This window comes from Rutidosis leptorrhynchoides, chromosome 7 (assembly GCF_046630445.1).
Source record: "Rutidosis leptorrhynchoides isolate AG116_Rl617_1_P2 chromosome 7, CSIRO_AGI_Rlap_v1, whole genome shotgun sequence".
Classification (NCBI taxonomy): Eukaryota; Viridiplantae; Streptophyta; class Magnoliopsida; order Asterales; family Asteraceae; genus Rutidosis; species Rutidosis leptorrhynchoides.
The window spans coordinates 320,613,161-320,685,249 of NC_092339.1; the positions used below are offsets into that span (position 1 = coordinate 320,613,161).

General features: G+C 35.4%; 1 protein-coding gene across 1 annotated transcript; it reads right to left on the reverse strand.

Moving 5' to 3' along the window:
- Window positions 1–21,739: 21,739 nt before the first annotated feature.
- Window positions 21,740–28,304, reverse strand: LOC139860226 (probable serine/threonine-protein phosphatase 2A regulatory subunit B'' subunit TON2). The gene is made up of 12 exons (XM_071848995.1): window positions 28,172–28,304; window positions 27,159–27,250; window positions 26,941–27,003; window positions 26,734–26,832; window positions 24,246–24,404; window positions 24,023–24,094; window positions 23,770–23,902; window positions 23,404–23,468; window positions 23,094–23,175; window positions 22,826–22,927; window positions 22,536–22,728; window positions 21,740–21,992 (listed from the first exon to the last, which is right to left on the reverse strand). The coding sequence occupies exons 1-12, from the start codon at window positions 28,302–28,304 to the stop codon at window positions 21,740–21,742; spliced, it is 1,446 nt and encodes a 481-aa protein (XP_071705096.1).
- Between the last annotated feature and the right edge of the window lie 43,785 nt (window positions 28,305–72,089).

A 72,089-nucleotide genomic window follows, 5' to 3' on the forward strand; every position in this document is an offset into this window, starting at 1 on the left:
TAACTGTGGGTAACATGTGGTTGGATCATCATCTCGATTGTTCCTTAGTTGAAGTGTCTTCAGGAATTTCGAAGGGTTTGAGCACATATTGTAATCGTTAATACATATGATGTTCTAACACAGTTTTGAAGTCAAAGTATAGCTTTGAAAGATATAGGAATCTAAGAGTGATGATACTGGTTATATTTCGAATTGAATTATGCGATTTCAAAATCAGAATATGTAATTGAATTTGAATGAGTATGATTGTTTTGATTTATATGAAAGAATGGATATTGTTGTGAAAGTAGGGAGTATAGTTGATGATTGCTGAATCAGTTTCGAAAAATGTAATATATTAATTGTGAATTTATATATCTCTCGGGTATTACCTACCCGTTAAAAAAAATTTCACAATTAATATATTGTACAACAGAATTTTATTACAGTCTTTATGAAAATATATATGTACATATTTTCTTCAGATGTAACATAGATTTAATGAGTTAATATTAAATTAAACTCACTTGATTTACGGTTGAAACTAGAACTGAATAATCCCTAAAGACTTTAGAAATTACATAACTTTTACGGAGTATTTATTCAATAAAATTGAAATTATGAATTACTACTTTGTTATTTGTTGGTGTTTGTAACCCTTGCACCATATTCTCTAAAGCCACTACTCGAGTGCGAAGCGCGTTGACTTCTTCTATTACACCGGGGTGATTGTCGGTTCGGACGAGCGGATAAATAAAATCTAGAATTTGATGTAGTATATAATCATGACGAGAAAATCTGGAAATGAGAGAGAAAATGGTGTTTCGGACCGGTTCGCCGGTAAGTGCTTCATGTTCATCGCCCAGAGGGCAATGTGGTGGATGGAAGGGATCACCTTCTTCTTGTCTCCAATTATTGAGGAGGCTACGAACCTATCCCCAATTCATCCAGAATAGATGATGGCTAATTATTTGATCCATTCCGGTCACACTGCTTTCGGAGCTTGAGTGGGATTCCATATCGGAATTCGAGGGACTTGAACTAATGACGAATTCCATTTCGTTCGATTGAATAAAGGATTTTTCGATATGAAATGATTTTTCAGCTATCGGGTGGTATTCTAATTACATAGAATATCTATATATATATAGCGCAAAAGATTTCGTAGATTACGGAGTAATTTACGGGATATGTCAGGCAAAGTTTACAGTAACAGATACGCTAAGATATAGATTAGCAGATACGCTAAGATATGAATTTTGTCTATACACTATTCATGCAGTCAATGCAGTAAGACGTGTCTAGACTAAGAATGATAAGCAGGCAATTTCCGACAAAAATGATGAGCAAAACTTTTGACATGCAGACACGGTCGAAGTCCAGACTCACTAATGCATCCTAACGACTATCAGTTAGACACACTAATGCAGACCTGGTTCGCTAAGACCACCGCTCTGATACCAACTGAAAGGACCCGTTCATATACATTATAAACGATTCACAATAGTTGATTACATCGCGAGGTATTTGACCTCTATATGATACATTTTACAAACATTGCATTCGTTTTTAAAAGATAAACTTTCTTTACAACGAAAGTTGACGGCATGCACACCATTTCATAATACATCCAACTATAATTGGCTTAATAATAATCTTGATGAACTCAATGACTCGAATGCAACGTCTTTCAAAATATGCCATGAATGACTCCAAGTAATATCCTTAAAATGAGCTAATGCACAGCGGAAGATTTCTTTAATACCTGAGAATAAACATGCTTTAAAGTGTCAACCAAAAAGGTTGGTGAGTTCATAGGTTTATCATAACAATCATTTCAATATATTAATAGACCACAAGATTTCCGTTTATAAATATATGTACACTCGCAAGTGTATAAAAGTATTCTATAAGTTGTAGGCACCCGGTAACAAGCCTTAACATTCATGTTTTACCCTCTTAAGTACACCAGATCAGGTGTGTTTAAAATAACCTCGAAGTACTAAAGCATCCCATAGTCAGGATGGGGTTTGTCAGGCCCAATAGATCTATCTTTAGGATTCGCGCCTACCGTACATAGACAAGTAGTTTAATGATACCAAGCTAAGGGTATATTTCTGGTTTAAACCCACATAGAATTAGTTTTAGTACTTGTGCCTACTTCGTAAAACATTTATAAAACAGCGCATGTATTCTCAGCCCAAAAATATATATTGCAAAAACAATTAAAAAGGGAGCAAATGAAACTCACAATACTGTATTTCGTAGTAAAAATACATATAACGTCATTTAACAAGTGCAAGGTTGGCCTCGGATTCACGAACGTATCAATATTTAGATTCAATATTGTAGGAAAGTACGTAGACGCAACAGAGATGATAAACACTAGATTGACCTCACGAGCATACCCATGAACCATACTCATCACCTCCATAGCTATAACCCATAATTTCCTTAGCTTCGACTCATTCAAAAAAACTATTTTGAAATCACTCGGACACCACTCCGTCGTAATATTTTATGTATACTAATAATATCTTGAAATAATACAGAGCAAATATATATATATATATATATATATATATATATATATATATATATAAATCGATTGAGAGAGTTTAGAGAAATATATTTTCAAGTTTCTCTGAAATAATGAAACCTATTGAATTCTATTTATAATAGATTTTTGAATTATTAAAGTGAATTATTAAAGTATGAATTATTAAAGTGAATTATTAAAGTATGAATTATTAAAGTGAATTATTAAAGTATGAATTATTAAAGTGAATTATTAAAGTATGAATTATTAAAGTGAATTATTAAAGTATGAATTATTAAAGTGAATTATTAAAGTATGAATTATTAAAGTGAATTATTAAAGTATGAATTATTAAAGTTAAAGTAAAGTAAAAGTAAAGTAAAGGTAAAGTTAAAGTATAGTAAAAGTATAAAAACTATATATGTATAATACGCGTATAAATATATATATAATATTAATTTAAATCGTTATATATATTTAATGAAATAAAATATAAATATCGTTATATTTATTATACTGGTTAAGTAATGAGTTGTCAAAAGTGATTCTAGATATTTATAAAAGTTATATACGTTTTAATAATAAAGTTCTTTTTAAACTGAAAACGTCTTTGTACGTTTGAAAATAGATTAATAGAATATTATGGAAACCAATTCTCCACTAACTTTTGTCTAACTTTCGTAAATGACACTTTTTGTTTTTATTTATAAATAGCTTTACAAATTATTCTGAATATCGTTAGGAGGAATAGATTTTCTCAAATCATAGTGGACCTCTCAACAGAGACTTGTAATCATAATTCAATGTTTCTGATAATTTAATCATTTAATATTTTTTTTTTTAATTTCGTTGAAAATCATATTGAAACAAATACGTTCGTGTAAAGTATTATACGTTTAATACTTTATTAATATTCTCAAGTTATAATATATATATACATATACATATCTATTTATATATAACGGTTCGTGAATTGTCGGAGTTTGGTCGAGGGTTTAATGAATGTATGAACATAGTTTAAAATTCTTGAGATTTAACTTAACAAACTTTGCTTATCGTGTTGGAATAATATAAAGATTAAAGTTTAAATTTGGTCAGAAATTTCCGGGTCGTCACAGAAGATTTCTTTAACACGTGAGAATAAACATGCTTTAAAGTGTCAACCAAAAGGTTGGTGAGTTCATTAGTTTATCATAATCATTTATTTCCATCATTTTAATAGACCACAAGAATTTCATTTCCAGTTCTCATAAATATACGTCCCATGCATAGAGACAAAAATAATCATTCATATGGTGAACACCTGGTAACCGACATTAACAATATGCATATAAGAATATCCCCTATCATTCCAGGATCCTCCTTCGGACATGATATAAATTTCGAAGTACTAAAGCATCCGGTACTTTGGATGGGGTTTGTTATGCCCAATAGATCTATCTTTAGGATTCGCGTCAATTAGGGTGTCTGTTCCCTAATTCTTAGATTACCAGACTTTGATAAAAGGGGCATATTCGATTTCGATAATTCAACCATAGAATGTAGTTTCAATTACTTGTGTCTATTTCGTCAAACATTTATAAAAGCGCATGTATTCTCAGTCCCAAAAATATAAAGGGTAAAAAGGCAAATGAAACTCATCATACTGTATTTCGTAGTAAAAATACATATAACGTCATTGAACAAGTGCAAGGTTGGCCTCGGATTCACGAACCTAAATTAATTATATATATTTATATGTTGATTAATATTTGTCTAACAAATTAAGTCAGGTCATAGTGTACCACAATCCTAATGCTCGAGACTAATATGCAAAAGTCAACAAAAATCAATTTGACTCAAAATGATCTCCATAATTATAATATATTTTAAATATCGTCATTTTATATTTTTAAATATTTTTAAAAGATTTAATAGAGTAAATAATACAATTCATTATTAATAAATAAAATTTCATATTAAAATTTATATACTAAAATATACTTCTATATATATTAAGTAATAAAATTTATAGAGTTCATTTAATATTATAAAGATAATATTTATTAAAGTAATTTATTACACGTAGTAAAATATGTTTGTATCACACATCTATTTGATAAAATAATATCTATAATAATAGTAAGTAAAAGTTGTATTATTTTGTAATAATAATTATTATTATAAAAATATCAATATTTATAATTTCTAAGATGACATTATGATAAAACGATAATTCTAATTATGATAACTTTAATATTTACGAAACTTTTTAATATTATCTTTAAAAATAATAATTCTTTTTAAAATGATAATAATAATGATATTTTATAGCAATAATGACATTTCTATTAAAATGATAATTTTCGTTAAAAAAAATGATAGTTTTAATACCAACGATACTTTTAATAATAATAATAATGATAAAAATGATAATTTTCTATGATAAATCCCTTATTGATAATAATAATAATAATAATAATAATAATAATAATAATAATAATAATAATAATAATAATAATAATAATAATAATAATAATAATAATAATAATAATAATAATAATATAAAACTAGAACGACGATAATAACGACGATAAAAATAATCATTTTTAATAATAATACAAAGATTCAATTGACAATAACTTCTAATCCGTTCATCGAATCCATTCGATATCTAAATGAAAAGTTTATAGTTTTTCGCTAGCTTTCCAAGGACATGCATATCTTATACCTTATCTCAACCGTAGGGGTAACTAATTCAAGATTCAACATAACCTATCTAAGGGCAATATCAAAAGTGCAAGCATGCATAATCCTATTTTCTCGAGCACTAGTCAGGAATACACTATTAGTATGTAAAAATTAAATTATGAGTACTCACGTATCAATATTGAGATTCAATATTGCAGGAAAGATACGTAGACGCAACGGAGATGATAAACACTAAATTGACCTCACGAGTATACCCATGAACATTACCCATCACCTCCATAGCTATAACCCATAATTTCCTTAGCCCTATCCTACTCATAAAACTCGTGTTGAACTAACTCGCTCATAACCCCGTCGTAATATTTTATGTATAATACTAATAATATTGTTTCCTAATAATACTAATAATAAGATTAATAATAATAATAATAGTAATTTTAATAATAATTATAATAAATAAATTACATAAGTATTACGGAGTATAGAGAGAAATATAGATTGAACCAGAAGACAGAAAACGCGTTTGATTTATAGGGAACTCAGCCACCAACTCTTACCATTCATTCAAGAGCTACCAACACCCTTTATGATATACATTACACATATGTAAATTATATATTATTTAATATATATTATATTTAATCTTTAGAATTAATTAAATATTATATTATATTTACGCTCATGGAAAAAATATAATTTTTACAAAAATGACACGGTCGTGGTCTCACGACTCATGTACTACTTTCGGTTTTTCGAGCGCACTTTCGTACGTTTAGAAAACTAGTCTTTTACATTACGCGACGTGTACCTTTAGTAATAGTTTGATTTATTCATCAATAAATTACTTTGTAAAAATGTATCTTATAAAATTTGAGCGTCGTGGTCATTTGCTTCTATAAATCAGTGACTCGTTGTTTATCAAAATATTTTATTTTAAATTAAGACGTTTTATGACGAGATTAATATATATAGATATATATATATATACATTTTAGAAATATAAATTTTGTATCCAAAATCTTTCATCTAACTATATAACATTTAGTTTTTCAAAACTATTTATTTTTCAAAGTTTATTTTCATTTCATTTAGTAAAATATTTTAGCGCGTAACGTTTTTCTTTTTAAGAATTTAAATGGATACAAGTACTAATCGTTTTTAAATATCAATTACGTCACTAGGCGGGTGTTACTACCGTATACTTAATTTGAAAACATATATATTTAATGAACACGTTTTAAATACACGTTACAACCAATATTTCAACTTACGTTTATTTATTTAAAGAGAGTTTAGATAGACAAGTCCTATTATATCAAAAAGAATTGCGTACGTCTGAAATCAATTCAATTGATTGCTATGTAATTTAGTCTTCCACTAGTTTTTGTCTAATTCTTGATATTTGACACATTGTTCTTATATACAAATCACTTTACCATTTTCCGAATATCGTTAAAAAGAAAATAGATTTCTTAAATCAAAGTGGACCTCTCAACAGAGACTAGTAAATCATAATTCAATGTATCTGATAATTTAATCATTAAATCTTATCTTTTAATTTCATCGATAAACATATTGAAACGGATACAATCATGTAAAGCATTAAATCTAATATTTTGTTTATGTTTCAAGTTATAATATATATACACATATACATATATAATCATATCCATTTAATGGTTCGTGAATCGTCGGAGTTTGGTCGAGGTTAAATGAATGTATGAACATAGTTTAAAATTTTTGAGATTCAACTTACAAACATTGCTTATCATGTCAGGAATATATAAAGATTAAAGTTTAAATTTGGTTGGAAATTTCGGGGTTGTCACAGCAGGTAGCCAGGACCCTTTAAATCGAAAGTCCATAACTCGCCACTAACAAATCCAACTATTACTACGAACCAGAAAATTGGCGTCTATTAATTTAATTGCTTACAAATTTTTTCGTCGAAAATTAACGATTTTAAAAATTCTATGTCCTAAAAACTAGCGCGTAGAAACGAAAAAGAAAAAGAGCGTCGAAAAACGTCGAAACTTAAAAGTCTAAAAACTAAATCTAAAAAGTTGCGCCTAAAAGTCTAAAGGTAAATGCAATTTTATTCGGAAAACGGCAATTACTTAAATTGCCACTAAAATCTATTAAATACTAAAGCGAAAAACGGCGTCGCAAAATTCTAAAGCACCTAAATTCTAAATTTAAAGAAAAAGCACTTAAGGGATTTTATGGCAAAACTTAAAAGTCTAGAAATATAAAATTAACTACGGCAAAAACTATAACTTAAAACTATATATTACGAACGACAAATATTACGAAATAAACGATAAAAATACAAATTATAACTAAAATGATAAAAATACAAATTTTATAAAAAATATTATTTTTATATTATTATTATATAAAAATATTAATCTATAAATTTAATAATAATATTAAAACTTAATATTACTAATTATATATTAAAACTAGAAAATTAAATAAACAAACTCTAATTAATAACAATAATTTAATTAAACCCTAAAAATTAAATAATAAATAAAAATTTAACCTGAATTCGTAATTAATGCAGCTAGGGTTGACCTGTCAGACGACTCCGCGAGTGCGGTCTGCTGGTGCCAGAAAAGCTCCGAGAGTGCGAAGTTAACTGTGCAGGCTCAAACTGGTTCGGCAGGTTCAGGTTTTTTTTTAAACTTTTATATTGTTTTTATAAAAATTATATATAAATATATTTATAAAAATATAAATTAAAAATATAGCGTTTCGCCGAGTCCCCGGCAGCCGCGCCAAAAACTTGATGATGCAGCAGAGGTGTACGAAAATACTATTATTTTTACTACGAAATACGATACAAATTACACAAGTTTTAATTATTTATTTACAAATGGGATATACCTAAACTCTGCTACAACACTATAGGCAGTGTACCTAATCGTAGAGTAGTATAGTTTTTAGTAAATCCGGTTCGTTCCACAGGGAGACGGCTTATTTTACACTATATTTTAAACAACTATATTTGTACAAAATATATATATATATTACAATTATTATTATTATTATAAAAAGGGAGTTTTACCGTTTAATGACTGGTTTGTCGATTTTAAAACTTAAGTCACAATTAAAACCTAATACAAAATATTAAATATAAATAGAACTTATTTTAAAGTGTAAAGTGAATGACGATAAATAAAAGTACAATAACTAAAAATACAAGTAAAGCGTAAAAATAAAAGTGCGATAATTTAAAGTACGATAAATAAAATGACGATAAATAAAAGTGCGACGAGATATAAAATAAAGGAATTATGCTTATTTAAACTTCCGTAATCATGATGTTTGACGTTTTGATTTTAATTTATTACCCTGGGTTAATTGTCCTTTGTCCTGGATTATTTGATATGTCCATCTGGTTTTGTCCATAATAGTCCATCGGTCATAATTATAAAGTGCGAGGGTCTTCGCCAAATTAACCTTATACCCGAAGTCAAATATTCCAACTAATTGGGGATTTAAACCGTAATAAAGTCTTAATACTTTGTTTAATGATTACACCAGGTTATCAACTGCGTGTAATCCAAGGTTTTAATACTTTATTAACAGTTACACCAATTACCCTTGTATGTAATCCACCCCTGTTTTAATGAGTCCATTGACTATTAATCCATCCCCCGTTTCCGGTCAAATGAACAATTATTAGTATTTATAAATATCCCGCCTACCGTACCCGATCAAGCGTATGTGGTTATATATAACTACGTCATACATTCATTTGAAACTGTGTTCATACATTCATTATAACCTCGACCAAATTCCGACGATTCACGAACTGTTATATATAAATAGATATGTATATGTATATATATATATATTATAACTTGAGAATATTAATAAAGTATTAAACGTATAATACTTTACACGAACATATTTGTTTAAATATGATTTTTGACGAAATAAAAAAAAATATTAAATGATTGAATTATCAGAAACATTGAATTATGATTACAAGTCTCTGTTGAGAGGTCCACTATGATTTGAGAAAATCTATTCCTCTTAACGATATTCAGAATAATTTGTAAAGCTATTTATAAATAAAAACAAAAAGTGTCATTTACGAAAGTTAGACAAAAGTTAGTGGAGAATTGGTTTCCATAATATTCTATTAATCTATTTTCAAACGTACAAAGACGTTTTCAGTTTAAAAAGAACTTTATTATTAAAACGTATATAACTTTTATAAATATCTAGAATCACTTTTGACAACTCATTACTTAACCAGTATAATAAATATAACGATATTTATATTATATTTCATTAAATATATATAACGATTTAAATTAATATTATATATATTTATACGTGTATTATACATATATAGTTTTTATACTTTTACTATACTTTAACTTTACCTTTACTTTACTTTTACTTTACTTTAACTTTAATAATTCACTTGAATAATTTATACTTTAATAATTCACTTTAATAATTCATACTTTAATAATTCACTTTAATAATTCATACTTTAATAATTCACTTTAATAATTCATACTTTAATAATTCACTTTAATAATTCATACTTTAATAATTAACTTTAATAATTCATACTTTAATAATTCACTTTAATAATTCATACTTTAATAATTCACTTTAATAATTCAAAAATCTATTATAAATAGAATTCAGTAGGTTTCATTATTTCATAGAAACTTGAAAATATATTTCTCTAAACTCTCTCAATCGATTTATATATATAAATATATATATTTGCTCTGTATTATTTCAAGATATTATTAGTATACATAAAATATTATGACGGAGTGTTGTCCAAGTGATTTCAAAATAGTTTTTTTTGAATGAGTCGAAGCTAAGGAAATTATGGGTTATAGCTATGGAGGTGATGGGTATGGTTCATGGGTATGCTCGTGAGGTCAATCTAGTGTTTATCATCTCCGTTGCGTCTACGTACTTTCCTGCAATATTGAATCTCAATATTGATACGTTCGTGAATCCGAGGCCAACCTTGCACTTGTTAAATGACGTTATATGTATTTTTACTACGAAATACAGTATTGTGAGTTTCATTTGCTCCCTTTTATATATATTTTTGAGACTGAGAATACATGCGCTATTTTTATAAATGTTTTACGAAATAGGCACAAGTACTAAAACTAATTCTACGTGGGTTAAACCAGAAATATACCCTTAGCTTGGTATCATTAAACTACTTGTCTATGTACGGTAGGCGCGAATCCTAAAGATAGATCTATTGGGCCTGACAAACCCCATCCTGATTATGGGATGCTTTAGTACTTCGAGGTTATTTTAAACACACCTGATCTGGTGTACTTCAGAGGGTAAAACATGAACGTTAAGGCTTGTTACCGGGTGCCTACAACTTATAGAATACTTTTATACACTTGCGAGTGTACATATATTTATAAACGGAAATCTTGTGGTCTATTAATATATTGAAATAATTGTTATGATAAACCTATGAACTCACCAACCTTTTGGTTGACACTTTAAAGCATGTTTATTCTCAGGTATTAAAGAAATCTTCCGCTGTGCATTAGCTCATTTTAAGGATATTACTTGGAGTTATTCATGGCATATTTTGAAAGACGTTGCATTCGAGTCATTGAGTTCATCAAGATTACTATTAAGCCAAATTATAGTTGGATGTATTATGAAATGGTGTGCATGTCGTCAACTTTCGTTGTAAAGAAAGTTTGTCTTTTAAAAACGAATGCAATGTTTGTAAAATGTATCATATAGAGGTCAAATACCTCGCGATGTAATCAACTATTGTGAATCGTTTATAATGTATATGAACGGGTCCTTTCAGTTGGTATCAGAGCGGTGGTCTTAGCGAACCAGGTCTGCATTAGTGTGTCTAACTGATAGTCGTTAGGATGCATTAGTGAGTCTGGACTTCGACCGTGTCTGCATGTCAAAAGTTTTGCTCATCATTTTTGTCAGAAATTACCTGCTTATCATTCTTAGTCTAGACACATCTTATTGCATTGATTGCATGAATAGTGTATAGACAAAATTCATATCTTAGCGTATCTGCTAATTCATATCTTAGCGTATCTGTTACTGTAAACTTTGCCTGACATATTCCGTAAATTCCTCCGTAATCTACGAAACCTTTTGCTCTATATAATTAGAATACCACCCGATAGCCGGAAAATCATTTCATATCGAAAAATTCTTTATTCTATCGTACGAAATGGAATTCGTCATTAGTTCAAGTCCCTCGGATTCCGAAATGGAATCCCACTCAAGTTCCGAAAGCAGTGTGACCAGAATGGATCAACCAATTATTCATCATCTATTCTGGATGAATTGGGAATGGGTTCGTAGCCTCCTTAATCATTGGAGACAAGAAGAAGGTGATCCTTCCATCCACCACATTGCCCTCTTGGCGAAGAACCTGAAGCACTTACCGGCGAACCTATCTGAAACACCATTTTCTCTCTTATTTCTAGAGTATCTCGTCACGATTACATACTACACCAAATTCTAGATTTTATTTATCCGCTCGTCCGAACCGACAATCACCCCGGTGTAATAGAAGAAGTCAACGAGCGTCGCGCTCGGGTAGTGGCTTTGGAGAATATGGTGCAAAGGTTACAAACACCAGCAGCAGCACCAGCAGCATAAACAGTACCACCATCAGCAACACCAACAGTACCATCACCACCACCAACAACAACATCTACATCCCACACCACAACATCACAATATGTATCTCAAACATCAACGTCATACGCCCTGTAAATATCCAGGAATATCAACAACAACAAACGATGAAGTATTAATTCATAAACTTCATTGAAGAGATATCTCTGCGGCAGTTATGTAATCTCCAAAATCTTAGAGATTATTTAATTCTGACCGTAAATCGGATGAGTGAACGGAGATGGTATAGTAGAAACTTTGATCGAAAATGTTGTACAATTTACAAGCTAGAATTGTTTTACCAACAACATCAACAGGACCGTAGCATCATCAACACAGTCAGTGCCGTCAGTATCGTCAGAATCAATAGCACCTGTAACATCACAAACTCTGTCAGTTCAAGAATCATTGTGGACATCATTACGAATCAACAACAAATATATTGTATCAACGAGTTATGAAGTATTAACTCATTTCCAATCGAAAGATTTATATGTATATTTTATATGTATAAATTTTTAAACCATAATAAATCTTCCCGTACTAAGCTATTATGTGTGAATCTTAACTACTCAGTTAATTCATATTACAAATATGCAATGATGTACGTCCTTCATCCGCAACTTAACCATCGTTAATTTCAATCTCTGTCTCAATTCAATAAAAATCCAATTCATAATAAATCAAGTGTATTATTCGAATATATGTTTGATTTTACACTTTCATCATCGATGTACTCGAAACTTTTCAAATAACATCATTCGTACCTTGCGAAGTTCACAAGAATTTCACGAAAACCAACAAATAACAAAGTAATGATTCATAATTTCAATATTATTGAAGAAATACTTATGCAATTTATAAAGTTTTAGGGATTACTCAATTCTAGTTCCAACCATAAAACAAATGAGTTTAATTTAATATTAACTCATTAAATCTATATTACATCTAAAGAAAATATACACATATATATTTTCATAAAGACTGTAATAAACTTCTTTTGTACAAAATATTAATTGTGAAATTTTTTTTAACGGGTAGGAAATACCCAAGAGATATATAAATTCACAATTAATAGATTACATTTTTCGAAAATGATTCAACAATCATCAACTATACTCCATACTTTCACAACAATATCCATTCTTTCATATAAATCAAAACAATCATACTCATTCAAATTCAATTTCATATTCTGATTTTGAAATCGCATAATTCAATTCGAAATATAACCAGTATCATCACTCTTAGATTCCTATATCTTTCAAAGCTATTTTTTGACTTCAAAACTGTGTTAGAACATCATATGTATTAACGATTACAATATGTGCTCAAACCCTTCGAAATTCCTGAAGACACTTCAACTAAGGAACAATCGAGATGATGATCCAACCACATGTTACCCACAGTTATACACCTGAAAAACTCTCAAAACCCAAGTCATAGTTTGACACGTATCCGTGTTAGACCCTTTGGCATTTACTAGCTAAAATAACTTTTCAATTCCGTTTCAAAATAGACAGTTTTGTCACAGCTCCAGCAAGTCAACTTCAACTTCTCAATCAAAACAGTCTTATTATAACCTCGATAGATACGTTGCCCTTTCGCCAACGTTACCGGGGAATCGTTTATATTCACCACATTAGCAATAAACTTACAAACAACTACACTAATCTTTGACTTTCCAAAAAAAAAAAAATCATTATAATTATCGAAACCCTATCATATACTCATTCGTACCTTATAACAAGAATTGCCATACCAATTATTGAGAATCAGCAATCAGTATTTTGAAACCTCACAGCATGTCTACATCAACAATTACATATACACACAACGTCTACCTCCAAGACTTACATTCTTTGAATGAGAAATTTCTGAAAAACACCCTAAACTGCGAACCAGTTCTCAAAATTTTGAAAAATGCTGATGAAGCAGCAAAAACTGTAAACGACCTTAACAGTAAAAAGTTGGATGATAAAGGATAGTATATTGGCAAAGCTCAGAAAAAGAGAAACTTTGGAATTGGAAAACGGATTGAGCAAAGTATGAAGGAGGCTGTGGGCAAATCACAAAGGCTGAACCTGCCTTCAAAGAATCCAAATGATTCAGTACTTGCTGAAGTCATTAACGAATACCTTGCTCCTGACTCTAAACCCCTACGGACAATATCCTTCATCATCCTCTGATATTAGACATTCTAAGATATCATCGTATCTTTCATTATAAATATCATCCATACTTCTGAAGATATTTTTATAATTATTCTTATCTGAAATCATTTACCTCTTCGCGCTATCTGTATTATATCATAAAAGAAACTATTTTAGTTTCTAAATTCTGAAACATTCGAGTTTAAAATAGGAATATTCTTGAAGAAGTGTTGGGAGCTGAAGCATGAGTTAGTATAATATAATGACACTTGATCAACGTGATTATATTACAGTAATTCATGCTGAGTTTCTAAATGGAACATGATGATTCACAGATCATAACGTCATCATGTGCTATGTTACACGACTCTTGTATTCTCTTTGATCTTTAAATATCAAGAAAATATTTCTTGATGATTCGGCCTTTTCTGAGGTATTCTGGTAATTTGACAAGTTAAGATCGTGCCATTACAATTTCCTTCCTAGAACATTAACAATGTTCATTCCGAAATTTATATCTGTGAATTCTGGACCATTACAATCGGTGCTTAATCGCAAGAAGAAGAAACGAAAGGACAAAGCTCCGAACTAGAAATGGGAGTATAAATCATAGCAAATAGAAGAGCGCATTAACTGTGGATGACAATGATTATAGAAGAAGCACGGACTTTAAAATATAAGGGAAGATATAAAACCCAACAACAACTCAGAAATCACAAACCGTATATATCAATGCATATAGCAATATAAAGACACGGGAGAACTAAAAACAATATAAAACCAAGAGTATAGTAGAAGTAAATAGATTCTTCCGGAGGCAGATGAAAAAGAAGAGCGACAGATATGAAAGTGAGGAGTATATCAAGAATCAGCACTGGATGAAGCATATTGACAAATACTTTAAAATATGAGTTGAGAAGGTGTGAGTTGTAAGAAAACAAATGAGGTGGATTTATAGTGAAATATCCGACAGAGAAATCAAAATGGATTATCACATTAATTCGAAGAGGATCATAATTTCCTTAATCGCCGAATAATCAAATCCAATATAGATTACAAAGATTTTCTTTTCGGAGATCAATCATGATGACGTCAAAAGATACGACGAATCACTATTTTCTTATTTCATTCATTTACGATAACTTCACTAACACGCTTCGAGTAATCGAATTATTTTATCCATTCTTCTTGAACTTGATAAAACTCTATAATCGTTATAATAACATTCTCATTGTTAGTCATGACGACCTCTATCAAATTTCGGGGACGAAATTTCTTTAACGGGTAGGTACTGTGACGACCCGGAAATTTTTGACCAAATTTAAACTTTAATCTTTATATTATTCCGACACGATAAGCAAAGTTTGTTAAGTTAAATCTCAAGAATTTTAAACTGTGTTCATACATTCATTATAACCTCGACCAAATTTTGACGATTCACGAACTGTTATATATAAATAGATATGTATATGTATATATATATATATATATATATATATATATATTATAACTTGAGAATATTAATAAAGTATTAAACGTATAATACTTTACACGAACGTATTTGTTTCAATATGATTTTCGACGAAATTAAAAAAAATATTAAATGATTGAATTATCAGAAACATTGAATTATGATTACAAGTCTCTGTTGAGAGGTCCACTATGATTTGAGAAAATCTATTCCTCTTAACGATATTCAGAATAATTTGTAAAGCTATTTATAAATAAAAACAAAAAGTGTCATTTACGAAAGTTAGACAAAAGTTAGTGGAGAATTGGTTTCCATAATATTCTATTAATCTATTTTCAAACGTACAAAGACGTTTTCAGTTTAAAAAGAACTTTATTATTAAAACGTATATAACTTTTATAAATATCTAGAATCACTTTTGACAACTCATTACTTAACCAGTATAATAAATATAACGATATTTATATTATATTTCATTAAATATATATAACGATTTAAATTAATATTATATATATTTATACGCGTATTATACATATATAGTTTTTATACTTTTACTATACTTTAACTTTACCTTTACTTTACTTTTACTTTACTTTAACTTTAATAATTCACTTTAATAATTTATACTTTAATAATTCACTTTAATAATTCATACTTTAATAATTCACTTTAATAATTCATACTTTAATAATTCACTTTAATAATTCATACTTTAATAATTCACTTTAATAATTCATACTTTAATAATTAACTTTAATAATTCATACTTTAATAATTCACTTTAATAATTCATACTTTAATAATTCAAAAATCTATTATAAATAGAATTCAGTAGGTTTCATTATTTCATAGAAACTTGAAAATATATTTCTCTAAACTCTCTCAATCGATTTATATATATAAATATATATATTTGCTCTGTATTATTTCAAGATATTATTAGTATACATAAAATATTATGACGGAGTGCTGTCCAAGTGATTTCAAAATAGTTTTTTTTTAATGAGTCGAAGCTAAGGAAATTATGGGTTATAGCTATGAAGGTGATGGGTATGGTTCATGGGTATGCTCGTGAGGTCAATCTAGTATTTATCATCTCCGTTGCGTCTACGTACTTATAGAATACTTTTATACACTTGCGAGTGTACATATATTTATAAACGGAAATCTTGTGGTCTATTAATATATTGAAATAATTGTTATGATAAACCTATGAACTCACCAACCTTTTGGTTGACACTTTAAAGCATGTTTATTCTCAGGTATTAAAGAAATCTTCCGCTGTGCATTAGCTCATTTTAAGGATATTACTTGGAGTTATTCATGGCATATTTTGAAAGACGTTGCATTCGAGTCAGTGAGTTCATCAAGATTACTATTAAGCCAAATTATAGTTGGATGTATTATGAAATGGTGTGCATGTCGTCAACTTTCGCTGTAAAGAAAGTTTGTCTTTTAAAAACGAATGCAATGTTTGTAAAATGTATCATATAGAGGTCAAATACCTCGCGATGTAATCAACTATTGTGAATCGTTTATAATGTATATGAACGGGTCCTTTCACATTTCCACAAGTGTCGTTCTTTTGTCCAAACCCCAATTATGGTCCAAAGCCCAATAACCCCGTCTTAATATTTAGCCCAACATCACGATCACTTCGGCTCAAATAAGCATAATAATAACTTAAATATGAGACATTAATTTAAAAAGGAGAATTTAGCTTACAGTGATTATTGATCGCGTAGTGTTACACGGACAAAACTCCGACTTTAAAACCCGTAATTAACCGTTACATTAACTAAACTAAACTAATATAAAACTAAACTATATTATATATATGTGTATATATATATATATATGTATATATATATATATGTATGTATATATATATATATATATATATATATATATATATATATATATATATATATATATATATATATATATATATATATTATATAACAGAGAGATTGATATTGAATTGGGATGGTGTATGGATTCAGCAGAAAGCTCGAGCTTTTATAGGCACATTTTTGATCCTGGCGGCTCCGCGAGTGCGGAGGTTTTGTGCCTCACAGCTCCGCGAGTACGGAGGTACTGAATCCAGCTCACACTTGTTTTGGAACTTAGCTTGTCGACGTTTTATTTAATTATAAATATAATATATAAATAATTTATATAATTATTTATATATTATATTATATTCTTGTGCATAGTTGACTTGTAATTTTAGGTCCGATGACTTGCGCGTTGATGCTCGGTTGATGTCCTGGTTCTGGATTTTCGAACGTCATTTCGTATGCTTAGATATCTTGTACTTTGCGTTCCGCGACTTGTACTCTTGTAATTTTTAGATGTTTCTCATCAATAAATTGAACCACTTGGATTGTATTTTGTACATTTGAGCTTTTTGGACGTTTGCGTCTTCAAATCTTCGTTTTCTTCTTTTTTCTTCGCACTTATTTATTTAAACGATTATTACATAAAAATAGAACAATAGTAACTAAAAGCTTTACAAATTGGAAGGATATTGCTACTAAATATATGTTCATTTGGAGCACTATCACACGTCGACACTTCACATCTCATGCTACACAAATAAATACATTATATACGTACACGCATAATTATTCCACTCACCTCGAACTCGACCAATACAAACCATGCTTGAAATCTCCACCAAACGCAACCGAGCAAGCTTTTACCTATAATACGCATATAGGTATACAAACAATCAACATACATTCTCTACGAGAGAATTCGGCTCCAACACCCTTAACCAAGGGTTTATACCTACCTCCACAAACCGCCATTTAGACACCTAAAGTGGACTTCACCAATTACCACTACGGGTGGTAATTCCGACCCATCAAACAAGTACAATTTAACCTAAATTATACTTGACGCCATTTAAACCAAAATCATTTTCCATGATTACTTTCATTCAAAAACACCACTTAATACCTAACAAAAGCGTTTAACATCCATTTGACCAACTAACTTGTTCTTTAAGAACATTTAAACATTAACACACTATAAGCTTAGTGAATTAACACCCAAACCATGACGAATACTTTCAAATTCGTCATCAAACCCTAAAACCACAATAATTAGGTTTACTTACACAAGCAATACAACAAAACCCCCAATTTCATGAGAAATGGGGTTTAGAACCCTAACAAGCTCAAACCCTAATCATGAACAAGAATCTTAACAATTTAAAACCGGAGTTAGAGCTTACCAACACTACCAAAACGTAGCCGTGAATGAGGTGAACAACCTTAACTCTTACACCTTAACCCGAATCGACCTCCTTCTTCTCCAAATGGAGCTTTCCCTCTCTAAAACTCTTCCTCTCTCTAGAGTTTGAAGAAGAGAGAGTTGTGGATGTGAAAATGATCCAAAAGTGAATCTAAAACTGATATTAAGGCCACACATCTGTCCTTAAGTGAAAAGACACAAATACCCCTTTTAATTTATTAAAATTCCAACAGATGGCCCGTCAGACCATTTGGACGGCGTCCAAAATGGTTGAACGGCGTCTACCCTTTCTTTATTGGACGACGTCCAAAAATCAGGACGGCGTCCTCTATAACTGAAACAGAACGGGGTCTTACAACATACCTTTTCATTAACTACCATGTGTGCTTCTGGTACATTTATATATGTATAATGTAAACCAGAACTAAGTCTTGGTAGTTTTTCAATCACATGATTCTTGTTAGTGATACTTAAATATTTATCATTTTCTGTAGTCACTGACTGATAATGATATCCATTTTGGTATATGTCAGAGAAGCTTAACAAATTTCTCTTTGACATGAGAGAAAATAAGGCATTATTTATCAGAAAATGTATACCATTTATTAACATGAATTTTGCCTTTTCCATTCTTTTTATTAAATCCGCAGGACCTGATATAGTATGTACAGTTCCTTCCGTTGCTTTAAAATCAGTGAAATATGTTTTAGATTTGAGTATAGTATGTGTGGTACCACTATCTGCAATACAAAGATCCCCACCATTTGACTGATTTTGCACTCTAATAGTATACATCACGAACTTCAAAAATATGAGAAACAAATAATGAGTACATAATTCATCAATATATTACATTCAAAATATGTTATAAACGAAAGTACATAATAAGCAAACATATAGTAAAGTAGATATGGTATAGATCGAAAAATCTACATCCATTTATTTGATAGGGACATATAATAAGAAATTTATTCATTAAAGTACTCACTTGTTAACTCAGTAATTTTTTGTATCAAGGTCATCCACAAGGTTTGCTTCTTTTCCTTTTCCCTTTAAGGATTCTTGATATTGATTAACAGAATATTGATTTGTTCGACAGTTTTTTGACCAGTGACCAAATTTACCACATCGATAACAAGAATCTTCAATATTCTTTGAAGAGTCTCCTTCAACATTGTGATTTGTGGTATTGTATGGTGGTTGGAATTTATAATTTTGTGGATTATTATTTCTTTGTCCACGACCACGACCACCATAACCATTACGACCATGACCATTACCATTACCATAAGGGTGATTTCGAACATAGTTATGAGTTTTATTTGTTATGGTAATTTCCATGATGATGGTTTTGGCCAATATGACCACGACCTCGTCCACGTCCTCGTCCATGTGCATTTCTTCTTTTATTATTATTATTATTATTGTTGTTGTTGTTGTTGTTGTTGTTGTTGTTGTTGTTGTTGTTGATGCTGCTGCTGTTGTTGTTGTTGTTGTTGTTGTTGTTAATAGCATTAGCTTCAGGGAGTGCTAGCGCACCCGTAGGACGAGATTCTTGATTTTTCATCAGTAATTCTTTATTCACTTCTGCAACTAATAGATAAGTTTGAAGTTTGGAAAAAGTTTTGTAATTCTGCAATCTTAAATTTTCTTGTACAGTTATGTTTGCAGAATGCATTGTGGAGAAAATTTTCTTCATCATATCAGCATCACTTATTTCTTGACTACAGAATTGAAGCTTTAAGCGGATCTTGAACATGGCCGAGCTGTATTCACTTACCCTTTTAAAGACTTGGAACCTTAGATTTCTCCATTCTTCCCTCGCAGCTGGGAGTAATATTTATTTTTGATTATCGAATCTACTCTTGATACTTTCCCATAAAACATGTGGATCTTTGATAGTGAGATACATATGTTTTAAGGTGATATCAATATGTTTGAGAATAAAAGCAATTGATTTTAATTTATCTTGATCAGAACAAATATTGTTTTCTTTTAAAGTTTCTAGAATACTCAATGATCCAAGATTTATTTCTACGTCCATGACCCATGATGTGTAGTTTGTTCCCGATACGTCTAGGGCATCAAACTCAAGCTTTGATAAGTTTGACATTTTCTATTTTTAGAAAGATGAACAACATAAATCATAATCATAATCAATTTCTATGCATAGACAAATAACAACATGAAATTAGAATCAGTTTAAATTCATAAGTAGCAAACAACAGAATAATAGCATGATTACAAATAATAAAAGCACAAGGGCAGGATAGAATATAGGTTCACCCGGTGGTATATTAGCAACAATGATGATACTTAGTATGACCAATACAATAGGAAAAATCATCCTCGGGTGAATCAGCTTTACAAAAACTTTTGAGAGTGGTAATCTGAGAAAATGAAGATTGATTTGTGAAATTGTGAAAATGTGAAAACGGAGATGTTTATTTTATATTTAAAAAAATATAGTCGTTGTAACGTCGTCAGTTGACGTTAGCAACCATTATGTATATATCACCGTTGTATTAAAATGATTTTAATAAAGGAATTTAATATAAATATGTGTACAATAAATGTATTTAGTATAAATACGGAGATTAAGGTAATGACTAATAGGTATAACACTTGGCTCGGAATCCGTTTGAATACACTTTCCTTACATAACGTATAGTGTATTTTCGGACAATTAGTAGCCAACTCTTACGGGCGTGTCCTCCACACTCTCCGAACCCATTGTTAAGTATTACTAGCTCACTCTTGCATTTAAGTAAATCACAGTTAGCTAAAATGAATATTGGATGACACTAAAATCACCAACACGATAAACACTCTTTTAAGTCCATAAATCTACCAACACTTTCTCAATTTAACCAAAATGAATTGGCTATAACATTATTATGAACAGTCTTAATTCATATTCATGGAAAAATGAGTTATGATTGGTTGAAACAACTTCGATTCAGAGCGATATTAGATACGGTCGGCATCAATATCTAACTGTTCTCCATCTTCTTGAAGAAGGTTTTCTCGATTGTCATGTGCCCAGAATCCACGAACATCTATAAGCATACTCGCAATCGTACCACCCTGTTTGCAGGACAACATATCAGAGAGTGTTATTTTTAGAGGATCAACTGGTCTTACCATATCCCATATTTCGTCTCGAACATCTTCTGTGCATAGTTCATAATTTCCTATTTGGACCCATTTTTCACGCACGTCCCTGATTCATCAAAAACACAACTATTTTACCAACAGATTATAATGTACATTGTTTTTCAGTTAAACAAGGTTGGACAGGGCCCGTTTCGCTGGGCCAAGCTCGCAACCAACCGGTACTCAAATTGCAACCAGGTTACCAGGAACTCAATTTTAGATTTTCGTGGATTATTTTTAAAAAAACATAAAATGACGAAAATGCCCCTTGAAATTTAAGAAAATTCATTCAATGCCATACCACTACAGTAAATTAAGGGCGTTTTTTTCGTTTTGGGTCTTTTACGATTCATATATAGAGTAATAATACTTGAATAAAAGATTATGGATCCTTGCTTAGTGACCATCTTAGAGGTGGCAAAATGGGTATAACCCAAGTGCAGATTACAGTGTTATCAAAATTTTTTACTTTGATCTGCTTGAAAAAATATATAACCGAAATGCACCAACTCTTAAATAAACATGTAAAATCCACCTCTAATGATCAATTAATCATATATGATATGATGCACACCGTCTTGAACCATTTTTCAGTTATACGAACGATTACCTAAATAGAATATGAATATCAGCTGCTGTGAGGTATCCTTTTCCGTGCAGATCTAGACACCGGAATAAATATGTTAAGCCCTCGGGAGAGTCTTTGTTCTCGAGGGCAAGAACGAAATCAAGAAAACTCTCGAAGTCCATCTCCCATGGAAGTCCGATAACAGTTTTGCCATGGCGAACATGCTCATCAAACGCTATAAAAACATAAATCCATGATGAATAAGACAACTAAACATAAATCGCTATCTTTTGGTTATGTATTATGTTGCATAAATAATATCACAACAATACCTCTCTCGATGAAAATATCTGTTAGTGTTGCATCAGCATATCCTTGAAGTTCCTCCTTGCTTAATGTGCCATTAGCATCTTTATCGAGGTCGAGAAAAATATCTGTCCATAAGTTAAAGTATAGCTTAAGCGAGAGAACACAACCGAATTTCTATATACTGTTCATTTAGTACAGGTTCTAATTAAGATATTATAGCCTACTAAAACGAGTACTAATGTGTAAAAGAATATCAACCATGTTTTGAAAGCAGATACAAGATGAGCTCACCGCATATACGTTGTGCAGATGCTAGCGAAAACCAGTTCTCAGTCTGCTCAGTCTCAGTACCAGTACCCTCTCCATCAAATTCCTATATATCAACAGCTGAATCAGCTAGCAAAATTTAATATCAAACACTAAAATTTCCCTTAAAATTGATACTATAGAAGCACATATATGAATTTAATGTAATCCAAACTATAAACAAATAAAATTTGGTTTATTCCTTCATCCTAAATTAAGTTCATGCCCTATTATAGTTAAAACTATTACTAGTACTTGAGTATTAGATCGAAAACAGAGGTACAAATGAAAATACCTGGTGCAGTTCCATTAGTTCTTGAAGACAGTTACTGAGCAAAATCTTCTTTATGCATGCTTTCCCTATAAATTAGAAAGAAAAAAAATTTGAGTGTAACCACCTATCATCTTTCGAAGAAAAATAAATAAACAAAATAAAGGAAAATAAAGTAGAACTCAACGACTATTAGAATATTACGATTGACCCTATCCTGATTGTATAGATGGGCTCGGTTAATCCTGATATTTCAATAACGACTAGGTAGCCTAATTCGTTTTTGTGCAATCATATATAAGATAAGATATCATACTAGCAGCTCTAAAAGTGAGAATGTAATAAAAAAAAATCAAATATCTAGTAAAAAAAAATAAAAGACCGACGAACCTTTCCTAGTGGGATCACAAAAAAAGAAGAATTTGTGGGCAGCTATGTGGCAATACATTTGAACAAACTCGGCAGGCATATCGCGAAGTTGAGCCAAATTAGGAATAAGACCTCTGATATAAGCCTCCATCTCCTATCAAGAATTTAAAAAAAAAAAAAAAAAAAGGTTTAAAAGTTAAAAATACGATCATTTTACTCAAATGTAATGTGTATAAAATCAATTTGAAGTAACAAAATGTGGCAGGGTACAGACATAAGGTTGAAGGTATCCATCAGAATCTTCATCAAGCTCACTCATATCGATTCTCGCTTGCGTAAGAGAAACCTGTATCATTTTACATTGTTTACCACAGTAGCATTTTGCAGAAGTTCACATTAATATAACTTCCCACTCAAATATAAAAATTGCTGACAAAAAAAAAAAAAAAAAAAAAAAAAAAAAAAAAAAAACATGCTGAAGAAGAAAAAAAACTCACCGTTCGCATTACATACAGATAAAAAGGCAGAATGGCGATTCTTCCGGATTCATCCTTTTCAAACTTCATAAAATTTGAAGGACTGAAGAAACGACGACACTTTGACCCAATCTGATCTGTGCATAAAGAGGCAATTTGGCAAAAGTCTTCATAATTCACCTATCAGTGAATAGACAAATAATTAATATGAACAAAGTGATATTTCATATGAACATGAACAGTTGAAAGACTATAAAATTAAAAACCATAAAATTAATGTTGGTGTTATGGAACAATCAATCACATAATTTTCTCTTAATCAAAGACAAATGCATAGCATCAATTTTTTTCATAGAAAACAAAAATGAGAAATGAAACGAACACATTTGAGATCTTAACAATTATGTTGGACGGTAGTCCAATTTGGATGACTAACATTTATTTGGAAATGTAATCGCATGAAATACATGTGAAAAATATGAAGTTGGAAAGGAATAGTTGTGATACATTTGTTGGTATTGTTTTCACATGTAGTATTTACACAAGGATGCTTCATTATAAATAGGTGTTTCATGTAGAAGGATCAAATCATCCAAGAGTAGGATCAAGTGATCCAAATGAGGATCAAGTATCACAAATGAGAGAAAACACAGTTGATCGATAATATCAACGGAGTGTGTTTATTTGTGAGGTCGAGAGTTTTATTCTTGTAAGGAGTGTAAAAGAGTGTATGGGAAACTTAGATTTTATCCTAAAATCTAAGGGGCTTGGGTTTGAGTTAACTCATAGTGTACTTTTTCTTTTACCGGGATCTTTTATATTATAAGAATAAAGGGAACTCTTAGGGTGGACGTAGGCAGGGTTTTGTCGAACCACGTTAAATCGTCGTGTTATCAGTTACTTTATTTGCTTTCTATTATTTCACGCAAGTTTGTCTCAAACAAATTATATCCTCGGTTCCGCTGGGGTGGGTGCGTAAGGCAAGTTGTCATAACAAGTGGTATCAGAGCATCCAGGTGTTTCGGATAGTTTTTTGTTTGGAGATGGCGAGAAACGGCGGTATGCAATTTAAGGTGGAGTCATTTGAGATGGCGGATGACGATTGGTATATTATTGAACACATGGATGTGTTTAATGGTCTGGTTAATCAACTTGAATAAGTTGAGGTTTATATGGAGGAAGAAGATAAGACCCTTATTCTTCTTGCCTCTCTTCCCAGTTCGCGGGATAAGAGACGAAGATCCGATGACCATTTTGAGCATGGGTTTGCTATGGTTGGTCATGGAAGGGGAAGGTTTGCCGAGAAGAGATCTAGTGATAACAGTAGGTCTAGATCAGGAGACGGCGTGAAGGTTATCCAGTGCTTCAAATGTCATGAGTGGGGTCACTACAGAAAGTATTGTCAACTCTGAAGGAATGGTGAAGGTAAATCTGGGGGTTCATCGGCTGCGGTAGCAGTTAATGTACAGGTGGGAGATGTTCTCACAGTCTCCAAAAGTTCTACTTCTGCTCAAGATGAGGTCCTGATGACGGGAGAGAAGTATGAGGGTTTATATCGTCTGGTGGCGAGTACAAGATGTACTCATATCTCGAAGGTTTTGAAAGCGTGCATGCGGGAAACAGGTCGGGAACATGTTGGGACATGTTTGACCGAGGTAGACGATAGTGAGAAGGAAAATCCTACTGTGATGGAAGAGGTGATTCGAGACTCCTCTCCGGTGTCAACTAGTAAGTTGACAGGGTTAGCTGCATATAATTATTGACCGTGTTATTTGAATCAGGGTTCAGGATCAAGGTGATTCAAGATGTGTGTAGCGGGGATAGGGAGGTCAATGGTGAAAATACTTGGTGTAAGTATTTTTCGGTGACGAAGAACATAAATGTTCGTCAAGGTGGAGATTGTTGGACGGTAGTCCAATTTGGATGACTAACATTTATTTGGAAATGTAATTGCATGAAATACATGTGAAAAATATGAAGTTGGAAAGGAATAGTTGTGCTACATTTGTTGGTATTGTTTTCACATGTAGTATTCACACAAGGATGCTTCATTATAAATAGGTGTTTCATGTAGAAGGATCAAATCATTCAAGAGTAGGATCAAGTGATCCAAGGGAGGATCAAGTATCACAAATGAGAGAAAACACAGTTGATCGATAATATCAAAGGAGTGTGTTTATTTGTGAGGTCGAGAGTTTTATTCTTGTAGGGAGTGTAAAAGAGTGTATGGAAAACTTAGATTTTATCCTAAAATCTAAGGGGCTTGGGTTTGGGTTAACTCATAGTGTACTTTTTCTTGTACCGGGATCTTTTATATTATAAGAATAAAGGAAACTCTTGGAGTGGACGTAGGCAGGGTTTTGCCGAACCACGTTAAATCGTCGTGTTATCAGTTACTTTATTTGCTTTCTATTATTTCACGCAAGTTTGTCTCAAACAAATTATATCCTCGCTTCCGCTGGGGTGGGTGCGTAAGGCAAGTTGTCATAACAAATTAAGTAATTAGTACCTTTTCAGAACCAGTTGATTCATCGATCACACAATTTTCTCTTAAACAAAGCCACATTGCATCAAGGTCATCAGAATTTAGCAAAATATCAGATTGTTTCTGCATTCATCAACATACAGAAAGTGTTTACATATCTTTAAACCTTAATATATGCATGAAGAAACAAGCAACAAAAACGTACGATAAGTATCAAAAGATATTGTGAACCTTTAGAAAGCGATATTTTGCCAATCTTTGAACCGTATGGCTGATGGAACCATCCTCAGGTTTCTGAACAAATAAGCGTCACAAAATTATCAAAAGATTAACACAAAGTTAATAGTTCCATTACCTTATTTTCACAATTTTTTATATTACAAGTTCATCATTATCATAAACATGACCACGTATTTAAGAAAAAATTCACACTATAACGATCAAAATACCTTTTTATAGAAACTTGGGATAATGCCAGCTTCAGCATTCTTACGATGCTTTTCTTTGTAAATATTGAGCAAAATTCTTCTTGTTTCATGTTCTGCAAACAAGTTGAATTGTAGCAATTAAGAAGAATTTAGTTGATAATGTTTGATAGGAAATAAAGCTAAAGCTATAATCTGTCCAAGTAACAGAGAGTATGTTAGTTTTGGTTTATATAAAGAGAAATAATTTATTGAATTTGTAGGAGATTCTTGTTAACATATTATTTGAAGTAGAGAACTGCAACTCAATGTAAAAAAAAATGAAGGATTAATAGGAAAATGCAATGTTATTAGATATAATTATTATTTTATTATTATTATATATAATATATAATATAAATATAAATATATATAATATATAATAGAGGCTTCAATTGATTAACATAAAGAAGTCCTTGTGGTATGGATGAAATTACCACACCCGTTCTTATCTATTGAAAGTCACAACGATAGTCCCTGTGGTTTTCATGAAATTACACCAATCGTCCTTATCTTCTAATAATTAAACGGATAGTCCCTGACTTACTTAAAATGCGCGATAAAATGAGGGATGATCAACACACGTTTTAAGTAAATTGAGGATCATGAACGTAAACTTTTATGTAAGTCAGGACTATCGGTGTAATTTTCAAATGATAAGGATGATTGATATAATTTCATTAAAATCACAAGACCATCGGTGTGATTTTTCAAAAGATAAAACAGTTGATATAATTTCACATATTTTGATTAAGTACATTGTTAAATAGACAATGTATGCAAAATGTAATCACATAACTACATAAGTAATGAGTAATTTTGTTAAGCTTTTGATGATTAATAGTAACAAACATATTCTCAAGAAAATAAGTGATGACTTGATCGACACCCTTTAAATTTGTAAACTTGCAAAATTGTTGAATTATATATTTATACAACAGTAACATCAATATATTGTAAGACAATGGAATTGAATATAATTAGTATAAACTACGTACCCAACATGGCTTCAGAGCCAAGGTTAGGATCTGATCTGATGTAGCGTCGAAGGTTACGAACCCATAACATGGAAGACACGACCGACGTTGATGATTCATCGTAGTTTTCTTCATCATCGACACTGCTAGACATTTTCAGATATAAATTACTGTACCTATATATAAATATTAATTATTGTTATTGTGAAGATCTGTATATTGAATTACACCTTAATGAAAAAAATACACCTTGATGAAAAGAGGGAAAAATAGAAATGGTAGCAAGTGAAGCGGTTGATCTTAATCTCCGAAATGAACGAAAATATACAATGTATTGATCATTTTGTAATAAAATTAGTTTTTTAATTTATTGGATTTTTTTATTCTTTTTTACTACTATACAATGTTTTTTTTAAGAAAAACAAGAATTTAATTTAAGTGATTCTAAATAGAGTTGCAATTCATACAGACTTCAAGTGTGCTTGAAACGTTGCACTAATCAAAACACAGAGACACTGATTGAAACGGGGGCGGTGGGGGAGGTGGGATTTTACCGTCCATGCTCTCAGATTGTGTAGCGACCCCGACAAATCGTCAAGTGACGACGTCGGCTACGTGGGTCCCATTACCTGATTATAAGTCTTTTAGATAACTTTTGACCAAAATATGTCGCCTTCATTTCAAAATAAAGATTGTTTCAAAGTTTACAAGAATTGTTCAACCAATAGTTAAGTTACAACGTTATAATACGAATGAAATCTAGGCGACACGGTTTAAAGTAAAGTCAAAAGACGCTCCATGAAATGCACGTATACTCGACATCCAATGCAAGTATCAAATAATGAGCGGAAGCATATATCACCTAAGTTCAAGGACCTGAGAAAAATATAGAGAATCTGTCAACGAAAACGTTGGTGAAATCATAGGTTTAAATAAGTAAATGAGTAAAAGCAAGCTGAACCACAAGAGTTGCAATATTGAAGAAGTCATAGTACATTCTAAAAGTTAATATTCACGAGCACCCAATTATCAAAGCTTAACATTCCGTCCGTTGAATACCCCATAAATTAGTGCTAGAACAACACTGTTTCCCGAAAATATATTTCATCCGTAGACGGTAGCGAACCGTCAAAGATGAGGGTTGTCAACCCATATGGCCATATAACATAAGTTCTCGCTTACACCATCTGATGTAACTAATGATAATCGGATTGAGGATTTTCGTTCTAAACTCGTATGTAGAATGTTTGTTTTCCCGTTCTTGTGTTCACTTAGTTCAAAAGAATCGTTTATGTTTTCTCATCCCAAAAGTAAGTTTAAAAGAGTAAAAGTGGGACTATGATCTCACCTTGTATGCACGAACCAAAAAGTACTTCGACAAGTAACGTGTGCAAAGAACAATGCTAGTCTTGACCTAAACAAATAGGTTGTATCAATAACGATAGTCACGAAGGGTAAAGATGTTCAATTAGTCCTATGGCTCGTTACGACTTGATTATATTAGCATGTGAATCAACTAGTCAAGTTTCATGCAAGATACAAGTAAATAATCATGTTAGAAAGGTTGTATAAGTATTTGGTTAAGTTTGATTAAAAGTCAACTTGGTCGGGTCAAAGTCAACGGAAAAGTCAACGGGGTCGGGTTGGGTATCCGACAATTTTTCTAAGTTATATAATCATATATGAGCATGTTGGCCAAGTTTCATGTTAATCGGAGGTCCGTAGCATAGCAAACATTTTTATGTCAAATGACCAAAGCAAACAGCCAGTTTTAGTACAATGGGACGGCGTCCCAAATGGCTAGACGGCGTCCCACAATGAAGGGTGGGACGGCGTCCTGATATCCTAGACGGCGTCTAGGTTCAAAAGGTGGGACGGCGTCCTGAGTTTCTGGACGGCGTCCTGGTTGGTTTCCAGGCCCTGTTTGCTGCAACTCTAAGTACACGAACCAACAATCAAACCAACCCAAATTACAAACCGCAAACAATTAGAACATGTACTTTATATCACCGGAAAGGTAATTTGACGAGGAAAACACCTAGACACATTTCATCAAGCAATTCAACACTTACACACCCCAAAACCGCATTTAAACGTCCATAATCAAAGTTCAAGTTCCAAATATGCATTTCATGATTCGGGCAACCGTTTTACATGTATGATATGCCGTTTCGAAGGTGATCAAACACACATTGCAACAAAACACTTAACAACAATATCTCATAGCATTTGACGCATCAAAAGTTCATGTAAAGCTTATCAAACCCTAATCCAAGTTCACAAAATCACTAATCATGTTCTTGGAGTTTCCTTAATCAACCTATACATCAAAACGAAGCTAATGATACTAGTAACACTTTTAAAACATGCACTTTAACAATCTAACAACATTTGATCATCCAAAATCAAGGATTTAGCAAGTAATTTTCATATTGAACTAGTTACACCAAAAACATCGAATCGAGCATACAAATTACATACACGACATCACAATGAGCCATAGACGCTAATTAACAACTTTATAAGTCAAGAACACAAATTTAAAGAAAACTAGTGTTTTAGAAATGTTACCCAAACAAGATGAAGTTGGTACCAAAATGAAGAGGATGAAGAGAGGATCACGAATATGTAATTTATTTTGTTGTAAGCCTCCTAGATCGAATTTAGATGATGATTGAATGAATTTGGAAATTGGGTGTGTTCTTGCTAGAGAGAAAGAGAGAGAGAGAGATGGTTGAATGGTGGTGATTGGGGTGGACTAGGTGACCTAGTCAACTAGTTTGCCCCGTGTCAATTTTAGTCCCTCGAGTTTGTAGTCGGGTGCGGAAAATACCTAAACGGAATATTTTAAAACGCGTATTAACGGGAGATGTTATAAACATATAACGGAGTTTAAATTAGTATAACGGAAAAGAAAACGGAAAAAGGCGGGATGTTACATTACCTACTCCTTAAAAGAAATTTCGTCCCGAAATTTAAGTAGGCGTAGTAGTCGTTGTTTCTTCCTCGAGATCTTGCGTTTCCGAATTCACGAATAGATGAGGATACTTCCTTTACATTTGATCTTGTCTTTCCCAAGTAAACTCGGGTCCCCTTTTGGCGTTCCAATGGACTTTAACAATCGGGATTCGGCTTTGTTTCAATGTCTTGACGGAGGTGTCCACAATTTCAACCGGTTCCTCCACGAAATGAAGTTTGTCATCAATGGTAAGCTCCTCGAGAGGAAGGACGATATCGGGTTCGGCAAGACACTTTTTCAAGTTGGATACATGGAAAGTAGGATGAACGGAGCTCAATTGAGGCGGAAGATCTAAACGATAAGCAACGGTTCCAATACGCTCCAAGATTTCGAAAGGACCAATATACCGCGGATTTAGCTTCTCGCGTTTCCCAAAACGGATTACACCCTTCCAAGGTGCGACTTTTAACATTACTCGGTCACCGACTTGAAATTCAAGATCGTTGCGTCGTTTGTCGGTATAGCTCTTTTGACGACTTCGGGCCGTCCTAAGCCTATCTCGGATTTGAATGATTTTCTCGGTGGTTTCGTGAATGAGTTCGGGTCCGGTGATTTGCACGTCGCCTACCTCGGCCCAACAAAGAGGTGAACGACATTTGCGGCCATATAGCGCTTCAAAAGGTGCGGCTTTAATACTCGCGTGATAACTATTGTTATAAGAGAACTCGGCGAGAGGTAAGTGCTTGTCCCAAGCTTTTCCGAAATCAACCACGCAAGCTCGTAACATGTCTTCTAAGGTTTGAATTGTACGTTCGCTTTGTCCATCGGTTTGAGGATGATATGCGGTGCTCATGTCTAAACGCGTTCCCAACGCTTCTTGCAATGTACGCCAAAATCTAGAAACGAAACGGCCATCTCGGTCGGAGATAATCGATAAAGGTACACCGTGTCGGGCTACGATCTCCTTAATGTAAAGTTGTGCAAGTTTCTCCATTTTGTCTGTTTCTTTCATGGCAAGGAAGTGTGCGGATTTGGTGAGACGGTCAACAATAACCCAAATGGTATCATAACCGCCCGTCGTTTTTGGTAGCTTGGTGATAAAATCCATCGTTATCCTTTCCCACTTCCATTGCGGGATCTCGGGTTGTTGAAGTAATCCGGACGGTCTTTGGTGTTCGGCTTTGACTTTGGAACATGTCAAACACTTGGAAACATAAGTAGCTACGTCCCTTTTGATGTTCGGCCACCAATATAGTTGTTTAAGGTCGTGGTACATCTTATTGGCACCGGGGTGAATCGAGTATCGTGACTTATGGGCTTCATCTAAAATAAGGCTTCGTAGGTCCCCATAACTAGGCACCCAAATCCTTCCGGCGTAATATCGGAGTCCGGTCTCCCTAATTTCGAATCGAGAGACGTGAATGTTTAAGAGCTCGTGTGAAAGGTTTTCATCCTTGAGAGCCTCATCTTGGGCTACCCGAATTTGGCTATTAAGGTTGGTGTGAATGGTGATGTTTAAAGCTCGGACACGAAGAGGCACCGCTCTTTCTTTTCGACTTAAGGCATCGGCTACTACGTTTGCCTTCCCGGGATGGTAACGAAGCTCGCAATTATAATCGTTCAAGGTCTCAATCCACCTTCGTTGTCTCATGTTTAGTTGCTTTTGATCGAAGATATGTTGGAGACTTTTGTGATCGGTAAAGATAGTACTCTTGGTACCAAGAAGATGATGTCTCCATAACTTAAGTACGAAGATGACGGCACCGAGTTCAAGATCATGTGTCGTGTAGTTTCGTTCGTGGACTTTGAGTTGTCGAGAGGCATAAGCAATGACTTTCTTTCGTTGCATTAATACGCATCCATAACCGTTTTTCGAGGCATCACAATATACAACAAAATCATCATTGCCTTCGGGAAGTGACAAGATAGGAGCGGTGGTTAGCTTAGTTTTCAAGATTTGAAAAGCGGTTTCTTGTTCGGATGTCCAAACGAATTTTCGTTCCTTGTGAGTTAACGCGGTTAAAGGACGAGCGATTAGGGAGAAATCCTTGATGAATTTACGATAGTATCCGGCGAGACCCAAGAATTGCCGAATTTGAGTAGGAGTAGTAGGAGTCTCCCATTTACTAATGGCTTCGATTTTTGCGGGATCGACTTTAATGCCTTGATCACTTACAACATGACCAAGAAATTGAACTTCCTTTAACCAAAATTCACACTTGGAGAACTTGGCATATAGTTGCTCTTTTCTCAAGAGCTCGAGCACGAGTCGGAGATGTTCTTTGTGTTCCTCTTCGTTTTTAGAATAGATCAAAATATCATCGATGAACACGATAACGAATTTGTCGAGGTAAGGTTTGCACACGCGGTTCATGAGATCCATGAACACCGCCGGTGCGTTAGTGAGGCCGAAAGGCATGACAAGGAATTCATAACTACCGTAACGAGTCCGGAAAGCGGTTTTGGAGACATCTTCCCCCTTAACCCTTAATTGATGATAACCCGAGCGGAGATCGATTTTTGAGTATACACGAGAACCTTGTAGTTGATCAAAAAGGTCATCAATGCGAGGAAGAGGATATCGGTTCTTAACCGTCAATTTGTTTAGTTCACGATAATCAATGCACATTCGTAGGGATCCGTCTTTCTTCTTGACGAACAAAATCGGAGCGCCCCATGGTGAATGGCTAGGTTGAATGAAACCACGGTCAAGTAACTCTTGGATTTGACTTTGTAATTCTTGTAATTCAGATGGAGCGAGTCTATACGGTGCACGCGCTACGGGTGCGGCTCCTGGAATAAGATCGATTTGAAATTCAACCGGTCGATGAGGTGGAAGACCCGGCAATTCATCGGGAAATACATCAGAATAGTCACTAACAATTGGCACATCATCGATATGCTTATCATCGGACTCGACTTTCTTAACGTGGGCAAGGATCGCAAAACAACCCTTACGGAGCAGTTTTCTAACTTTAAGGCACGAAACGAGGTTGAGTCTGGTGCAACTCTTATCGCCATAGACAATCAATGGTTCACCATTCTCGATAGGAATTCGGATTGCGTGAAGATCGCAAAGAATGTGAGATTTATTTTTGACCATCCAATTCATACCGATTATTACATCAAAACTCCCTAATTCCATGGGTATCAAGTCAATTTCAAATTCCTTACCCAAAATGTTCAAAGTACACCCCCGGTAATATGTGTCGGCACTTAAGAGTTTTCCGTCGGCCACTTCGATGGAATAAGTAGTATCTAAAGGGTGTGGTGGAGTGCAAAGGGTAGGAGCCAAAGTCTTAGACACAAAACATTTATCGGCACCCGAATCGAATAAGCAAGTAACATAAGAGTTGTTGAGAAGAAACGTACCCGTGACTAGTTCATTGTCATCTCGGGCTTCCTCGGTGTTGATGTTAAAGGCTCGGCCTCGGTTGTTGGGGTTGGCTTTCTTTTTCGGGCATTCGTTCTTATAATGGCCCGTTTGGCCACATTCGTAACAAGTGACCGTTTTTGGAGGATTGGGCCCCTTTCGAGCAACGGGGGCGGCACTTGTGCAATTGTTGGCCCTATGACCAACACCTTGGCAACGGTGACAAATTAGCTTGTTACATTCGCCGTAATGATGTTTGTGGCACTTGTTGCACAAAGGTAAGTTTCCGACATAACCCTTCTTGCCGTCGTTGTTGAAGGGCTTTTTGGTGAAGGTGTTGTTGTTGTAGTTAGTTGATGGAGTGGCTTCCCATTTCCTTTTGTTGCCACCCGACTTGTCCTCGGCCTTAGGAGCCGGTACTACGATTTCGTCAACCGTTTCAATTAATTGGCGAGCCATGTTCATAGTGGCTTGATGAGTAGTGGGTTTGGATGACATCACCCCTTGTTTGATGCTTTTTGGAAGACCGAGCATGTAGAGCTCAATCCTTTGAGATTCGGGGTTAACAAGATTAGGACACATCAAGGATAGTTCTGCGAAGCGTTGATTATAAGCTTTAAGATCGTTTCCGACCGCTTTCAAAGCTCTTAGTTCTTCCTCAAGCTTTCGGGTTTCTTCGCGCGGAAAATATTCAACAATCATCTTTTCCTTTAGATCGGCCCAAGAGAGGGCATGAGCTTCATCGGTACCCACCGATTGAACATAGGTGTTCCACCATGTTAGAGCAATTCCGGAGAAAGTATGGGTGGAGTATTTGACCTTGTCTTGATCCCGACAACCGCTTATGCTAAAGACGGCCTCGGTTTGTTCAAACCAACGAGTAAGCACAACCGGTCCCCCGGTTCCATCATAAGTGTGAGGTTTGCACCCCATGAAAGCTTTGTAGGAGAACCCTTCGCTAGAGTTACCGGCTCCTTGGTTATTGTTGTTGTGGTTGGTGTTATTGTGGTTGTTAGACGAGTGACCGGCCATGGCCGCATCTACGGCGGTAGCTATCATCCGTTCGAGAGCTTGTTCGGGAGTTTCATTGCGGCGTACACGACGAGGAGCCATTGTTTCATTACCCTGATTCTCATGTGCATTTAACATTACTTCATAAAGTCAAGGTGGCGCATCAACAAAATTTATCAACGTAAGATCAAGATCGAATACGAGTTAGATATGATAGAAGAGTTCGAGTATAATGCACAATTAGTCAAATAATTCCTACTTCAGTCTATATGCCGGTTGTAGTCTAGATTCACCTATGTACCCTATGACTCGGGATGGACACAAATGAACTCTAAATCCCTACAACCAAGGCTCTGATACCACTTGTAGCGACCCCGACAAATCGTCAAGTGACGGCGTCGGCTACGTGGGTCCCATTACCTGATTATAAGTCTTTTAGATAACTTTTGACCAAAATATGTCGCCTTCATTTCAAAATAAAGATTGTTTCAAAGTTTACAAGAATTGTTCAACCAATAGTTAAGTTACAACGTTATAATACGAATGAAATCTAGGCGACACGGTTTAAAGTAAAGTCAAAAGACGCTCCATGAAATGCACGTATACTCGACATCCAATGCAAGTATCAAATAATGAGCGGAAGCATATATCACCTAAGTTCAAGGACCTTAGAAAAACATAGAGAATCTGTCAACGAAAACGTTGGTGAAATCATAGGTTTAAATAAGTAAATGAGTAAAAGCAAGCTGAACCACAAGAGTTGCAATATTGAAGAAGTCATAGTACATTCTAAAAGTTAATATTCACGAGCACCCAATTATCAAAGCTTAACATTCCGTCCGTTGAATACCCCATAAATTAGTGCTAGAACAACACTGTTTCCCGAAAATATATTTCATCCGTAGACGGTAGCGAACCGTCAAAGATGAGGGTTGTCAACCCATATGGCCATATAACATAAGTTCTCGCTTACACCATCTGATGTAACTAATGATAATCGGATTGAGGATTTTCGTTCTAAACTCGTATGTAGAATGTTTGTTTTCCCGTTCTTGTGTTCACTTAGTTCAAAAGAATCGTTTATGTTTTCTCATCCCAAAAGTAAGTTTAAAAGAGTAAAAGTGGGACTATGATCTCACCTTGTATGCACGAACCAAAAAGTACTTCGACAAGTAACGTGTGCAAAGAACAATGCTAGTCTTGACCTAAACAAATAGGTTGTATCAATAACGATAGTCACGAAGGGTAAAGATGTTCAATTAGTCCTATGGCTCGTTACGACTTGATTATATTAGCATGTGAATCAACTAGTCAAGTTTCATGCAAGATACAAGTAAATAATCATGTTAGAAAGGTTGTATAAGTATTTGGTTAAGTTTGATTAAAAGTCAACTTGGTCGGGTCAAAGTCAACGGAAAAGTCAACGGGGTCGGGTTGGGTATCCGACAATTTTTCTAAGTTATATAATCATATATGAGCATGTTGGCCAAGTTTCATGTTAATCGGAGGTCCGTAGCATAGCAAACATTTTTATGTCAAATGACCAAAGCAAACAGCCAGTTTTAGTACAATGGGACGGCGTCCCAAATGGCTAGACGGCGTCCCACAATGAAGGGTGGGACGGCGTCCTGATATCCTAGACGACGTCTAGGTTCAAAAGGTGGGACGGCGTCCTGAGTTTCTGGACGGCGTCCTGGTTGGTTTCCAGGCCCTGTTTGCTGCAACTCTAAGTGCACGAACCAACAATCAAACCAACCCAAATTACAAACCGCAAACAATTAGAACATGTACTTTATATCACCGGAAAGGTAATTTGACGAGGAAAACACCTAGACACATTTCATCAAGCAATTCAACACTTACACACCCCAAAACCGCATTTAAACGTCCATAATCAAAGTTCAAGTTTCAAATATGCATTTCATGATTCGGGCAACCGTTTTACATGTATGATATGCCGTTTCGAAGGTGATCAAACACACATTGCAACAAAACACTTAACAACAATATCTCATAGCATTTGACGCATCAAAAGTTCATGTAAAGCTTATCAAACCCTAATCCAAGTTCACAAAATCACTAATCATGTTCTTGGAGTTTCCTTAATCAACCTATACATCAAAACGAAGCTAATGATACTAGTAACACTTTTAAAACATGCACTTTAACAATCTAACAACATTTGATCATCCAAAATCAAGGATTTAGCAAGTAATTTTCATATTGAACTAGTCACACCAAAAACATCGAATCGAGCATACAAATTACATACACGACATCACAATGAGCCATAGACGCTAATTAACAACTTTATACGTCAAGAACACAAATTTAAAGAAAACTAGTGTTTTAGAAATGTTACCCAAACAAGATGAAGTTGGTACCAAAATGAAGAGGATGAAGAGAGGATCACGAATATGTAATTTATTTTGTTGTAAGCCTCCAAGATCGAATTTAGATGATGATTGAATGAATTTGGAAATTGGGTGTGTTCTTGCTAGAGAGAAAGAGAGAGAGAGAGAGAGATGGTTGAATGGTGGTGATTGGGGTGGACTAGGTGACCTAGTCAACTAGTTTGCCCCGTGTCAATTTTAGTCCCTCGAGTTTGTAGTCGGGTGCGGAAAATACCTAAACGGAATATTTTAAAACGCGTATTAACGGGAGATGTTATAAACATATAACGGAGTTTAAATTAGTATAACGGAAAAGAAAACGGAAAAAGGCGGGATGTTACAGATTGGGCCGGGTTTCCTCCTGAGCAGTAGTTGGGAGCGGGTTATGCAACTGTGAGAGATGAACGCGTGGGTACCCACGGGAGTCGAACTCCTAGGCCACTCCCACATGAGTCACAGAATAAAAATAGGTTTAAATAGTTTTTTTTTTTTTTCGAACGGCGATATAATCAAATTATCTCGTGATCATTTCTTCATGGGATCTTGAACGCTCAAAACACAATTGAAGGCGAAATCATGTGAATTCACACATTTTTTTGACCGTCTACGCTTACGAACGTCGGTCGTCGGTACCCTCTTATGAGATCATGTCCTCTACTGAATCGAAAAGGTCCTCATGCTCCTCATATATGTTGGAGTATGATATAAATTCAAAGCGAGCGGAAGCATTTTTAAAACTTTACAAAATCATACTCTTCCACGGATCATTGTACAAAACTTTAGTAAACAAAACAAATTAACGAAACTGAACAAGAGAAGATTAGAATACAACCTTTGTAGCCCTTTTGAAGATCGAATTTGAAAACCCAAAGAAGAGTCCCTCTAAACGGTAGACACCCAAAGTTTCAACCTTGCTTCGATCTATACCTTCTACTTAACGGATCTTTTCTTTTCCTTATTTCCACCAAAACCCGAACCCAATTATAAAGTATTTTGGTTACTTGAAAATGAGAAAGAGAAATAGCATTTTGTATGTGTGTTTTTGTATCTCAAGTTTCTATATATATTTTCAATACCAAGACTTGGTATTATATAGAATAAAATTGATACATATAATACAAATATAAAGATTTGGAAAGATTTTAAAAGATTTGCAAAATCAAATCTTTATATAAAATAAGATTTACAAATCAAATCAAATCTTATTTATATCAAATCAAATCTTATATATTATATAAAATATGATTATAGTACAAATCTTTATATAAAATAAGATTTACAAATCAAATCAAATCTTATTTATATCAAATCAAATCTTATATATATTTAGATTTGTAAGTATATGTACACACATAAAAAAAACTTACTTAATTTATTAAACCATTAACTAATGATTAATAAATTAATTTCCGATTAGAAGGTATATCAAACAATTTACGATTGACCTTTGTGTGTGACCGAATAGGATAAATGGACTTTTATTATTTAATGTCATGGGCATATCTTCGGAATATATGTACCACGGTCAAACCACGATCGAACCGTAGCCAACCCGAGAACATATTTCTAACAGACTCCCACTTGCACTGACATTAATAATATTGGCCTGTCTTAAAAGACACACCGTGTGTTACAACTAGTCTGCTACGTTACACTCCTATATTTTGATTTATATCAGTCATCCTTTTGTTCAAGATATCTATATGAACGTGTGACATGGTTAAGTGTCAATCATCATCATTCAAGATTATGTTTCCCGATAGAGATTTGTGGTGATCAAATAGACTGCTATTGCATCAATTCAGTCGTAGCATGACCATGCATTTAATGCAGCACAAATCAACGAGGGGCCCATAGATATCGCTTCAACTTGCTATGAGAAGAAGGAACAAATTGCTTCAACTGTATAGACATCCACCACATCCCATATTGTGTAGCGACCCGACAAAATCGTCATTGACGGCGCCGTCTACTTAGGTCCCGTTACGTGGTCATAAGTCTTTAAAACAACGTTTGACCAAAAGATATGTCGCATTCATTTCAAATGTAAAGATTGTTCAAAGTTTACAAGAATAGTTCCACCACAATTACGTTACAAAGTTATAAGTACAAATGAAACTTATGTGACACAATTTAAAAGTAGCCAAAAGACGCTCCATGTATGCATATATACTCGACATCCAATGCAAGTATCAAAATAATGAGCGGAAGCATGTATCATGTATCGTTCAAGGACCTGAGAAAAACATAGAAATCTGTCAACGAAAACGTTGGTGAAATCATAGGTTTAAGTAAGTAAGTACAAATGAACCACAAGATTTATAACATTTCAATAATAGTTAACCATTCCAAAAATTTGTTATCACGAGCACCCAATTATCAATGCTTAACATTCCTTCCATAGAACCCCATCACCTTAGTGCTAGAACATACACTGTTTCTCGAAAATGTATTTCATTCGTAAACGGTAGCGAACCGTTTGAATGAGGGTTTGTCAAACCTATATGGCCATATAACATAAGTTCTCGCTTACACCCGGCAAGTGTAACTAATGATAATCGAATTGAGAATTTTTGTTCTAAACTCGTATGTAGAATGTTTGTTTTCCTGTACTTGTGTTCACTTAGTTAAAAAGGAACGTTTATGTTTTCTCATCCCAAATGTAAGTTTCAAAAGAGTAAAAGTGGGACTATGATCTCACCTTGAGTGCACGAGTAGTAAAGTACTTCAACAAGTAAACGTGTGCAAAGAACAATGCTAGTCTTGACCTAAACAATAGGTTGTATCAATAACGGTAAACACGATAGGTCAAAGATGTTCAATTAGTCATATGGCTCGTTACGACTCGAATACTACAACATGTGAGTCAAATTGTCATGTTTCATGCAAGATACGAGTATAAAAGCATATTAGAACGATTTGCACAAACATTTGGTTAAGTTTGATTAAAAGTCAACTTGGTCGGGTCAAAGTCAACGAAAAAGTCAACACGTTCGGGTAGGGTCCCGAACTATTTCTCTGAGGTTTTTAATCATATATGAGCACGTTAGAATAAGTTACATGTGAATCGGAGGTGCGTAGCATAGTAAACATTTTTCAAAAAATGGTAAAACGAAGCAGAAACTTCAAGTGTAACTGGACGGCGTCCAGATTTTCTGGACGGCGTCCAGTATTAAAGGACTGGACGGCGTCCCAATATCTGGACGGTGTCCAGTATCGAAGAACTGGACGGCGTCCTAATATCTGGACGGCGTCCAGATTAGTATTCAGGTTCTGTTTGCTGAAAGTCTCAAGTGCACGAACCAAAATCCAAACAAACACAATTTATGATCCGCAAACAATCAAGACAAGTATCTTATACCGTTGGGAAGTTAATTTGACGAGGAAAACAACTAAACACATTTCATCAATCAATCTACCTATTACAACAACCAAAACCGCATCTAATGCTTAACATTAACCGCATACAAGTTCATAAATGCAATTCAATGATTCGGGCAACCAATTTACATGAATGATATGCCATTTCGAAGGTAATCAAGCATACAATCCAACTAAACACTTACCAATAATAATCCATGGCATTCAATGCATCAAAAGTCCATTTCAAGTTCATCAAACCCTAACCTAAATTCACCAAAATCATAAATCAAGTTCATGAACTTTTCTAAAGCAACCTACACATCAAATTGAAGCTAGTGATACTAGGAACACAATTAGAACATGAACTTTTAACATCTAACAACATATGATCATCCAAAACTCAAGAACAACACACCAAAATTCAAGTTCATGCTAGTTACTTCAAAACAACAAGATCAAGCATACAATTCATATATTCATGTTAGACTTGAGCCATAGACACTAATTAACACTTTTATAAGTTAAAAACATCAAGAACACAAAATCTAGTGATTTTAGAAAGTTACCCAAATGTAATGAAATCGGTATGGAATCGAAGAGGAAGATGCAAGGATCACGAATTTGTAATTTGTTTTGTTGCTAACTTCCTAATCCGAATTTAGATGATGAATTCTTGTTGGTGTTTTTGAGAGAAAAAGAAGAAGAAGAAGAAAGATGGAGAAGATGAAATGAATGGATGAGAGGAGTTTGACTCCTTTGACCTAGTCACCATATTGGAATTTTGGCAAGTTTAGTCCCTCAAGTTTGAATCGGGTGCGTGAATTACCTAATCGAGATAATTTAAAACGCGTATTAACGAAAGATGTTATAAATATATAACGGACTTTAAAATAGTTAAACGGAAAGTAACCGGAAAAAGGCGGGATGTTACATTACCTACTCCTTAAAAGAAATTTCGTCCCGAAATTTAAGTAGGCGTAGTAGTCGTTGTTTCTTCCTCGAGATCTTGCGTTTCCGAATTCACGAATAGATGAGGATACTTCCTTTGCATTTGATCTTGTCTTTCCCAAGTAAACTCGGGTCCCCTTTTGGCATTCCAACGGACCTTGACAATTGGAATTCGGCTTTTTTTTAACGTTTTGACGGAGGTGTCCACAATTTCAACCGGTTCCTCCACAAAATGAAGTTTGTCATCAATAGTAAGCTCCTCGAGAGGGATGACGAGTTCGGGTTCGGCTAAACACTTTTTCAAGTTAGATACATGGAAAGTAGGATGAACGGAACTCAGTTGAGGCGGAAGATCTAAACAATAAGCAACGGTTCCAACACGCTCCAAGATTTCGAAAGGACCAATATACCGTGGATTTAGCTTCCCGCATTTCCCGAAACGAATTACACCTTTCCAAGGTGTGACTTTTAACATTATGCGATCACTGACTTGGAATTCGAGGTCGTTGCGTCTAGTGTCGGTATAGCTCTTTTGACGACTACGGGCCGTCCTAAGCCTATCTCGGATTTGAACGATCTTCTCGGTTGTTTCATGAATAAGTTCGGGACCGGTGATTTGTTTATCGCCTACTTCGGCCCAACAAAGAGGAGAACGACATTTTCGGCCATATAATGCTTCGAATGGTGCGGTGTTAATACTCGCGTGATAACTATTGTTGTAGGAGAATTCGGCGAGAGGCAAGTGCTTATCCCAAGCTTTTCCAAAGTCGACAACGCAAGCTCGTAGCATGTCTTCCAAGGTTTGAATTGTGCGTTCGCTTTGTCCGTCGGTTTGTGGATGATATGCGGTGCTCATGTCTAAACGCGTTCCCAATGCTTCATGCAAAGTACGCCAAAATCTAGAAACAAAACGGCCATCTCGGTCGGAGATAATCGATAAGGGTATACCGTGTCGGGCTACGATTTCTTTGATGTAGAGTTGTGCGAGTTTCTCCATGTTGTCGGTTTCCTTCATGGCTAGGAAGTGCGCGGATTTAGTGAGTCGGTCAACAATGACCCAAATAGTATCATAACCGCCAACCGTCTTTGGTAGTTTGGTGATAAAATCCATCGTTATCCTTTCCCATTTCCATTGCGGGATTTCGGGTTGTTGAAGTAGTCCGGACGGTCTTTGAAGTTCGGCTTTGACTTTGGAGCAAGTTAGGCACTTTCCAACATAAGTAGCGACGTCCCTTTTAATGTTCGGCCACCAATATTGTTCTTTGAGGTCGTGGTACATCTTATTGGCACCGGGGTGAATCGAATATCTTGACTTATGGGCTTCGTCCAAAATAAGGCTTCGCAAGTCCCCATAACTAGGTACCCAAATTCTTCCTGGGAAATATCGGAGTCCGGTTTCTTTAACTTCGAATCGAGAGGTGAGGACGTTCAAGTGTTCGAGAGAGATGTTTTCATCCTTGAGAGCTTCGTCTTGGGCTACACGAATTTGACTATTGAGGTTGGTGTGAATGGTGATGTTTAAAGCTCGGACACGAAGAGGCACCGCTCTTTCTTTTCGACTTAAGGCATCGGCTACTACATTTGCCTTCCCGGGATGGTAACGAAGCTCGCAATCGTAATCGTTCAAAGTTTCAATCCACCATCGTTGTCTCATGTTTAGTTGCTTTTGATCGAAGATGTGTTGAAGGCTTTTGTGATCGGTGAAGATAGTACTCTTGGTTCCATAAAGATAGTGTCTCCACATTTTAAGTGCAAAGACAACGGCTCCGAGTTCGAGATCATGAGTCGTGTAATTCCGTTCATGAATTTTTAGTTGTCGAGAGGCATAAGCAATGACTTTCTTCTGTTGCATCAATACACACCCAAAACCATGTTTCGAGGCATCGCAATATACAACAAAATCATCATTGCCTTCGGGAAGTGACAAGATAGGAGCGGTGGTTAGCTTTGTCTTCAAGATTTGAAACGCGGATTCTTGCTCGGTCGCCCAAATGAATTTCTTTCCCTTGTGAGTTAATGCGGTTAGAGGACGTGCAACCAAAGAGAAGTTTTCGATGAATCTTCGATAGTACCCGGCGAGACTCAAGAATTGACGAATGTGAGTAGGAGTAGTAGGAGTCTCCCATTTACTAATGGCTTCGATTTTTGTGGGATCGACTTTAATACCTTGATCACTTACAACATGACCAAGAAATTGAACTTCCTTCAACCAAAATTCACACTTGGAGAATTTGGCATAAAGTAGTTCTTGTCTCAAGAGTTCAAGCACAAGTCGGAGATGTTGTTCGTGCTCTTCTTCATTTTTATAATAGGTCAATATGTCATCGATGAACACAATAACAAATTTATCGAGATACGGTTTGCACACGCGGTTCATAAGATCCATGAACACCGCCGGTGCGTTAGTGAGACCAAATGGCATGACAAGGAATTCATAACTACCATAACGAGTCCGGAAAGCGGTTTTGGAGACATCTTCCCCCTTAACCCTTAATTGATGATAACCCGAGCGGAGATCGATTTTCGAATATACACAAGACCCTAGTAGCTGATCAAAGAGGTCATCGATGCGAGGAAGAGGATATCGGTTCTTAACCGTCAATTTATTTAGTTCACGATAATCAATTCACATTCGTAGGGATCCATCTTTCTTTTTAACAAACAAAATCGGAGCGCCCCATGGTGAATGGCTAGGTTGGATAAAACCACGGTCAAGTAGTTCTTGGATTTGACTTTGCAATTCTTGCATTTTGGATGGAGCAAGTCTATACGGTGCACGTGCTACGGGTGCGGCTCCCGGAATAAGATCGATTTGGAATTCTACCGGTCGATGAGGTGGAAGACCCGGCAATTCGTCGGGAAATACATCGGAAAAGTCACTAACAATTGGCACATCATCGATATGCTTCTCATCAGACTCAACTTTCTTAACGTGGGCAAGGATCGCAAAACAACCCTTACGGAGTAGTTTTCTAACTTTAAGGCACGAAACGAGGTTGATTCTGGTGCAACTCTTATCGCCATAAACAATCAAAGGTTCACCATTCTCGATAGGAATTCGGATTGCGTTAAGATCACAAAGGATGTTAGATTTCGTTTTGACTAACCAATTCATACCGATTATTACATCAAAGCTTCCTAGTTCCATGGGTATCAAGTCAATTTCAAATTCCTTACCCAAAATGTTTAACGTACACCCCCGGTAATATGTGTCGGCACTTAATAGTTTCCCGTTAGCCACTTCAATGGTATAAGTGGTATCTAATGGAAGAGGTGGAGTGCTAAAAGAATGAGTTAAAGTCTTGGATACAAAGCATTTATCGGCACCCGAATCGAATAAGCAAGAGACATAAGAATTGTTGAGAAGAAACGTACCCGTGACTAGTTCAGTGTCATCCCGGGCTTCCTCGGTGTTGATGTTGAAAGCTCGGCCGCGCGTGTTGGGGTTATCTTTCTTCTTTGGGCATGCATTTCTATAATGACCCGTTTGGCCACATTCGTAACAAGTGCCCATCTTTGGTGCATTGGGCCACTTTCGAGCGACGGGAGTGGCACTTTTACAATCGTTGGCCTTATGACCAATTCCTTGGCACCGATGGCAAATTAGCTTACTACATTCGCCAAAGTGATGTTTGTTGCATTTGTTGCAAAGAGGTAGATTTCCGGCATAACCCTTCTTGCCGTCGGAGGTGAAAGATTTCTTGGCAAAGTTGTTGTTGCTTGATTGGGGAGCTTCCCATTTTCTTTTGTTGTTACCCAACTTGTCCTCGGCTTTAGGTGCCGGTACTACGATTTCGTCCACCGTCTCTATCAATTTGCGGGCCATGTTCAAAGCTTCTTGATGATTAGGGGGTTTGGATGACATTACTCCGTGTTTGATGCTCTTTGGAAGACCATCCATGTAAAGTTCAACCCTTAAAGACTCGGGGTTCACAAGGTTTGGGCACATCAAGGCTAGTTCAGAAAATCGTTGATTATAGGCCTTGAGATCGTTTCCGACCGCTTTTAGAGTTCTTAGCTCTTGTTCGAGCTTTCGGGTTTCCTCGCGCGGAAAGTATTCGGTGATCATCTTTCCTTTCACAAAAGACCAAGAGAGAGCGTGGGCTTCATCGATACCCACCGATTGTACATAGGTGTTCCACCAAGTGAGAGTGACGCCGGAGAAAGTGTGAGTGGAGTACTTGACCTTGTCTTAGTCCCGACAACCGCTTATGCTAAAAACAGCTTCCGTTTGCTCAAACCATCGAGTGAGAGCAACCGGTCCTCCGGTTCCATCGAAAGTGTGAGGTTTGCACCCCATGAAAGCTTTATAGGAGCATCCCTCGTTTGAGTTACCGGCTCCATTGTTGTTGTTGTTGTTGTTGTTGTTGTTGTGGTTGTTATTATTATTGTTGTTGGATGAGTGACCGGCCATGGCTGCATCTACGGTGGTGGCTATCATGCGTTGTAGAGCTTGTTCGGGAGTTTCACGGCGTGGCGTACGGCGAGGAGGCATTGTTCCTTCAAAACAAAAGAATACCGTTGGTTAGTATTCTAAATAATACTAACCGTGATATGGAATAAAGATAGAGAGAAAATTTTCCTTGACTCACCTTAAATTCTTTATGCCACAATGTCGGAACGTTCATATGAGTCACCGTAATATAATCCCGAAAATTATATTACCCTGATTCATATGTGCATTCCACATCATTTCATATAGTCAAGGTGGCGTGTCAATTAAATTAAACAACGTGAGATTAAGATGAACTAAGAGTAGATATGAGTAGAAGCATTCGAGTATAAATGCACAAGTAGTCAAGTAATTCCTACTTCAAGTCTATATGCCGGTTGTAGTCTAGACTCACCAATGTACCCTATGACTCGAGGTTGACACCAATGAACTCTAAATCCCTACAACCAATGCTCTGATACCATCTGTAGCGACCCGACAAAATCGTCATTGACGGCGCCGTCTACTTAGGTCCCGTTACGTGGTCATAAGTCTTTAAAACAACGTTTGACCAAAAGATATGTCGTATTCATTTCAAATGTAAAGATTGTTCAAAGTTTACAAGAATAGTTCCACCACAAGTTACGTTACAAAGTTATAAGTACAAATGAAACTTATGCGACACAATTTAAAAGTAGCCAAAAGATGCTCCATGTATGCATATATACTCGACATCCAATGCAAGTATCAAAATAATGAGCGGAAGCATGTATCATGTATCGTTCAAGGACCTGAGAAAAACATAGAAATCTGTCAACGAAAACGTTGGTGAAATCATAGGTTTAAGTAAGTATGTACAAATGAACCACAAGATTTATAACATTTCAATAATAGTTAACCATTCCAAAATTTTGTTATCACGAGCACCCAATTATCAATGCTTAACATTCTTTCCATAGAACCCCATCACCTTAGTGCTAGAACATACACTGTTTTTTGAAAATATATTTCATTCGTAAACGGTAGCGAACCGTTTGAATGAGGGTTTGTCAAACCCATATGGCCATATAACATAAGTTCTCGCTTACACCCGGCAAGTGTAACTAATGATAATCGAATTGAGGATTTTTGTTCTAAACTCGTATGTAGAATGTTTGTTTTCCTGTACTTGTGTTCACTTAGTTAAAAAGGAACGTTTATGTTTTCTCATCCCAAATGTAAGTTTCAAAAGAGTAAAAGTGGGACTATGATCTCACCTTGAGTGTACGAGTAGTAAAGTACTTCAACAAGTAAACGTGTGCAAAGAACAATGCTAGTCTTGACCTAAACAATAGGTTGTATCAATAACGGTAAACACGATAGGTCAAAGATGTTCAATTAGTCCTATGGCTCGTTACGACTCGAATACTACAACATGTGAGTCAAATTGTCATGTTTCATGCAAGATACGAGTATAAAAGCATGTTAGAACGATTTGCACAAACATTTGGTTAAGTTTGATTAAAAGTCAACTTGGTCGGGCCAAAGTCAACGAAAAAGTCAACACGTTCGGGTCGGGTCCCGAACTATTTCTCTGAGGTTTTTAATCATATATGAGCACGTTAGAACAAGTTACATGTGAATCAGAGGTGCGTAGCATAGTAAACATTTTTCAAAAAATGGTAAAACGAAACAGAAACTTCAAGTGTAACTGGACGGCGTCCAGATTTTCTGGACGGCGTCCAGTATTAAAGGACTGGACGGTGTCCCAATATCTGGACGGCGTCCAGTATTGAAGAACTGGACGGCGTCCTAATATCTGGACGGCGTCCAGATTAGTATTCAGGTTCTGTTTGCTGAAAGTCTCAAGTGCACGAACCAAAATCCAAACAAACACAATTTATGATCCGCAAACAATCAAGACAAGTATCTTATACCGTTGGGAAGGTAATTTGACGAGGAAAACAACTAAACACATTTCATCAATCAATCTACCTATTACAATAACCAAAACCGCATCTAATACTTAACATTAACCGCATACAAGTTCATAAATGCAATTCAATGATTCGGGCAACCAATTTACATGAATGATATGCCGTTTCGAAGGTAATCAAGCATACAATCCAACTAAACACTTACCAATAATAATCCATGGCATTCAATGCATCAAAAGTCCATTTCAAGTTCATCAAACCCTAACCCAAATCCACCAAAATCATAAATCAAGTTCATGAACTTTTCTAAAGCAACCTACACATCAAATTGAAGCTAGTGATACTAGGAACACAATTAGAACATGAATTTTTAACATCTAACAACATATGATCATCCAAAACTCAAGAACAACACACCAAAATTCAAGTTCATGCTAGTTACTGTAACATCCCGCATTTTTCCGTTAAATTATTTTAACGCCCGTCTTTTTTTTCTTTTTAAATAATACCCTTCGTATCTAAATTCGTATCCTTTGTTATGTAACATTTTAAATATTTTCGTTATCGGATTTTAATATCTCCCGTACTCCCGTGTAACTTAAAATAATTCGTTCGGTTATTTTCCGCACCTGATTCAAAGTTGAGGGACCAAACTTGCCAAAGTATCAAACTTTTGACTAGGTCAAAGAGTCAACCTCCTTCATCCCTTTCATTCATCCTCCCTTTTCCATTTTTGATACTTTCAAACTCTCTCATTTCTCAAACATAAAATCATCATCCAAATCTCACCAAGGAAGTAAACATCAAAACAAACTACATATTCTTGATCCTCTCATCATCCTCTTCGATTTGATGCTAACTACTTCGATTTTGGGTAACATTTCTAAAACACTAGATTTCTTTAAATTCGTGTTCTTGACTTATAAAGTTGTTAATTAGTGTCTATGGCTCATTGTGATGTCGTGTATGTAATTTGTATGCCCGATTCGTTGTTTTTTTGGTGTAACTAGTTCAATATGAAAATTTCTTGCTAAATCCTTGATTTTGGATGATCAAATGTTGTTAGATTGTTAAAGTGCATGTTTTAAAAGTGTTACTAGTATCTTTAGCTTCGTTTTGATGTATAGGTTGATTAAGGAAACATCAAACTCATGACTATTGATTTTTGTGAATTTTCGTTAGAGTTTGATAGACTTTAAATGAACTTTTGATGATTTGAATGCCATGAAATGTTGTTAGTAAGTATTTAGTTGTATTACATGTTTCATTACCTTCAAAACGGCATATCATATGTATAAATTGGATTCCCGAAACTTAAATTGCAATTGATGAACTTGAAACCTTGATTTGGAACGTTTAACGAACTTTCGACGAGGTTTTTGTTGTCTTAAATGATGATTTTGATTTATGATATGTGGTTAGTTGTATTCCTTGTCGAAATAGCTTTCCGATGATATAAAATACCTGTTCTAATTGTTTGCGGATCATAAATTGTGATTGTTTGAAGTTTGGGTCGTGCACTTGAGAAATTCAGCAAACAGGGCCTGGAAGGCAATTGGGACGCCGTCCTGATATTTGGGACGCCGTCCCACTCTTCATATTGGGACGCCGTCTTGATATTTGGGACGCCGTCCCACTCTTCATATCAGGACACCGTCCTGATTTTTGGGACACCGTCCTGATACACTAAAATGGGCTGTTTGCTTTGATCTTTTGACGTAAAATATTTACCATGCTACGGACCTCCGATTAACATGAAACTTGGCTAACATGCTCATATATGATTATATAACTTAGAAAAATTGTCGGATACCCAACCCGACCCCGTTGACTTTTCCGTTGACTTTGACCCGACCAAGTTTGACTTTTTGTCAAACTTAACCAAATACTTATGCAACCTTTCTAACATGATTATTTACTTGTATCTTGCATGAAACTTGACTAGTTGATTCACATGTTAATATAATCTAGTCGTAACGAGCCATAGGACTAATTGAACATCTTTGACCGTTTGTGTTTACCGTTATTGATATAACCTATATGTTTAGGTCAAGACTAGCCTTGTCTTTGCACGCGTTTACTTGTTGAAGTACTTTTATAACTCTCGCACTCAAGGTGAGATCATAGTCCCACTTTTACTCTTTTTGAACTTATATTTGGGATGAGAAAACATAAACGATTCTTTTGAACTAAGTGAACACAAGAACGGGAAAACAAACATTCTACATACGAGTTTAGAACAAAAATCCTCAATTCGATTATCATTAGTTACACTTGACGGGTGTAAGCGAGAACTTATGTTATATGGCCATATGGGTTGACAACCCTCATCTCTGACGGTTCGCTACCGTCTACGGATGAAATATATTTTCGAGAATCAGTGTTTGTTCTAGCACTATGGATGGGGTATACAATGGATGGAATGTTAAGCTTTGATAATTGGGTGCTCGTGAATATTAACTTTTAGAATGTATTACTATTATTTCAACTTTGCAAACCTTGTGGTTCGACTTACTTACTTTTACTCACTTACTTACTTAAACCTATGATTTCACCAACGTTTTTGTTGACAGATTTCTATGTTTTCTCAGGTCTTACACGATATGTGAAACATGTTTCCGCTCATTATTTGATACTTGCATTGGATGTCGTGTATACGTGCATTTCATGGAGCGTCTTTTGACTTTACTTTAAACCGTGTCGCCTAGATTTCATTCGTATTATAACGTTGTAACTTAACTATTGGTTGAACAATTCTTGTAAACTTTGAAACAATCTTTATTTTGAAATGAAGGCGACATATTTTGGTCAAAAGTTATCTAAAAGACTTATAATCAGGTAATGGGACCCACGTAGCCGACGCCGTCACTTGACGATTTGTCGGGGTCGCTACAAGTGGTATCAGAGCCTTGGTTGTAGGGATTTAGAGTTCATTTGTGTCCACCCCGAGTCATAGGGTACATAGGTGAATCTAGACTACAACCGGCATATAGACTGAAGTAGGAATTACTTGACTATTTGTGCATTTATACTCGAACTCTTCTATCATATCTAACTCGTATTCGATCTTGATCTTACGTTGATAAATTTTGTTGACGCGCCACCTTGACTTTATAAAGTAATGTTAAATGCACATGTAAATCAGGGTAATATAATTTCCGGGATTATATTACGGTGATTCACATGGACGTTCCGACATTATGACGTAAAGAATTTAAGGCGAGTCAAGGAAAAATTTCCTCTCTATCCTTATTCCATACTCCGGTTAGTATTGTTGAAAATACTAACCAACGATATTCTTGTCTCATGAAGGAACAATGGCTCACCAAGGTCAACACAATACTCCTCTCGAAACTCCAGAACAAGCTCTTCAACGAATGATAACCACCGCCGTGGGTACGGCCGTGGCCGATCACTTTTCTAACAACAACAATCATGGAGCCGGTAATTCAATCGAAGGTTGCTCCTACAAGAACTTCATGAAGTACAATCCTCCCACTTTCGATGGAACCGGGGGACCGGTTACTCTCACCCGATGGTTTGAACAAATGGAGACCGTTTTTAACACAAGCGGTTGTCGAGACCAAGATAAGGTCAAGTTTTCCACCCTCACTTTCACCGGTATTGCTCTCTCATGGTGGAACACGTATGTACAATTAGTGGGAAGCGATGAAGCCCACACACTCTCTTGGACCGAATTAAGAGAAAGAATGATCATCGAATACTTCTCGCGCGACGAGACTCGAAGGCTCGAACAGGGTCTAAGGAATTTAAAAACGGTCGGAAATGACCTCGAAGCTTATAATCAACGGTTTACCGAACTAGTCTCGATGTGTCCAAATCTCATGACTCCCGAATCCCTAAGAGTCGAACTTTACATGGATGGCCTCCCTAAGAGCATTCAACACAAGGTAATGACATCTCAACCCACTAACCTACAAGAGGCTTTAACAATGGCCCGCCAAGCCTTAGAAACGGTGAATGAAATGGAAGCACCGGCACCAATGGTCGAGAACCACCCGAGTAACAACAAAAGAACATGGGAAGCCTCTCAATCAAGCAACCACAACAATAACAACAACCCCGCCAAGAAGCCTTTTACCTCCAACGACAAGAAAGGCTATGCCGGAAAACTACCTTTTTGTAACGAATGCCACAAGCATCACTTTTAAGGATGTGGCAGGTTTCGCCACCGGCGCCAAGGACCCGTCGCTCGAAAGATGCCCAACGCACACAGAACGGGTGCTTGCTTCGAATGTGGCCAACTGGGTCATTTTAGGAATGTGCGCCCAAATAAGAAAATCAACCCCAACGCACGCCGTTGAACCTTCAACATCAACACCTAGGATGCCCGGAACGACGATGGACTAGTAACGGGTACGTTTCTTCACAACAAACCGTATGTTTCATACTTATTCGATTCAATTACCGCTAGACGTTTTACAACCAAGACTTAGACTTGTACTCATTACATTCCACCTTTTTCCCTTAGATACTACTTAGGCAATTTAACGACCAACGGAAAGATATTGTGTGTCTATAAATTCTATCGGAGGATATACGTTAAGAATATTGACTTGACACCTATAGAACTAGGGAGCTCAGAACCTATTCGTTAAGGAGAAATTGTTTCCCTACAACTAGGTATAGATTATTGTGAACTAAATAATTTTCGGTTGAAAACCGATACCCTCTTCCTCGTATCCATGACCACCTGATTACTTGCATGAATCCCGTGTGCATTCCAAAACGACCTCCGTTCCGGTTATCATCAATTGGGGGTTAAGGGAGACGATGTCTCCTAAGCCATCTTCCGAACTCACAACATTAGTTGTAAATCTCTCTTGGTACCATTCGATTTATCCAAGGCACGCCCGTATCCACAAACCTCTCGAACCGCGTATGCAAATTCATATAGACTAATTCGTTATCGTATTTATAGATGATATCTTGACCTATCCAAGTAAAGAAGGAAAACGAACAACATCACCATCTCCCGCTCGAACTTTTGAGAAAAGAGCAACTCTATACCAAAGTCTCTGAGTGAGAATTTCTGTTGAACGAAGTCCAATTTTCTAGACCATGATGTTTATGGTCAGGTCGTTACAATCAATCTCGAAATCAAGCCACATGTAATCAGGAAACTCTCCCAACTCAGACTTGTATTCGTAAAAATCTTAGATCTCACCGGTTGTTACCGAAGATTCATTTCTGACTTTTCTCGTGTTACACAACTTTAAACCTCTTCATGTCTGAGCCTTGAACGTGATTTCTTCACACCAACCTTCCTAGCTAAATTCGTATAGCACTAGATGGAACTCAAACATGGAAATATTTCTACTTGAACGCCGAAAGGCATACTCTCTCGACTCAAAATCAACGTAACTAAAATTCGTTATTTTGCGCGAAGAATTCGAATACTAAATTGTGGATCCGATCAACTTTCTCGTCATCACGTACCACACTACATACCTATGTTATTTCACCGTTACCGTCTGATATTACTGAAATTTAAGATAACACACAATCCAACGATACTTCACTCTTCTTTGACTTAACGCCTTTGCGTCGCTGATAATCGTCAAACCATTATTCAACCCCGAACTATACAATTACGTGTACTATCTCGTTTCTCTTTCAGACTTCATTTTTTTTTTTTTTGACAACTAGAGGCACGTTATGGCAACCTCGAGATGTAAGCTCATCCTATTCTAAGTCCTCGTTTCACTCCTATCTTTATCGCTCGCACTTCCGTTTAAGGGAACTCCTTGTAACATTTCTCCATGGATAGAGAAATTCCTCATATTACCTTAGTATTCGCCACGAGGGTGAATAGTCCTAACGAACATTTTTTTTTTCTCGAACCCTAACTGACTTGTTCAAACATATCTTAAGAGATCCTATTCTAACACGGTGTACCATTGCCAATTACCTCGGATCAAAATACTCGTATCGCTTCTAGTTTTGCAAGAAACCTTGGAAACCCACTTGGACATACGTACCGCGTATCTCCCACAACCGACGAACCGAGCAAACGTACGATTCAATCTTGGAAAGACATGTTACAGACTGGTATTGTCACCTTTAGTAGTTCCTTTTACGACGACAGCTATCACTCGTATATTAACGCAGCACTTCCGAAACCCTATATGACCGCTAATGTCATACCCCTGTTCATTTAACCAAAGCATGCGGCAAGCAAATCGCCGAATCTGAACTCCATCAAGAAACAACAATTGAGATCGTTCAAGTCCGAGGAGGGCTAGAGACAACCCATGGTCGCCAGAAGAGTTATACCAAACTTAGATGAAAACCTCACAAATCCCAGTGTGTAATCGCGTAATATTGAGAAACCGCACCTTGGAAAGGTGAAATCCATTTTAGGAAATCGAGAAAGGCTATATCTGCAATATTGAACCTTTTGAAACCTTGGGGCGTATTGGAACCGCTTCCTACCGTTTAGAACTTCCGATGCAATTAAGTTTCCGTTTACCCTACTTTTCGTGTAACAAACTTAGAAACGTGTCCTGCGGAACAGGAACGTGCAATCCTGCTAGATACATCAACTATTGATGACAAACTTCTCTTCATAGGGGAAAACCAGTTGAAACTGGGGATCGTAAAACCAAACCTTAATACAACGTAAAACCCTGACTATCCAAATTCATGAGAACACTCAAGGACGTACTTTCACTTATTCATAGCATTGACAACGTAAAGTCTCGAGTAGGAGATATCGACTACTACTTTCAACTAAATTTCGGGACGAAATTTCTTTTGAGGTGTGGATAATGTAACATCCCGCATTTTTCCGTTAAATTATTTTAACGCCCGTCTTTTTTTTCTTTTTAAATAATACCCTTCGTATCTAAATTCGTATCCTTTGTTATGTAACATTTTAAATATTTTCGTTATCGGATTTTAATATCTCCCGTACTCCCGTGTAACTTAAAATAATTCGTTCGGTTATTTTCCGCACCCGATTCAAAGTTGAGGGACCAAACTTGCCAAAGTATCAAACTTTTGACTAGGTCAAAGAGTCAACCTCCTTCATCCCTTTCATTCATCCTCCCTTTTCCATTTTTGATACTTTCAAACTCTCTCATTTCTCAAACATAAAATCATCATCCAAATCTCACCAAGGAAGTAAACATCAAAACAAACTACATATTCTTGATCCTCTCATCATCCTCTTCGATTTGATGCTAACTACTTCGATTTTGGGTAACATTTCTAAAACACTAGATTTCTTTAAATTCGTGTTCTTGACTTATAAAGTTGTTAATTAGTGTCTATGGCTCATTGTGATGTCGTGTATGTAATTTGTATGCCCGATTCGTTGTTTTTTTGGTGTAACTAGTTCAATATGAAAATTTCTTGCTAAATCCTTGATTTTGGATGATCAAATGTTGTTAGATTGTTAAAGTGCATGTTTTAAAAGTGTTACTAGTATCTTTAGCTTCGTTTTGATGTATAGGTTGATTAAGGAAACATCAAACTCATGACTATTGATTTTTGTGAATTTTCGTTAGAGTTTGATAGACTTTAAATGAACTTTTGATGATTTGAATGCCATGAAATGTTGTTAGTAAGTATTTAGTTGTATTACATGTTTCATTACCTTCAAAACGGCATATCATATGTATAAATTGGATTCCCGAAACTTAAATTGCAATTGATGAACTTGAAACCTTGATTTGGAACGTTTAACGAACTTTCGACGAGGTTTTTGTTGTCTTAAATAATGATTTTGATTTATGATATGTGGTTAGTTGTATTCCTTGTCGAAATAGCTTTCCGATGATATAAAATACCTGTTCTAATTGTTTGCGGATCATAAATTGTGATTGTTTGAAGTTTGGGTCGTGCACTTGAGAAATTCAGCAAACAGGGCCTGGAAGGCAATTGGGACGCCGTCCTGATATTTGGGACGCCGTCCCACTCTTCATATTGGGACGCCATCTTGATATTTGGGACGCCATCCCACTCTTCATATCAGGACACCGTCCTGATTTTTGGGACACCGTCCTGATACACTAAAATGGGCTGTTTGCTTTGATCTTTTGACGTAAAATGTTTACTATGCTACGGACCTCCGATTAACATGAAACTTGGCTAACATGCTCATATATGATTATATAACTTAGAAAAATTGTCGGATACCCAACCCGACCCCGTTGACTTTTCCGTTGACTTTGACCCGACCAAGTTTGACTTTTTTTCAAACTTAACCAAATACTTATGCAACCTTTCTAACATGATTATTTACTTGTATCTTGCATGAAACTTGACTAGTTGATTCACATGTTAATATAATCGAGTCGTAACGAGCCATAGGACTAATTGAACATCTTTGACCGTTTGTGTTTACCGTTATTGATATAACCTATATGTTTAGGTCAAGACTAGCCTTGTCTTTGCACGCGTTTACTTGTTGAAGTACTTTTATAACTCTCGCACTCAAGGTGAGATCATAGTCCCACTTTTACTCCTTTTGAACTTATATTTGGGATGAGAAAACATAAACGATTCTTTTGAACTAAGTGAACACAAGCACGGGAAAACAAACATTCTACATACGAGTTTAGAACAAAAATCCTCAATTCGATTATCATTAGTTACACTTGACGGGTGTAAGCGAGAACTTATGTTATATGGTCATATGGGTTGACAACCCTCATCTCTGACGGTTCGCTACCGTCTACGGATGAAATATATTTTCGAGAATCAGTGTTTGTTCTAGCACTATGGATGGGGTATACAATGGATGGAATGTTAAGCTTTGATAATTGGGTGCTCGTGAATATTAACTTTTAGAATGTATTACTATTATTTCAACTTTGCAAACCTTGTGGTTCGACTTACTTACTTTTACTCACTTACTTAAACCTATGATTTCACCAACGTTTTTGTTGACAGATTTCTATGTTTTCTCAGGTCTTACACGATATGTGAAACATGCTTCCGCTCATTATTTGATACTTGCATTGGATGTCGTGTATACGTGCATTTCATGGAGCGTCTTTTGACTTTACTTTAAACCGTGTCGCCTAGATTTCATTCGTATTATAACGTTGTAACTTAACTATTGGTTGAATAATTCTTGTAAACTTTGAAACAATCTTTATTTTGAAATGAAGGCGACATATTTTGGTCAAAAGTTATCTAAAAGACTTATAATCAGGTAATGGGACCCACGTAGCCGACGCCGTCACTTGACGATTTGTCGGGGTCGCTACAGTTACTTCAAAACAACAAGATCGAGCATACAATTCATATATTCATGTTAGACTTGAGCCATAGACACTAATTAACACTTTTATAAGTTAAAAACATCAAGAACACAAAATCTAGTGATTTTAGAAAGTTACCCAAATGTAATGAAATCGGTATGGAATCGAAGAGGAAGATGCAAGGATCACGAATTTGTAATTTGTTTTGTTGCTAACTTCCTAATCCGAATTTAGATGATGAATTCTTGTTGGTGTTTTTGAGAGAAAAATAAGAAGAAGAAAGATGGAGAAGATGAAATGAATGGATGAGAGGAGTTTGACTCCTTTGACCTAGTCACCATTTTGGAATTTTGGCAAGTTTAGTCCCTCAAGTTTGAATCGGGTGCGTGAATTACCTAATCGAGATAATTTAAAATGCGTATTAACGAAAGATGTTATAAATATATAACGGACTTTAAAATAGTTAAACGGAAAGTAACCGGAAAAAGGCGGGATGTTACATATTGTACCTGATCTGCACCCTTATGACTGGCATTTACGCACAGCGTTAAATACAGGTCAAAGTAGAATATAGTTTTTGTCAGGATTCCTCATACATATCCACTCTAGGATAAATGATATTGCCATCTTAGAGCTTACTTGTGACTTAAAACCATGAAGTAGCATCTAAGTGTGGTCATTCCAGAACCTTGAATCAACTATCAAGTTCCTCATGAATGTAGTTTCATATAAGCCTATATTACTACACTTCATAGCAGCCTTAATTCAATTCTCTCTTCCTTAGAGAATGACCGACTGTGGAAGTTTATGAAATAGTATTCATTGGAAGTTAAAACATGCAAAATGAAACATGGCAATATACAATGAAATGATCGCATCGTGCGTATAATATAATCTCAATATATTAATCATCAGATCAATTGCAACATATATTATTGCCCAATGTTTAAAGTTTCAAACTTAACATAATAAATACAATCAAACTTTATCATCAATGACACGAATGCCAATAGACATGCTATGAGCATCATGCTTAGTCTGTGGCAAAGGCTTGGTGAAAGGATCAGCCAAGTTCTTAGTCGTGTCTACTCTACTTAATAATATGTCATTTTCTACTACAAGTTGACGGATGTAATGGTACTTTCTGAGTATATGCCGTGTGCGCTTTTGTAACCTCGGTTCTTGAGCCAAGACAACCGCACTCACATTGTCGCAGAAAATCTCAACAGGATCATGGATTGTAGGAACCACTCCTAGATCCCCGATGAATTTCTTTATCCACATGGCCTCTTTAGCAGCTTCATTTACCGCTATATACTCGGCTTCTGTCGTAGAATCAGCAATAGTACTTTGCTTGCCACTTCTCCATGTGACGGCTCCACCGTTCAACATAAATACAAATCCTGATTGTGAAGAGCAATCATCTCTATCTGATTGGAAACTAGCGTCTGAGTATCCTTTGACGCTCAGCTCGTCATTCCCACCATAGACCAAGAACATCTCTTTGGTCCTCCTAAGATACTTTAGAATGTTCTTGACTGCTATCCAATGAGCTTCACCAGGATTGGCCTGATAACGACTAGTCATGCTTAGTGCATACGACACGTCAGGCCTAGTGCATATCATCGCATACATGATTGATCCTATAGCTGAAGCATATGGAGTACGAATCATGGTAGCTGATTCCAAGTCAGAATTAGGACATTGAGACTTGCTCAATATCATTCCAGGGTTCATAGGAACGCACCCTTTCTTAGAGTTATGCATACCGAATTTCTTCAGTATCTTATCTATATATGCACTTTGGTTTAGCCCAATTAATCTCCTTGACCTATCTCGATAGATCTTTATTCCCAAAATATATGATGCATCTCCTATGTCTTTCATGGAGAAACATTTCCCTAGCCAAGCTTTGACATCTTTTAGTGTCGGGATATCGTTTCCCATGAGTAATATGTCATCGACATATAGTACAAGGAAGACTACAACACTCCCACTAGAAATAACATAGACACGTGGCTCATCTTCGCCTCTAATAAAACCAAATTCTTTGATCTTCTCATTAAAGCAAAGATTCCAGGTACGAGAAGCTTGTTTAAGTCCATAAATGGACCTTTGAAGCTTACACACACTATTAAGATACTTAGGATGTACATAACCCTCAGGTTGTGTCATAAACACATCCTCTGTTAGTTTACCATTAAGGAAAGCTGTTTTTACATCCATTTGCCATATCTCATAGTCATAAAATGCAGCTATGGCAAGAAGTATTCTAATGGATTTCAACATAGCTACTGGTGAAAAAGTTTCATCATAGTCTACACCATATTGTTGCGTGTAACCCTTAGCCACCAGTCTGGCTTTGAATGTGTGTACATTTCCATCCATATCGGTCTTCTTCTTGAAGACCCACTTACAACCAATAGTTTTAATACCTGGTATATGATCAATCAAGATCCAGACTTGATTATCATGCATGGATTGGATCTCGTTGTCCATAGCCTCCTTCCATTTGGCAGACTCGGGGCCTGTCATCGCTTCCTGATAGGTAATAGGTTCATCAGAATCTATATTTTCGTCATCACCCTCAAATATGTGTAAACTATATTTCTTTGGTGTTTGACGAACTCTATCAGATCTACGTATGGGTGGTGGCTGTAGGTCAGTTTCTCTCTCAACAGTAGGTTCGTCGACCTCTTGAGGAGAATCGGCTCCAATATCGGTTTCCATGTCGGTTAATTCTTGAATTTCTTCAAGGTCTATTTTGCTCCCACTGGTTTCTTTTGATATGAAATCCTTTTCAAGGAAGACTCCCTTTCGAGACACAAAGACTTTGTTCTCAGTAGGGTTGTAAAATAAATATCCAAAAGAATCAGTCGGGTAACCAACAAATAAACACTTTTCAGATCTGGGTTCAAGTTTATCTTGAGCTTTACGACGAATGTAAGCCTCACAACCCCAGATTCTTAGATATGAGAGAGACACAGTTTTACCATGCCATATCTCATAAGGTGTTTTGGAAACTTTCTTGGTTGGGATGAGGTTAAGGATCCTTGCGGCAGTTTGTAGGGCGTAACCCCAAAAACTGATTGGAAGTATTGTGCGGCTCATCATGGATCGAACCATATCAAGTAATGTTCGATTCCTCCTTTCAGCCACACCATTATGTTGTGGTGTTCTAGGAGGAGCTAATTGTGAGATTATCCCACAACTCCGTAGATGATCACGAAATTCATCATTAAGATATTCACCACCTCTATCAGATCGGAGAATCTTAATTCTTTTGTTCAGTTGATTTTCTACTTCGTTTTGGTATGCCTTGAACACTCCAAAAGTTTCAGACTTTTGTTTAATTAAATAAACATAGCCATATCTACTGAAGTCATCAGTAAATGTAACGAAGTATCATTCCTTGTGTCTAGTAGGTGATCTGAACGGACCGCACACATCAGTGTGTACCAACCCCAACAGATCCTTTGCCCGTTCACAGTTTCCTGTGAAAGGTGCCTTTGTCATTTTTCCTGATAAGCAAGATTCGCATTCGTCATACGATATTATATCAAATGATTCTAGAATTCCATCTGACTGGAGTTTGGCTATGCGTTTCTTGTTTATGTGGCCTAAACGACAATGCCATAGATACGTTTTATCCAAAACATCTTTGGATGAATCAACATTGTAGATTGAACTATCATTTAGCTTTGTTGTAGTTTCTAAGATGCCTTTACAAGGACTAGCCTTGAAATAAAACATCCCATTTTTGTGAACAAGTATTGATCCATTATCAAAACTAAAATTAAATCCATCATTAAATAAAGCATCAAAAGATATAATGTTTCTTGCCATTTTGGCACTGTAGCAAACATTAGATAAAATAATACATAAACCAGATTCAAAAGAAAGCTTGTATTCTCCAATCATGTCAACATAGGCAACATTCTTATTCCCCATGATTAGATTAAGCTCCCCGGTCTTCAGCTTCCTACTTCTTGTGAGTCCCTGCACATTTGTACAAATGTGAGTACCACATCCCGTGTCCAATACCCAGGTATTAGAAATAGTAGTATTTTTTAGTTCAATCATGAACAAACCTGAAGGTACGGTGACTCCCTTAGCCCGTAGTTCATTAAGTTCCTTCAAGTACTTAGTACAATTGCGCCTCCAATGTCCTTTATCCCCACAATGAAAGCATATTGCTTCTTCAGGAGACTTGGTTTGCGGGATCTTTGAAGTAGAAGAGTTAGCAATGCCCTTAGGTTTAGGTTTGAAGCTGAACGTGCCAACCTTACCCTTGCCCTTGTTCTTGCCCTTTGCTTTATTTTTCTTCTTCTTAATCCCACCTTCACGAATGGCTAGAACGGTAGTTGCGGGTTTAGCTTTGGCCATGTTAGCCTCAGCGGTTTTCAACATGCCATGGAGCTCCATGATTGTTTTCTCCATATTGTTCATATTATAGTTCACAATGAATCCTTCATATGCACTAGTCAGCGAGTTCAGGATAAAATCCGTTGCAAGCTCCTGACTTATGGAAAAACCAAGGCGCTCCAACCGGTCTATGTACCCTTTCATTTGTAGTACATGGACACTAACGCTACTTCCCATTGCCATTTTGCAAGATACGAGAGCTTTCACGGTGTCAAACCTTTCTTGCTTTGCTTGTTGTTGGAACATGTCCTTGAGTTGGTTAAGCATGTCATACGACCCTAAGCTCTCCATGCCCTTTTGGAGCTCTGGAGACATGGTTGCCAACATCAAGCATGCTACCTCATTAGACTCGAAACGCCGTTTTTCAAACTCGTCCCTAGCCGCTTGAGTAGCTCTCGATCCGGGTTCTGCCGGTAAGGGTTCCTCAATTGCCCTGATCTTTCCTTCCATCCTAAGAGCAATTCTTAGGTTGCGAAGACAGTCCATGTAGTTCAAGCCCATAAGCTTGTCCTTTTCGAGGAGCCCTTTAAGGCAGAAATTAGTGATTGATGACGGAGTAGGATTTGTGTTTGTTGCAGACATCTGTCATATTTTATTTTTAAAGTAAGTTGTATTAGTTAGTTTGATATGTTTAAACCTTGTTAAGATAATTACCCAAGTGTGTTTAATATTCAAACAATTATAATTAACAAGGCTAAGATCCATATTTCACTTATGTTAACGACGGGTTCGCCGCGGATCGCCAACCATAAGCTATTTAGGTAGGTAACTATATTACCAATTTCATCCATTATGAAATTCTTAGGTTCTGCGGGATTTAGTGATAATCAATTATTTCACTTGGCATGTTTAATCCCTTCTACGCTAATCCTTCCTCGTGGCGGGTTTGCCGCAAACCACGATTTCAGATTGTAAACCGTCCGTGATAGATACACGTGAAATCCGGCCCAAGACTCTCGGGTATCGCGAAATTCACCTCACCCTTCCCAACACCCAATTAAAGTCCGGCCCAAGACTCTCGGGTATCGCAAACTCTAACAGGTAGAAGGTTCAGATGTTTGTACTACTCATGGGTAGCGTAAAGTTTACATTTAAAACGGGGTTTTGTTTTCTTTTAGCAAAAGTAGTTTATTCCATTTTAAAACATTTGCTAATTATGTATTGCGTGTTGCGTTTGTTAAACTAATTTTAACCAAACCATTTTAAGTGATTATTGTCTTTTGTTTCTATACTGATTTTCTAGCTAGCATGGCATAGACAAATAAGAACACAATAATAATCATGACACGCAATTATCGGTAGTATGCCTCGAGTCCTATGCGTTTTTCAGGTGAGCCAACACACGGAAAAACATGGTCAACTAGGGACATAACCTTGTGTGAGAATTGGCTCCCACTAAAACCGCCATCTCCATTATATGCTCGGATGGGCTGCCTTGTGAACATCGTCTTCTTGATTTCAATCTTGGTTGCATTATCTTACAAAATAACTATTCTATTTTCTATACTATTACAAATACAATATAAATAGAAAGACGACATGCAAGTCGTTTAATAAATTATTACATTCATCCCGAATAAATAATAAATTAAATCATACAACCAAACATCCACACAAGGGTCTTATTGAGGCAAATACTACCGATTTCATACAACAATCGCATACATAACAAATGGAGTGCCAACCGTCCATTTTCATATAACATGTTTCTATAAGGATTGATTTAAACAACACTTAATGGCACTTATAATATTCAATCCTTGTTTACATAACATATGTATGTAAACCCACTTCATATTTTGTAAGTATGGTTTTCATGCCAAAACCATCCAAATAAACATATTAAGTGAATCAAAACATGTTGGAGATTTATTCACTTTACCAAAGCATAAAGTATAAAATTAATAATTTTAATTTTCTCATTTCATGTAAAACATGAAAAGAATTCATGTACTTTATTTTCCTAAACATTGAATCTTTAATAGTCAACATGCAAGTTACCATTAAAATTTTCGGATTTTGGCAGATTCATATAACTTTAAATGGTCATATCTTACTCATTTCTAATCCGTTTTCGATGAATTTTTTTTTCAAATTTAAGTTCTTTCAGTTAGCTTTCAAATGCAATTGGTCTCATACAATAATATTGAGTTTAAAGCCCCGAAACAGTCCATCAAATACGGACTGTCCAGGCTGAAAAAAATTTCTTAAATGAAAAAAATGAATTTAACCCATTTTACATTTTGCCAAAATCCAAGATTCAAATTAGTATTTAGGAAACATAAAACATAAATTATGATACTTGTTTTGCATGTTTGTTATGCATGATCATCTCCAAGAATCATGCACAACGCATCCATCAAAACTAAATATCATAAGAAAAGTTTGTTAAAACTTGTACAAGATGGCTCGGATACCACTGTTGGAGTATGATACAAATTCAAAGCGAGCGGAAGCATTTTTAAAACTTTACAAAATCATACTCTTTCACGGATCATTGTACAAAACTTTAGTAAACAAAACAAATTAACAAAACTGAACAAGAGAAGATTAGAATACAACCTTTGTAGCCCTTTTGAAGATCGAATTTGAAAACCCAAAGAAGAGTCCCTCTAAACGGTAGACACCCAAAGTTCCAACCTTGCTTCGATCTATACCTTCTACTTAACGGATCTTTTCTTTTCCTTATTTCCACCAAAACCCGAACCCAATTATAAAGTATTTTGGTTACTTGAAAATGAGAAAGAGAAATAGCATTTTGTATGTGTGTTTTTGTATCTCAAGTTTCTATATATATTTTCAATACCAAGACTTGGTATTATATAGAATAAAATTGATACATATAATACAAATATAAAGATTTGGAAAGATTTTAAAAGATTTGCAAAATCAAATCTTTATATAAAATAAGATTTACAAATCAAATCAAATCTTATTTATATCAAATCAAATCTTATATATTATATAAAATATGATTATAGTACAAATCTTTATATAAAATAAGATTTACAAATCAAATCAAATCTTATTTATATCAAATCAAATCGTATATATATTTAGATTTGTAAGTATATGTACACACATAAAAAAAACTTACTTAATTTATTAAACCATTAACTAATGATTAATAAATTAATTTCCGATTAGAAGGTATATCAAACAATTTACGATTGACCTTTGTGTGTGAACGAATAGGATAAATGGACTTTTATTATTTAATGTCATGGGCATATCTTCGGAATATATGTACCACGGTCAAACCACGATCGAACCGTAGCCAACCCGAGAACATATTTCTAACAATATATACCGAGAAACTGTTGCAGAGGGAGAGTTGTTACTTACTACAAATCCTTGCTCTCTTATCCTGCGAACCTGGCTTTATAGATGGGCAAAAAAACCGGATCCAGATCCGATCCGGTGACCCGATCCGGAACCGGACAGCAGCAAAACCGGACACAGCAAAAACCGGATCCGGATCCGAGATCCGATCCGGTACGACCCGGATCCAGATTTTCAAAAAAATCGGATTTTTTCCGGATATAAATCGGATTTTATCCTATCCGGTTTGGATCCGGATCCGGATCCGATCCGGTTTTTCAAAAAATAGCCTTTTTTTTTTTTTTTTTTTTGCTGTTTCAGCCTTTTTTTGAGTTTTTTTTTTACCATTTTAACCCCACAAAGTCCATTATAAATACATGGTAATTCTTTGGTTGAAAATGCACCAACAAACATTCTCATATTTATTTCTAAATCACTAAATATTCTCTAATCTCTAGTCTACTTATCCCATAATGGATAATTCACAAGCTTCCGTTTCCGGTTCCGCTTCCGTTGGAACATCTTCACAAGGCTACACTACGGCCGATATTGATTACAAAAAAGAAACAAAGCGAAAAGGGGACGTTTGGTCCAAATTCGAGTTGTGTGTAATGAAGGATGGTGCGGAAAAAGCTCGTTGTACACAATGTATGAAGTTCATGGGTGTTTCGGGTAATACAACGTTAAGAAAACATCTTGACAAAAGTTGTAGTGCAAGGCAAGACCCGAGACAACAAACAATGCGGGCCGATGGTTCGATTTTTAAATACGATGCCGAAGCTCTTCGGCAAGATTTGTCAAGGTTTGTTATTCAACAAGCGCTTCCTTTCAACCACTTCGACAATCCAGGGCTTATAGAGCTAATTCGGAATCGACTACAACCGCGATACAGCAATGTAAGTCGTTCTACCTTAAGACGTGACGCCTTTAAATTATGGAAAAAAGCTAAAACTGAAATAATTGAAGGTTTTCGAACATATAAACATAGGGTTTCTATAACTTGTGATGTTTGGAGCGCACCACATGGAACGGCAAATTCTTATTTAGCCGTTACCGCTCATTGGTTTAATCCCGATTCGTGGCTTTTAATGAAACGTGTTATCGATTTTAAAATATTTGGTTATCCACATAACGGTAATAATATAAAAAAAGCGTTACAAGACACTTTAGAAGAATATAATTTAATCGATAAAGTTTTTACAATTTCGCTAGATAATGCATCTAATAATGATGCGGCCATGAGTGTCATAACCCGTCCTTAACCATAAGAACGAGTTAGATAACGTATGATTTCATTGCGAGGTATTGACCTCTATATGCGACATTTTTAAAAGAACAACTGCATTTATTTTACATTACAAACCATAACTCTTATGTTAATACAGGCTTTAGACAATATAAAGATGATTATCGTTTAGCGATAATCTTAGACTTACAAACTTTACATGTGATGATAACAATACGATTTCTAGCATATTTTACATTACAAATCCTCCGATATTCAGTTTTATTTTTGACACAAATATGCATACTCAAGATCTTGTTTAAATTCAACATGTTGCAGCGGAAGCTTTTAGTTATCACCTGAGAATAGACATGTTTAAAACGTCAACATAAAGTTGGTGAGATATAGGTTTAATGCCGGCAGCGATATAAATATATAGACCACAAGATTTCATATATAAACATTTTAATAAAAATATTCTAAGTGGTTGAGCACTTGATAACCATACTTAACATTTAATCACGTCGCATATTCCCTTTATTATGAAATCTTACTACACCGTACCAAGTGTAGTCACGAAACGAAGTACTGTGCAACCGTTGAATACTGGTCGTCCAGTCCGGTTGGGGTTGTCAGGCCCGATAGATCTATCAACAGGATTCGCGTTTACAATACCGCTGTAAATAATAGTTACCAAGCTACAGAGAAGTATGCCAGTGGTACAACTCAACGTAGAATATATTTTTCAGTTACTTGTGTCCATAACGTAAAACATAAAATACATATATTCTCATCCCGAAATACTTAGAGTTTAAAAGTGGGACTATATACTCACTTTTGCCTTGAAGATATATATATTTTGACTTGGTCTCCGGTTGATATCACGAACCTATCCATATATAGTTTATCAATATATTTCCATTTTAAACAATCGTCACATATATATATACTTATTATACTTTTAATAGTTTTAATAATTTCTTAGTCCGTAGTTAGCAGTCCGATGTTAGTAATTCAATTTTAATGGTTCATATTTAGGTGTTTAATAAATAAAACCCCCATCGAAATAAATAAAACCCCATCGTATTTGTATTGGTCGGGATTAATCTTGACCCACAGTACCGGTGTTGTCAAATGACGTGTTGCGTACATAAAGTACCGGTGTTGTCAAATGACGTGTTGCGTACAATCATGGGATCTTATGATTAATCTTCTCGTATTGTTTACGGGTGATCCTGAAATATATAAAATTAAATTATGAGTACATATATATAAAATATCATGTTATTTTAAAAAGATGTGATTTATTTAATTTTTCTCCAATTATTTTCGTGGCTAAATTAGTCTTGGATATCCGATTTTGTTTTGGTCATAGTTTCTTCGTTACAACTCCGTTTTCGTTGGTTCAACTTGCCACTTCCTTGGATCGAGTCCTTCTTTAAGAATATGAACTGTAAATACCTTAGTTTGTATTCGAAATCACAGGTCATAGGTCAAACTTTGGTGAAACTTATGAAGTTAATCATTTTCCCTTATGTAAACAACATTAAATGATTATTTTTCTAAAAATACTTATACTTTGAGTTAAATCATGAAATTTTTATGTGTTATCATATTCATAGTAAATATCATTTTTCCAGAAAATAAACCTCCAATTCAAGGTTCAAAATAGTTTTTAATTATCCAACCCAAAACCGCCCCCGGTTGCACTCCGACGTCGTAAAAACAGTTTTTAAGGTGTTCTTTGAAAAAACAAGTTATACCTTGTTAAATTAGCATATATTTATGATATATTACATGTCTTGAAGTATTTTAAAAGTTAAGTTAGAAGGATCTATTTAGTTTGCAAACAAGTTTGAAAACATTCAAACTATGTTCTTGTTGTTAAAATTTTATACCATAAAATAAGATAGCTATATATATATGAATCGAATAAGGTTATGAACAAAGTTACTACCTCAAGTTACTTGGACAAGATTGCTGTAAAAGAGGAGTAAAAACCTAGAACCAAAAGAGTAATGGAGTTGGATCAAAAGGTTGGAAATAAACTTGTATTCTTGAAAGGATTATTGAAGTGTTCTTGGAAGGTTTTTCTTATGATGATTAAGGGTTGTTTTTGAGCTAGATCTTCATGGTAACTTGCTGAATTGTTGAAGGTGTTTAAGGGTTATGGAAGAGTGTGTGTTTAACTAAGAATTGATGTAGAAATTTGAATCAAAATGAAGTGCCCATGAAGCTTATAAAAAACGTGGAACTAAGGTGTTCATGACAAGATTTTAGCTTGTTATCTTATGTAATTAGTCAATAAGCTTCCAAATTCCAATTACCTTATACCTAGGGCATGAACAAGGGCTGGTTGGTGGTGATTTGATGTGTATATACCAATAGTAAATACGTATAGAAGCTAGGTATGATACGGGTACATATACTCCAGATATACGTATAGAAATCTTGTGAAAACGGAATGAGGATTCAAATATAGCTATCTTTTGTGAATATACTTATATGGTTTTATGTATTTAAGTCCTTAAAAAGTGATTAAATACATTATATATACGATATATGTATAAACATTATAGGTCATAAGTATTTATGTCAAATGACGTTACGTATGGTTATCGTTTTGAAAACTTAAGTTAGTAGTTTCAAAATATACTTATAACTTATTGTTATTAATACAAAATGAGGTATTAAAACATTATTAGATCATGTTAAATATGTATATATACATATATATACACAAACGTATAATTATCATATGTTATATAGTTCGTGATATCATCGGTCAAACTAGACGGTCAAACGTTGTGTAAAACTCTTTTCAAAAACATAAATCTCAACAATTTGGATTGCTTATCATGTTGGTAAGGTTTAATTTATGTAAATATTAATCTTATAAGTATAGAACGATCGAAAAAGTGCTGGTCATTACAGTACCTACCCGTTAAATAAATTTCGTCCCGAAATTTTAAAATTGTACCTATTTTGCGTCATCGAGAAACAAGTGTGGATACTTTTGTTTCATCTGATCCTCTCATTCCCAAGTAAACTCAGGACCTCTTCGAGCATTCCAACGAACCTTAACGATCGGTATGTTGCTCTGCTTGAGCTGTTTAACTTCACGGTCCATGATTTCGATTGGTTCTTCGATGAATTGTAGTTTCTTATCGACATGGATTTCTTCAAGAGGAATGGTGAGATCTTCCTTTGCAAGACACTTCTTAAGGTTCGAGACGTGAAATGTATTATGTACTCCGGCGAGTTGTTGCGGTAACTCGAGTCGATAAGCTACCGGTCCAATGCGTTCGATGATCTTGAACGGGCCTACATATCTTGGGTTCAGTTTACCCCTTTTTCCGAAGCGTATTACACCTTTCCATGGTGACACCTTTAACATAACCATGTCACCGATCTGAAACTCTAATGGTTTCCTTCGGACATCGGCGTAGCTCTTTTGGCGACTACGGGCTGTTTTCAATCTCTCCTTAATTTGTACTATCTTCTCAGTCGTTTCGTGTATGATCTCGGGACCAGTTAATTGTCGATCTCCTACTTCATTCCAACAAATAGGAGATCTACACTTCCTTCCATACAGTGCTTCGAATGGTGCAGCTTTAATGCTCGCATGATAACTATTATTATACGAGAATTCTGCTAACGGTAAATACTTATCCCATCCATTTCCAAAATCGATCACACATGCCCTGAGCATGTCTTCAAGAGTCTGAATTGTTCTTTCACTCTGCCCGTCAGTTTGCGGATGATATGCGGTACTCATATCCAAACGAGTTCCTAGTGCCTCCTGTAGTGATTGCCAGAACTTTGAGGTAAATCTACTATCACGATCGGATATAATGGAAATAGGTATTCCATGCCTTGAAACAATTTCCTTTATATACAATCGTAATAATTTCTCCATTCTATCCGTTTCCTTTATAGGCAAGAAATGTGCAGATTTGGTAAGACGATCAACAATCACCCAAATGGTGTCGTATCCCCAGGCAGTCTTTGGTAACTTCGTGATGAAATCCATGGTAATACCATCCCATTTCCATTCTGGGATTTCTGGTTGTTGAAGTAACCCTGACGGCTTTTGGTGTTCTGCTTTGACTTTGGAACAAGTTAAACACTCCCCAACATATGTTGCAACGTCTGTCTTTAAATTAGGCCACCAATAATATGTCTTAAGATCTTGGTACATCTTTCCAACTCCATGATGTATCGAGTATCTTGTCTTATGTGCCTCGTTCAATATCAACTTCCTTAATCCACCCAACTTCGGTACCCAAATACGATTTGCAAAATATCGAATTCCATCTTCCCGTATAACGAGTTGCTTCTCATACTTCTTCATTATTTCATTTCTTATATTTTCTTTAGTAAGTGCTTCTCGTTGAACTTCTTTGATTTGTGAGTTGAGATTCATGCGAATTTTTATGTTCATCGCTCGTACTCGAATTGGTTCTCGTTCCTTTCTGCTTAGTGCGTCAGCCACCACATTCGCTTTCCCAGGATGATAACGAATTTCACAATCATAGTCGTTTATTAACTCGACCCACCTACGTTGCCTCATGTTCAGCTGTTTCTGATCAAAAATATGTTGAAGGCTTTTATGATCAGTAAACACAGTGCATTTAACCCCATACAAGTAGTGTCTCCATATCTTCAATGCAAACACGACTGCTCCCAGTTCTAGATCATGCGTCGTATAATTCCGCTCGTGAATCTTCAATTGTCGGGATGTGTATGCAATAACTTTCTTCCGTTGCATAAGAACGCAACCAAAACCTTGTCGCGAAGCGTCACAATATATTTCAAAATCATCGTTCCCTTCTGGTAACGATAAAATAGGCGCCGTAGTTAACTTCTTCTTTAGTAATTGAAATGCACTCTCCTACTCAGAGGTCCATTCATATTTCTTCCCTTTTTGCGTTAACGCTGTCAACGGCTTAGCTATTCGGGAAAAATCTTGAATAAACCTTCTATAATAACCGGCTAAACCCAAAAATTGGCGTATCTGCGTTGGTGTCTTAGGAGTCTCCCATTTTTCAATGGCTTCAATTTTTGCTGGATCAACCTGAATTCCTTTGCTACTAACAACGTGGCCAAGAAATTGCACTTCTTTCAACCAGAAAGCACATTTAGAAAATTTAGCATATAGCTGTTCTTTTCTCAACAACTCTAATATCAACCTTAAATGCTGCTCATGCTCTTGCTCACTCTTGGAATAGATAAGAATATCATCAATGAAAACGATAACAAACTTATCTAAATATGGACTACAAACTCGATTCATGAGGTCCATGAATACAGCTGGCGCATTTGTCAACCCAAACGGCA

Excerpts from the sequence above, each read along its gene's own strand:
- LOC139860226 (XM_071848995.1), bottom strand. The coding sequence starts at position 28,304 with ATGTCTAGCAGTGTCGATGATGAAGAAAACTACGATGAATCATCAACG. Across the intron at positions 23,903-24,022 it reads ATGGATACCTTCAACCTTAT|GAGATGGAGGCTTATATCAG; the intron begins GTCTGTACCCTG and ends AATTCTTGATAG. Across the intron at positions 23,469-23,769 it reads TTGTGATCCCACTAGGAAAG|GGAAAGCATGCATAAAGAAG; the intron begins GTTCGTCGGTCT and ends TCTAATTTATAG.